This window comes from Camellia sinensis, chromosome 10 (genome assembly GCF_055761805.1).
Source record: "Camellia sinensis isolate YWXY chromosome 10, ASM5576180v1, whole genome shotgun sequence".
In the NCBI taxonomy this organism is placed as follows: Eukaryota; Viridiplantae; Streptophyta; class Magnoliopsida; order Ericales; family Theaceae; genus Camellia; species Camellia sinensis.
Genome location: NC_138970.1, coordinates 29567524 through 29639612, shown reverse-complemented (window position 1 = coordinate 29639612; position 72089 = coordinate 29567524). Strand labels below are relative to the sequence as shown.

At 37.9% G+C, this 72089-nt stretch overlaps 5 protein-coding genes across 7 annotated transcripts; 2 read left to right on the top strand and 3 right to left on the bottom strand.

The window, feature by feature from the left end:
* Positions 1–7292: 7292 nt before the first annotated feature.
* LOC145800261 (uncharacterized) lies at positions 7293–8873 on the bottom strand. Its single transcript, XM_082889925.1, has 2 exons — positions 8380–8873; positions 7293–7845 (listed from the first exon to the last, which is right to left on the bottom strand). The coding sequence occupies exons 1-2, from the start codon at positions 8871–8873 to the stop codon at positions 7293–7295; spliced, it is 1047 nt and encodes a 348-aa protein (XP_082746051.1).
* A 1173-nt stretch (positions 8874–10046) lies between these two features.
* LOC145800260 (uncharacterized) lies at positions 10047–11465 on the bottom strand. Its single transcript, XM_082889924.1, has 3 exons — positions 10478–11465; positions 10244–10363; positions 10047–10159 (listed from the first exon to the last, which is right to left on the bottom strand). The coding sequence occupies exons 1-3, from the start codon at positions 11463–11465 to the stop codon at positions 10047–10049; spliced, it is 1221 nt and encodes a 406-aa protein (XP_082746050.1).
* Positions 11466–14501: 3036 nt separating this feature from the next.
* Positions 14502–15260, top strand: LOC114279569 (protein FAR1-RELATED SEQUENCE 5-like). The gene has a single exon (XM_028221827.2). The coding sequence runs from the start codon at positions 14502–14504 to the stop codon at positions 15258–15260; it is 759 nt and encodes a 252-aa protein (XP_028077628.2).
* A 25400-nt stretch (positions 15261–40660) lies between these two features.
* LOC114317856 (kinetochore protein SPC24 homolog) lies at positions 40661–50218 on the top strand. 3 transcript variants are annotated; one of them, XM_082891216.1, is made up of 8 exons: positions 40667–40842; positions 40966–41028; positions 45645–45707; positions 45827–46061; positions 48831–48973; positions 49068–49168; positions 49707–49780; positions 49910–50218. In XM_082891216.1, the coding sequence occupies exons 4-8, from the start codon at positions 45884–45886 to the stop codon at positions 50014–50016; spliced, it is 603 nt and encodes a 200-aa protein (XP_082747342.1). In that variant the 5' UTR covers positions 40667–40842; positions 40966–41028; positions 45645–45707; positions 45827–45883; the 3' UTR covers positions 50017–50218. The 3 variants fall into 3 exon arrangements, with proteins under 3 accessions (XP_082747341.1, XP_082747342.1, XP_082747343.1); XM_082891217.1 differs by lacking the exon at positions 45645–45707 and adding an exon at positions 44894–44979; XM_082891215.1 differs by lacking the exon at positions 45645–45707 and having other exon boundaries at positions 40661–40842.
* Positions 50219–50294: 76 nt separating this feature from the next.
* On the bottom strand, positions 50295–53369 carry LOC114317855 (gamma-interferon-responsive lysosomal thiol protein). Its single transcript, XM_028264645.2, has 5 exons — positions 52972–53369; positions 51835–51900; positions 51586–51732; positions 50945–51037; positions 50295–50854 (listed from the first exon to the last, which is right to left on the bottom strand). Exons 1-5 carry the CDS (start codon positions 53269–53271, stop codon positions 50615–50617), a joined length of 846 nt encoding a protein of 281 aa, XP_028120446.2. The 5' UTR covers positions 53272–53369; the 3' UTR covers positions 50295–50614.
* Between the last annotated feature and the right edge of the window lie 18720 nt (positions 53370–72089).

Genomic DNA, 72089 nt, shown 5'->3' with positions numbered 1-72089 from the left:
TATATATTGTCATCTTAGAGTGAAAAGACTATATGTGTGAGACCCCTAAATTTTGTAAACCCTAGTAAGACCCTTACTTTTGAATTATTATAAGAAAAGCCCTTAGTTCCTCGTTTATTTGCAAAATTAACTCTAGAACTGAAAATGTATCATGGATGAACCCGTACAAACCCTGATTGAACCCGAAACTTAGGAATCATTTCTAATACCCTAATGCTGATTAATTGACTCCCTAAATATGGAATTACCACTTGAAAACCCTAGGTTTTTTTTTATCTTTATCACGTTTGTCAGTTGATCACCTTTTTATTGGAAACAAGAAATCCAAACCGAATTAGACTCTCTAACCCTAATTTAATTTAATTCTACTCTAAAGTAAATGTCCCAATTCATAAATTGAACCTAAAGCCCTCACATTTTTTTTAATCACAAATTGACCCCAAACAAGTACCATTATATATATATATACACACTTGTACCCTAAAATCTTTTTTATACACTATATTTTACAATTTCCAACATTTGTACACAAGAAAAAATAAATAATAAATAAGTCCCTCAAATCACCATCACGTGGCCGACCTATACATATATAGATGCAATGAGTGTATTTTTTTAGGGGAGCTGTTAAGATGTGCACCTCAATAAGATGTGCACATCATATACACATTTATTTTAAGCCATTAGATTTTTACAAATTAATCTCAATCACTGAATAATTTGATTAGAAATCTTGAGTACCTCTTCAACTGGTTACCATTTTTACAAATTTCTTCACCGATTGTTCTCTTTCCAGATGAGCTCTTCACGTTGTTTTCCTAAAGCCCCCTCTGTTTTTGAGACACCACTCTGACACTCTTCTTCGCCCTCAAAGACCATCCCTGTGAACACGACCTACCCTTGACTTCGCCTGAAGGCGTCTCTCTCTCTCTCTCTATGCAACTTTTTTCTCTCCCCTTTTCTTCATCTCCATTCTATGAAACCCTAGACCGCAATCCCTTTCTTTGAAACTGCCCTTTTCATGTTTGTGAACTCACTGGGTTTGTTTATAAAATTAGGAAAATATTAGGTTTAGGTTTTTTATGTTTGGTTGCTTTGGTAGTTGTTTTGATTCCCTTCTTCGAAATCCTCTTTTGTTAACCCCTATTTCCTGTATCGATTCTTATTTCCCATTCTTCAAAATGTCCCTTTCACGTTTGTGAACTCACTTGGAGTGGTTGGATTTTAAATTTAGGAAAAGATGATATGAATAGCTTTTGTTTGTAATGTTTGTTTGATTTGGTAGTTGTTTTGACTATATATATAGATATATCTTGAAATTTTGGTTGAGTTTGTGAAATCTGATGTGTGGGTAATTGAATTTTGTATTCATGTAGCTGATACAAGACTGCAATTATTTATTTATTGAAATCTATTTATGTTTCTAATTCTTCGTTTCTTCTTATGTTATACTTCTGGTAATGGTGCTTTTGGGATATCATTGAATGTAATATTCCCCTTTTGGATTAGTAGTTGCATATTTTACCTATACATTTGAGGATTTTTATTGATTGATATACAATTCTTCTTATGATTGGGTGTTGTTGGTGCATTATCTATGCACATATTATTTTAATAGTAATTTTATATTTGTTTGGAATTGCATCAGATTGAGTAGGTTCTTGTTAACATTCAACTAAATGTAATACATAATGAATGGTGAAACCAATGATTTTCTGTATAAGTTTAGGGGAAAAAAAATTCATTTTTTATTATACCAACAGATGCCCAGCATAACCAATGTATAATATTAAAAAATCCAATGGCTTTAAGTTGTCCAAGAGGAAGAGTGAAAGTAAGAAATAAAGGATTTATACAATAGTGATACACATCAAATCACATTACTGGAGAAAAGAAAATTGAACAGATAACAAAATAAAATCAAACCAATTGATGGATTTCTTTAAGTGTTGAAACTGAGAAGCTTGAGGGAAAAAGAATTTATTGAGGGCTTGAATAACTTGATCTCAATCAAAATTTCAAAATAATCTCTAAAATAAGAGCTTGAAGTTGTATCTTTGTGAGCCTTGATGCGTAGTTAACGTAGAAGGATCGACACGTGGTTGAAATGCTTGATGATTCAAAGTATTGAGAGTTTTTGGCGATAATTAAATTAGCATTTAATTAATTTATATTTCTAGAAAAAATAATTGTCAAATTCTGGAACTACACTAATTCTAAATATTCCCCCTAATGATATATTTACCTACCTCTCTAGCATACACTTTATTTTGATCGGTTGCTTATTTGGCATACACTTGAAGTCATGTCTAGGATGACTCTTGTCCATTCTTAATTTACAAAAGTGTTCCAATTCTTTGTATACACTACTTTTATCGAGGGCTTCTTACATTTATGAAATTATATTGTTTGCAGTAATCTTTTGATACTGAAATTTAAAGTAATGATGTTTGTATAGCTTATGATTTTTAATAACGGATGCATAAGAAGGCAATTTAAATGTTTTACCTGGAAAATTAGTTTTCCTTACAAGCTGCTGGATCCTTGACTAGGATCTGTTTCAGAACCTATTTTGCAAAATATTAGAATTTAACAATTTTATTAGCTGTCATTATTGTCATCATGAATGATCTTGATAATAAAATTCTGAAATTTTATTAGAGTATAATTTTTATGATGCTCAAATGAAAACATCAGTTTTTCAAAAAGGCTTTATCAAGATTAGAAAACCCAATAACAAGAATGAAATGGTCAGCCTAGTTAAAAACAACTCATCTTCCTCTTTGACAAAGAAAAGTACTAGGAATTAAACTAAGTTATGATTTTTAAGTAAACAACAATTCTAAATAATCAGGAAAAATACTCAGAAAAATGTCTACAATGTTAAATGGTTGGATCAAATTGATATAGGGTGTGGTCCATATCGCATGAAGTTAAATTTATATCCGACATTTAAATTGTAGGCATTTTTCTACATACATATCATTTATGTTAAGCAAGAATTATATCCAAAGCCATAGTTGTTGTCATTTATAGTTACTTACTGTATGATATATAACTTCATGTGACTATGATATATGGATTGATGTTGGCTCAAATAATTTGAAAAATACACCCACAATTTTATTTTCTTTCACATTTGTAATAATACACTGGCACAAACTTGAAAGAAAGAAATACAATTTTTGACATAAACAGCTATTAAAATACAACTTTTTCACAGATATGCTTATACAATCTAAACTACAACCTGTACTATTAAATAAGACAAAAAAGAAAAAAAGAGAGAAAGAAAGAAAGAAATGTGCTTTGCTTTTATGACGCTGAAAACAACATATTTCCTTAATGTTATGTTTGGATCATGGATTTAGTTAAGGATTTAGAAAAGGAAAGGGAATAAGTGCGTGAAATGCAATCATATTTAATTCACATTTCACCTACATTTATCTCTTTTTTTTTTAAATTTTTATTCAAATCCATGATTCAAACACAACATAATGGTTCTATGAAGATAAGAAAACCCAATAACAATAATCCAAATCCAATTGTCAAATAGATGAATAGGCTGGATACTGAGTTATCAAAAAAATAATCTAATAGTCCATCCAATCAAATAATCTTTTTTTTTTCTTTCTTTCTAGATCTTTTATTTTTTATCTTTTAAGTGGTCAATCGGTTGGTGTTGGTACATTTGTTTAACTGTTTATGTAATGGTTATTGATACTTTGAACAAAGGTAGTACAGTTTCATCTCTATTATTGGTTATGCAGTTTGTTAATGTAAAAAGATGTGCAAAATAGTATTTTTCATACATAGATTCTTTCTTTTCGCCCCATAATCATAAATCTCCTTAAGTATTGTCTTCTTTACTAACTCTGTTTCGATGTTCCGTTGTTGTTTGTCACAGGTCCTCAATTTCTACATCTTAATGTACAAGTGAAGCTATACCTCCCCCCTCCCTCCCTACCTACCTAGCAGTTGCATTGACATGTGTGCTTTTTAATTTATTTACTTTTAATTAATAACAAGGCACTGCCAGGTGTGCTTTTTATTTATTTGTTTATTTTCATTGATAATAGGATACTTGCGAGTATGCTTTATTTATTTATTTTCTTTCAACAAATAGCAGGGCACTGGCGAGTGTGCTTATTCACTTATTTGATTTTGATAATTAATATTTGATAGCAGAGCACTGGCGAGTGTGCTTTTTTGTTAATTTGTTTCATTTTAATTGATAGTAGAGTACTTGCAGGTGTGTTTTTTTTATTATTTCCGTTCAATTGATAGCAAAGCACTGGTGGGTGTGCTTATTTGTTCATTTTCTTTTAAGAATTGATGATTTATAGTAGAGCACTGGCGGGTGTGCTTTTTTCTATTTTCTTTTAACAATTGATAATTGAAAACAGAGCACTGGCGGGTGTGCTTTTTTCTATTTTCTTTTAACAATTAATAATTGAAAGTAGAGCACTGGCGGGTGTGCTTTTTCTATTTTCTTTTAACAATTGATAATTGAAAACAGAGCATTGGTGAGTGTGCTTTTTTCTATTTTCTTTTAACAATTGATAATTGAAAGCAGAGCACTGGAGGGTGTGCTTATTTGTTCATTTTGTTTTAATAATTGATAATTGAAAGCAGAGCACTAGCGGGTGTGTTTTTTTTTTTATATTTTACTTTATAGTAAGGTACTTGCAGGTGTGTTTTTGAATTTCTTTCCTTTGAATTGATAGCAGAGCATTGGCTGGTGTGCTTATTTATTTGTTTGATTTTAATTTATAACAGGGCATTGATGAGTGTGCTTTTTAATTTGTTTGTTTCATTTTAATTGATAGTAGAGTATTTGTAGGTGTGCTTTCTTATTAGTTGCGTTTAATTGATAACAAAGCACTGGCGGGTGTGCTTATTTGTTCGTTTTCTTTCAAAAAATGATAATTGAAAGCAGAGAATTGGCGGGTGTGCTTTTTTATATTTTAATTTATAGTAGGGTACTTGCTGGTGTATTTTTGAATTTATTTGCTTTGAATTAATAACGGAGCACTGGCAGGTGTGCTTATTTATTTGTTTGATTTTAATTTATAAGAGGGCACTGGCGAGTGTGTTTTTTTGTTGATTTGTTTGATTTTAATTTATATTATGGTATTTACGAGTGTACTTTTTTATTATTTGCATTTAACTGATGCCAAATCTGCACATCTGTTATCTACGTGCACATCTGTTGTCTATGCGATTTGTTATGTAGATATGATGGATGAACCTGAAAGTAGTAGGCAGAAAGAGATCAACAGTGAAATTGACAATCAAGTTGCTCCGGGTGGCAAGGATGATGTTGTTAATAGGAAAGAAGGGTTAGCTTCCCAAACCTATGATAGTTTACGAATGCTTACTAAGGTTGATGTTTTGCAAATGAAATTCAATTAAGAGGAGGATGCTTATTCTTTCTACAATGCATACGCTAAGGTCATCGGTTTTAGCGTACGAAGAAGTAGGAAATGAATTTGTGGAGAACAAATTTGTAGAGAGTAGGAAATGGGTTTGTTCAAGGGAAGGTGAAAGAGAAAAGAAATACTTACAACGTGTGGAACGGGGAAGAACTCCCAGGGCAAAAACTAGACTTTTTTGTAGTGCCACATTTCGTGTGTGTTATGACAAGACAATTAAAAAATATGTTGTGACCCACTTTGTAGAGGAACACAACCATCCTTTGGCAGCATCACACTGCGTCCCTTTTCTGTGGTCACATATGTCAAGACCCAACCCCAGAGGCTTAGAATTGGAATCGTGACTTACTGACTTATTCTTATTCAAAACAAATTAAGCTGCGCAAGCGAAAATAAAAAAATAATTAAACAGAAATTTTACTTCATGCTACTATTTAAGAAAGAGGAAATACATTTCTAGGGCTTTCATTATTTTATTATTCAGTGACCAGCCCCGAATAGAGACAAAAGGAAGCAAAAATATAAAAAAAAGAAAGGTAAAATAGTGGTTTAACAACTGTCCATGAGCAGGTTCCATTTCGTGGGGTTATGGGTTTCCCTTACATCTCGTCACCTAAAAGGGTAACAGCTATAAACACACAACAGAGTGAGAAATATTATGCCAAGAGTGTAGGGAATACAAAATAACAATGGATGATTAGTTAGGCTAAAATATTTGCATAATTTAATTTAAAACAACAATTTATTTAAAGTGGCTGAATATAGAAATCATGTAAATAATTAATCATAACCACGGTATAAAACAGAACAGAACAGAGGTCACCGAGGTGACAATCAGAACAGAGGTCAATGGATCCATGACAAACAGAGGACTACAAAGTGGTCAAACAAAGGCTAGTGGTTATTTAAGTCCCCCAAGGCGTGGGACTCCCGTGGTGGCATTTACAAAACATAATTTTTTATAAGGTTATAGTCAAATATATACTAAAATTTAAACAAACATATCCATGGGTTTCTTTTTAAGTAAATAGAGTTTAGAAAGTAACCCACGTAACTGAAGTAGTTTATAAAACATAACTTTTATTTATATAACTTAATAAAATATAACTTGTATAAACTAAGCTGTGGTAACTCAAAACATTCGTAAAACATATAATGATAAATCTAGACATAATATAACTCACCTTAATTATAGCCCTTAGCCTTACTTTACTATCAGAACTTCCCTACTATCAACTCCTCACTCTCACTTACGTACCTCGCTCTCTCGGCTTCCACCCTTTTTGTTCTTTCGTTTTTTCCTTCAGTAGTTCATCACACCCTTGCCTCCTTTTTATACTATGAGCCAAGCCTCATTTGGAGTGCCACATACCCCCCCCCCCTCTCTTAGCAGGCATAATGAGGCCAGGGGTGGAGTTCTTAATTGCAAATTTAAGATGGGATTTGAGATAAGTATAAATCTTATACTTGGGCCTTGTTACATACTTGGGCCTTTTTCTTTTTTTTTTCTTTCTTTTGGGCCGAAGCTTACAATCTTTGCCGGGCAACTAACTTATTTCTTTGTATTCATTTATTTATTTGTTTTAGTGTTAAATTATTATTTATTACTATCTTTAGGTTGACCCAATTAATATTACAATTCCATAAATGTGTTAATTTGTTCCCACATAATAATTTCCAATTAATCCTATAATCCAATGCCAAATTAGATTTATATATTTATTTATTTAATAGTCTATCATCACATGCCACTATAATTATATATAATTCTAAATATTTATGTGGACTTAATTAAACGTTCGGGGTGTCACATTTCTCCCCTTCTAATCAGAAGTTTGTCCTCAAACTTGACGTACCTTAACTTTCGAAGAGGTGCGGGTATTTAGCTCGCATATGTGCTTTGGTTTCCCATGTAGCTTCTTCGATGCGATGATTTCGCCATAAGACCTTTACCAGCGGTATGGTCTTGTTTCGTAGAACTTGATTACGATGACCGAGAATCTGCACTGGTTGTTCTTCGTAGGTAAGATCTTCTCGAACTTCCAAGTTCTTATAATCGATGACATGTTCTGGATCTCGGAGATACCGTCGGAGCATTGAAACGTGAAACATGTCGTGGATATTAGATAGCTCAGGAGGTAGTGCAAGGCGATAGGCTACAGGACCAATTATTTCCAGTATCTCAAATGGCCCGATGTAACGTGGGTTTAGCTTCCCGCGCTTTCCGAATCGGATTACTCCTCTTGTTGGTGAGATTTTGAGGAACACATGATCCCCTACTTGGAATTCCAAGTCTCGCCTCCGAGTATCCGCATAACTTTTCTGGCGGCTCTGAGTAGTGCGAATCCGCTGTTGGATGAGTTGGATTTTCTCACTTGTGATTCGCACGATTTCGGGGCCTAACAATTTCCTGTCCCCAACTTCTGTCCAGCACAGGGGTGATCGATATTTCCTTCCATACAGAGCTTCGTACGGTGCCATTCCAATGCTTGCCTGATAGCTGTTGTTATAGGCGAATTCCACTAAAGGTAGGTGCTCATCCCAGTTACCTTTGAGGTCCAACACGCATACACGTAACATGTCTTCTAACGTCTGGATTGTTCTTTCGGATTGCCCATCGGTTTATGGATGATAGGCCGTGCTGAACTTCAGTGTAGTTCCCAAAGCTTCTTGCAATCTATTCCAGAAATGAGACACGAAATGAGGATCTCGGTCAGACACGATTGATACTGGGATACCATGCAACCGAATAATCTCCTTGATATATAAAGTGGCAAACTTATTCAGATGGTACATGATTTTGATTGGTAGAAAGTGTGCTGACTTTGTTAATCGGTCTACTATAACCCATATTGCATCATTCTTTGAAAAAGACTGTGGTAGCTCGACCACGAAGTCCATAGTAATGTGTTCCCATTTCCATTCAGGAATAGAGAGTGGTTGCAGTAGCCCTGCCAGTCTCTGATGTTCTGCTTTAACATGCTGACAATGCAGACATTTAGAAGCATGGTTTACTATATCTCTTTTTATTCCAGTCCACCAGTAATGTTCCTCCAGATCATGATACATCTTTGTGTTGCCAGGGTGGACTGCAAATCTCGAGTTATGAGCTTCCTCTAGTATCTTCTTCTTGAGTTCCGGGATATCGGGTATGCAAATTCGATTCCAAAATTTCAGTATCCCATTGCTTATAATGAAATCAGGATCAGGCGTGCTTCCTTGTTCCTCGTACCTTTTCTTCAAGAGTTTATCTTCCCATTGGCATGCTTTAATTTCTCCAATCAATGTAGGCTCCACGGTTACATTGGCGAGCAACCCGTTGACCTTGCGAGAAACGAGAGTGCATGCCAAGCTTCTTGTTGACTTTCGGCTCAGTGCGTCTGCTACCACGTTAGCTTTGCCCGGATGGTGATGGATTTCTATATCGTAGTCTTTCATAAATTCTAACCACCACCGTTGCCTCATATTCAGTTCCTTCTGTGTAAATAGATATTTTAGACTCTTGTGGTCAGTATAAATCTCGCAGGTTGTACCGTAGAGATAATGACGCCAGATTTTGAGAGCAAAGATCACCGCAGCCAATTCCAAATCGTGAGTCGGGTAGTTCTTCTCGTGAGTCTTCAATTGTTGTGACACATAAGCAATAACTTTTCCGTCTTGCATGAGAACGTAACCCAACGCATTGTATGAGGCATCACTATAAATTACGAACCCATCTGATCCGGTAATGAGTGCTAGTATAGGGGCTAACACAAGTCGACCTTTTAATTCTTGAAAGCAACGCTCCTGTTTATCAGTCCATTCAAAGGGTGTGTTCTTTTGAGTTAGCTGGGTCAAGGGCGATGCTATCTTTGAGAAATCTTGCACGAAGCGTCGATAATAGCCAGCTAGACCCAAGAAACTTCAGATTTCTGACACATTAGTAGGTCGTGGCCAGTCCACGATTGCTGTAACTTTTTGGGGGTCAACCGAGATGCCATCTTTATTAATGACGTGACTGAGAAAGTGTACACTAGTGATCCAGAATTCGCATTTCTTCAACTTGGCATACAGTTTATGATCACGTAGTGTTTGTAAAACCATTCGCAAGTGTTGCTCGTGAGCTTCTGGTGACTTGGAGTATATGAGGATGTCGTCAATGAAGACGATGACGAACTCATCAAGATAGGGTTTGAACACTCTGTTCATGAGGTCCATGAAGGCTGCTGGGGCATTTGTGACGCCAAAAGGCATGACGAGAAATTCGTAGTGTCCATAACGGGTTCTGAAGGCAGTCTTTTCAATGCTTTCCGTTTTAACTTTTAGTTGATGGTAGCCGGAACGTAAGTCAATTTTGGAAAATACTTGTGCGTCTTGAAGTTGATTAAACAAGTCATCGATTCGCGGTAGAGGATATCGATTCTTGATGGTAACTTTATTCAGCTCCCAGTAATCGATGTATAATCTCATCGTGCCATCCTTTTTCTTCACGAACAGTACTGGAGCTCCCCAGGGTGAGGTACTAGGCCGAATGAAACCTTTGTCCAAGAGTTCCTGGAGTTGAGTCTTCAGTTCTTTCAATTCTGTCATCGACATGCGATAAGGAGTTTTTGATATAGGCTGCGTGCCAGGTTAGGTTTCAATGGTGAATTCGATCTCCCGATCAACTGGAATACCAGGTAGATCTTCAAGAAAGACATCCGGAAATTCTCGAACTACAAGAATTGCATCAACAATGGGGGTCGCTTTTTGTGTATCAATCACATAACAAATATAACTACCATAACCCTTTCTTAGAAGTCATTGGGCCGCCATGGAGGATATAATACAGGAAGGGTTAGAAACTTCAGCCCCATCAAAGACAAGTTCAGGTTGGTTTGGTAACTTAAGGGAGACCTTTTTGGCTTTATAATCGATAGAGGCGTGGTTGGCAGCCAGCCAATCCATACCTAAGATTATATCAAAGTTTCCAATGCGGAGGGAAATCAAGTCTATATATAAGGTTTTGCCTTTTAGGAATACAACACAAGATCTATACGCATCAGTACTACAGGCAGACTTACCAGAAAGAAAAGACACAGACAATGTATATCCTAATGGTTCGGGTGTTGATGTCAACTTGGCGGCAAAGTGTGGTGCAACAAAAGAATGAGTTGACCCAGAGTCAATAAGGACATGAGCTAAAAGACTACAGATAGAAAGTGTACCTGACATAACATTCGTGGTAACTTCTGGTTTTCCAGGTACCAAGGCAAAAGCCCGACCTTGGCATGTTTGGTCCTTCTTTTCTCTTCCAGGTCCCGCGGGTCTCCTAACTGAGCCAAAGGGACTGGCTGTAGGATTGACCATTTTTGGACAATCCCTTAGCAAGTGGCCAAACTGTCCGCATCTAAAACATGCTCCCGTGTCTCGATGGCATTGTCCCCAATGAACCCTCCCACAAGTGGGGCAATTTGGAATAGTGCCACCTCGGGGGTTGGTAGGACCTTGGTGGCCTGAGTTGGTTGTGCCCATGTTCATCTTTTTATGAGGTGCAACACCGGGCCTTCTGTTATCTCTTTCCCAGAACCGCTTCTTGTAGCTTGATTCTCCGGAACGCGAGGCTTTAATTTTCTTTTCTGCTATGTACGCCCGGTCCACCACTTCTGCATAGGTTGGCAATTTCAAGACCTCAAGTCTGTCTTTAATCCCAGCATCCAATCCTGTTTCAAATTTTCTTGCTTTTCGAGTTTCAGTGAGGATGACGTATGTTGCAAACCGAGCGAGTTGTGTGAACTTGCTCTCATATTCGGCCACCGTCATGGTTCCTTGCTTAAGATGTATGAAGTCGGATGCCTTCTGTTCCCGCAATGAATCTGGAAAGTATTTTTCATAGAATACTTCCAAGAATCTTGCCCAAGTCGTAATTTCTTCTTTGGCCAGAGTGAGAAGCCACCATTCCTGCGCATTGTCTTTGAAAGTGAAAGTGGCGAAAGTTACCTTTTGTCTCTCGGTGCAAGGTAGGGCACGAAAAATCTTTTCCATGTCTTTAACCCAAGCGTCTGCTACCATTGGGTCTGGGCCACCAGTAAATATGGTGGGTTTCAGATCCTAGAATTGTTTTATGGTAACCGGCCCTTCTCGCCGTTCTAGCGTTCCATTGTTGATGTTAATTTGCAAAGCGTGCAAAAAGCTAGTAACCGGTCTTTCCATTACTCTTTCCATCAATTCAGTGCCACTAACTGATGACTCACTTCCATTACCATTAGCCATTCTACAAGTAATAAACGAGGCATTATATTCTCAACGCAGTATATATATGTATATATGTAGCACAATATATATGTAGTACACTTTATATTTATATAAATTGCCAACATTACACATTTTTATTTATTTATATATATTTTTTTCAGTTCGCATTACATTAGTCAGAATATGTTAGTGTCCCATCCCTGCGGTAAACAAAACAAAAGTCAACAAAAGGGGATTAGAACATATCAAGATCAACATACAAAAGATTTTCTACTATCCAGATCTAGAGTGGTGGGTTAGATGGGCCGAAAAACCAGGGGAAATAGTGCTGCATAAAAAGCTCAAACTCCCACCCTAACTGGACTACACCAAAACATACCCATGCTACCTGGACCGTAAAAATGGGGATAGACCGTATATGACCCACAAATGCTCGGTCGACAATCCAAACAGGTGTCTCAACATATGACAGATCATTTTCGAAGTCAACATTTGGAATATTAATGATCTCCAGTGGGTTAGGGACTGTGGTGAAGATATAATCCTCGGGGTACACGTTCCCTCTCCTGGCTGCAAACTCTGGAGGTAGAGGGCCTATAATATAATGCGGGCAGTCATGACGCGGGGCGACGCCAAGGACGCGAGATGGTCCGAGAAAACGTCTGCGTGTATGGGCAAGGCTGTGCCTCCATAATAAGTGTGGGACGTCGGTAGGGTCAACCTGGATATAAATTGGCCGACCCATCAATCGGCCAAGGCTTGGGTGTAATCCCCTAACTATTTCCTCAGAATCTCCCCAACCCTCAGGTGAGGCGGGGGCGGCGTGTTCAGCTAAAATTTCATCTAAATTGATGGCCTGGAGGTCATTCCAAAAAGCATCATCAAGATAAATCTCCGACATCCCTACAACACCAGAATAAATGTGAGATTTTTACACAGGGAAAAATTAACGTTACAGGTAAATATTGATTATGATTATTATTTTATTTTTATTTTCCTATATTTTTCTTAGCTATATGGTTTTATTTATAGATTTCTTTATAACCTTTTTTTTTTTTTTGAACCGTTGCTCTGATACCACCTTTGTCAAGACACAACCCCAGAGGCTTAGAGTTGGAATCGTGACTTACTAACTTATTCTTATTCAAAACAAATTAAGCTGCGCAAGCGAAAATAAAAAAATAATTAAACAGAAATTTTACTTCATACTACTATTTAAGAAAGAGGAAATACATTTCTAGGGCTTTCATTATTTTATTATTCAGTGACCAGCCCCGAATAGAGACAAAAGGAAGCAAAAATATAAAAAAAAAGAAAGGTAAAATAGTGGTTTAACAACTGTCCATGAGCAGGTTCCATTTCGTGGGGTTATGGGTTTCCCCTACATCTCGTCACCTGAAAGGGTAACAGCTATAAGCACACAACAAAGTGAGAAATATTATGCCAAGAGTGTAGGGAATACAAAATAACCATGGATGATTAGTTAGGCTAAAATATTTGAATAATTTAATTTAAAACAACAATTTATTTAAAGTGACTGAATACAGAAATCATGTAAATAATTAATCATAACCACGGTATAAAACAGAACAGAACAGAGGTCAATGGATCCATGACAAACAGAGGACCACAAAGTGGTCAAACAGAGGCTAGTGGTTATTTAAGTCCCCCAAGGCGTGGGACTCCCGTTGTGGTATTTACAAAACATAATTGTTTATAAGGTTGTAGTCAAATATATACTAAAATTTAAACAAACATATCCATGGGTTTCCTTTTAAGTAAATAGAGTTTAGAAAGTAACCCACGTAACTGAAGTAGTTTATAAAACATAACTTTTATTTATATAACTTAATAAAATATAACTTGTATAAACTAAACTGTGGTAACTCAAAATATTCGTAAAACATATAATGATAAATCAAGACATAATATAACTCACCTTAATTATAACCCTTAGCCTTACTTTACTATCAGAACTTCCCTACTATCAACTCCTCACTCTCACTTACGTACCTCTCTCTCTCGGCTTCCACCCTTTTTGTTCTTTCGTTTTTTCCTTCATTAGTTCATCACACCCTTGCCTCCTTTTTATACTGTGAGCCAAGCCTCACTTGGAGTGCCACGTACCCCCCCTCTCTTAGCAGGCATAATAAGGCTAGGGGTGGAGTTCTTAATTGCAAATTTAAGATGAGATTTGAGATAAGTATAAATCTTATACTTGGGCCTTTTTCTTTTTTTTTTCTTTCTTTTGGGCCGAAGCTTACAACCCTTGCTGGGCAACTAACTTATTTCTTTGTATTCATTTATTTATTTGTTTTAGTGTTAAATTATTATTAATTACTATCTTTAGGTTGAACCAATTAATATTACAATTCCATAAATGTGTTAATTTGTTCCCACATAATAATTTCCAATTAATCCTATAATCCAATGCCAAATTAGATTTATATATTTATTTATTTAATAGTCTATCATCACATGCCACTATAATTATATATAATTCTAAATATTTATGTGGACTTGATTAAACGTTCGGGGTGTCACAACATAGGTTTGTAACAAGTGCAGACCAAGCTCAAGCAAAGGCCATACGCAATGTGGGTATCAGAACGAGTCAAATCATGGATTTTATGGTCCATCAATCAGGGGTTATGAAAAGGTGGGCTTCTTGCACAGAGATTTGCACAACCAATTCCAAGCTGAGCGCAAAGTACAACTCGCAGAAGGAGATGCAGAGGGTACCTTAGGATAATTATCAGCTAAACTAGATGGAGATCCATTATTTTTTTCAAGTACAACGTTGATAAGGATAACCGGTTGGACAAGATTTTCTGGGCAGATGGTAGGTCTCGGATGGACTATACTGCATTTGGTGATGTATTGGTATTTGATACAACTTATCATACAAATCTGTATAAGAAGCCATTTGTGATTCTAGCTTATGTAAGCAACCATTTTATGACAATCATATTTGGATGTGCTTTGTTGCCTGATAAGACAATGGAGACATACACGTGGGTGTTGGAAACGTTAATAGAGGCCATAGATGGACAACGACCCATCTCTATTGTAACAGATGGTGATAGGGCAATGCGTCAGGCAATCAAAAGAGTTATTCCAAATTGCAGACATCGTTTATGTTCTTGGCATCTGGAGAAAAATGCCTCAACGAATGTCCACATACCAGAATTTACTAATGATTTCGCACAGTTGATGTTAAAGAAATGTAAAATTGTTGAGTTTGACAATGCCTGGGCTCGTATGGCGAAAAAATACAAGTTGGAGAACAATAACTGGGTGTTGGAGATTCACCGTAAGCATGATAAGTGGGCTGAGGCGTATCTTCATAGTCACATGTTTGCTGGGATGAGGAGCACTCAACGTATCGAGGGTATGAATGCATATTTCAATATGTTCCTAGAACAAAAGGTAAGGTTGTACGAATTTGTAGCACAATATGATAGGGCTCTTGCTAGGATGCGTGTTAATGAGACAGAAACAGAATCTAAAACAGAGAATAGTTTCCTGGTTTTGACTATGCCATTGAGAAGTTTGGAAAAACATGCAGCTAAGCTCTTTACTCGAAAGATTTTTTTCATTGTTTCGACGTGAAATTAGCAAATAGGGTAAATTGTTTGTGATGGAAAGAGTTGAGTTGGAGGATCATCACACCTATCATTTTGGTGAGTACAAGGCACCAACAAGAACATGGATGGTTGAGTATTTTCCAGCAGATATCACAATAAAATGTTGTTGCTTGAAATTTGAGTCGTTTGGCATCCCTTGCTGCCATATGGTTGCTGTCATGAAATCTGAACAATTAATGTGTATTCCACCGAGTTGTGTCTTGAAGAGATGGACAAGACATAGTAGGTCAGGATATCATCAACCAAGTCTTACCCAAATTTCAAGCACCCTAACACAGACAGCCCGGTTCGGTATACTGAGCTCATGTTTCAGTGAAATGTCATATTATGCCTCACACGTAAACAACGATTTTGAAGAGGCAAGGGAAATGGCTTTCCAGATGACATTGAAGATGAAAAAGCGCTGGGCAATGCGAACAGAATATAATACTGAGGTTGGGGACAAAAATATTGCACCTAAACTATGTGGTGTTGGTGATCCTAATGTAGTGAAGACCAAAGGGAACCCCGGAGGGACATCTTCTATGGGTAAACCTCCAAAACCAAGGGGGTATGGGTGTTGTAGGTACGGTACTTTAATTGCATGTCCTTTTTCCATCTTGTTGCATGTACATGATTACTAAAATTGTTTATGCATTATTTGCTATTGTAGGAGCATCGGACACACGAAGCGGAGGTGTAAAAAATTAGCTTCAACTAGCCGGAGAGAGGGTAGCGACTCAGACATTGAAACATTCATGACCACAGAGTTGGATCCCCACATGGAAGATATCGATGAATCGACAAATTCTCAAGTGTAGTTTAGTTTTATGATGAGCCTTATAGTGATCGATACATTGTTTTTGCAAGGAGACATTAGTGCATATTAGTTACGTTTTGTTGATGTCTTAGGTGTTTTTATCTTTCACAATATCCATAAATTTCTTAGTTTGGAGAATCATTTAAAAAATAAAGGTGAATAAATCCCAAATATGTTTGCTCGACTACTGTCCTTAAGTTGGATGAGCTGTCCTTACGTTGGATGAATTTACAATCATTACTAATATTGCAACGTGTCTCTCTCTCTTTTTCAGCCCTATTATTTGTTTTTCTTTTTAATGAATAACAAAGAATGCATAAATATGGCTATGCCACCCCAAACATGTATGGCTTCCTTCATATTTCAGTTTTGATTTTTTGAAATTGCCTCGTTTTCTTATCAAAATTGACATCTGTCTACCTTGTTTTACATGTTAACATGTAAATTTCTTAGTTTGGGGAATCATTTAAAAAATAAGGGTGAATAAATCCCAAATCTGTTTGCTTGACTGTTGTCCTTAAGTTGGATGAGTTGTTCTTATATTGGATGAGTTTACAATCACTACTAATATTGCAACGTGTCTCTCTCTTTTTCAGCCCTACTATTTATTTTTCTTTTTAATGAATAACAAAGCATGCATAAATATGGCTATACCACCCCAAACGTGTGGGGCTCCCTTCATATTTCAGTTTTGATTTTTTGAATTGTCTCGTTTTCTTATCAAAATTTACATCTGTCCACCTTGTTTTAGATGTTAACATATGTTTGAATGTTACGTAGGTAATTGAACTTGGTGCGAATAAAAAACAACAATATCGGGTAAAGGAAAAGCAGTAGCTCCTCACAATGACCTTGGTATTTTTCCTAAACGGGCTGTTATTGTAGAGTGCAGTGAAAGAGTTAATTAATTCTGAAATTTCAGCAATTCTGGGCCACTTACATATCCAAAACCTGATCGAACGGGTAGGAAAGGCTTATGTCAACTTAGTACGAGAATTCTTTGGTAGCATACCAAATAATCCACTTGCAGCATAGTTTGTGGAACGTATGGCAAAACAGAAGAGCAAAGTCAAAAGCAGCACGAAAGACAAGATCCAACCATACAGAAACTATTTTGTGTTGAAGCTTCATAAAATTCGAGTAGTGAAGAGAAATCTGATGGGTCCAACCATGATGAAAGCCAACAAATGGACACAACCATGGATGCATGACCAAACTTCTTGTCAACCCTGTTCTTTTATGAACAGTGTCATTTTTTTTTTTCCTTCTTCACTTGTAAAACAAATTGTAAACAATGTCAGCCTTCCTATGAATTTTTTGAGTGATTGTAATTGTAACAACTAAGAGTACTGCTTCACAATTACATATCAGATGTAGTTTCATCACACCAATCTTTAGCACTAGTAGATATTCCATAGAAATTAGTAAAAAAAATCCAAAACTAATATACTTATTCAAGCATCCACAAAAAATTGCCAAACCAAGTTAGTTACATTCGTCCAAGCTTCTTCAACCATTAAATATGCTCATAATTGTAAAAAAAACTTAGTGGCAAAAACGTTGTTTGTTATCAATCTTTCTTTTTCCTTTTGGCCTTCCAGAGCCTAAAGTACCTGTTCAAAAGGAAATTACATTGAATAAGTAATGACCTGAGCTTATGAAGGGCATAAGTTGTTCATGGTTTGGGGACGTACCTCTCTTTGTATGCGTCGAACCGATCCATAACATCAATATACTTATTATTCGACAAATCTTTCACTAGGTCGACTAGCAGCCTAAACCTTTCCAGCTTATCAAACTAAGGAAATAGAACAGACAATATACCATTAACAATACCAACATATGACAATATAATTGTAATAGTGTAATTATGTGGTTAAACATGAAATAGTCACCTTGTGTATGCCAGTCGGCATGACAACACCTTGCATATACTTTATGACGAACATACCACAGTCATAACTTCATGAAAAAATGCATGTGAAGGTTAACCTTGTGTGTAATATTAATAGGAGAGCCAAAATTGGAGAGTGAAGGAATAATTTTTTTAGTATATTTATCAGTCTTATGTTGGAGACAAGGGTCTTTCAATCTCTCTAATTCAAGTTTCTTGACATTTGCAACATACTGGTCTCCAAAATAGTGTTGCAATAACAAATGCATTGTTTGAACCTATGCACGAGCGTAGCAAGATAGATTGTGATGATTATTTTACCAAAGGAAAAAAAAAAGAAGAAATTTAAATGGCCTACCAGTTTCCTTGCCATTAATTCTTGACTTTCGTCATTTGTGCGACTAGGACGCGAGTCAAATAGATAGGCCATGCGATGTGCCATATCTATCTTGACACAAAACCAATGTTCTCCATTGTCATTCACCGGAATATATATCTAAGCAACAATAATAACAAAACTTAGTGCAATGTTGCCCAACCAATTTAGAAAATAAAAATTTAATAAATAATAATAATACCATAAAACACATATTAAAAAATTAATAATAACAGTACAATGGAGAGGATATTTAGAATAGCCGTGCAAAATGTAAGAGTGCTTGACCCATTACTTCTTCACAGGCATGAAGCTTCCCAGTGTATCGAGACTCCCCAAAATATTCGTCGCATAGCTTTGCATGGTCCGTCCCATTCAAAATATGTTGCTACATTCAATAATGTACACGTATGTTTCAGTAAGTGTACATCAACACCCAAACATAAACATGACACACTATACTACTCACCGATACATATGTGGGAAAGTACCATGTACTATGACACGTATCCGGAAAAAGCCTTCTTTGTGCATTTGTCAATTTCACTATAACTAAATTGATAATCTACAATACATGCAACAAATAATAATTTCAAACCTATATCATTGAAAATGACATCACATAGCAATATTGACGTATGAAATGAACACTTAAGGAGCCACGAATCCAGGTTTTTGTTGTAATGAGCACAAATCTAAGCGGGTGGCAAGTTCAATCGAAGTGTAAAACAACTCCATCACCACAATATCCTCACTGAATCATGTGAAAATTGAAGGTTTAAACGTACTGTTAATTGATAAAGGAACATACAAACTCAATAAAATTACCTGTTATCCAAATCCTTATCCAAACAATATTCCTTCAGAATTTTTTCCTCAACAGATAAAGGACACAGCCTTACGATTCGTGTAATGGATGACTTGTGAATATAACCCAATACATAAATAACAAATTGTCAAACTTTGTACAACACGTTATAGAGGATTGGAGATCAAGAACAATAACAGAATGAGTAATAACCTCAATAGCATCAAAATTGGCACCAAATAGTTTTCCAAGTAAGTTCAAACTCTACCACAAATTACAACCAAAAATAAAAAACCAAAAATCGTGAAATAGAGTATCACAAAAGAATAACATTGTATAATACATATATAATCTACATGACTTACTTGATCAAACTTATCCTCCTTTGTATCGAGAGACGAATCTGCTGCATTTAAGTCAAGCATTGTTTGGGTTGGTTTTTTTTGGAATGGATTTTCTCTTGTTACTAGCGATGGCTGTATAAGGTGACCGCACATATTGACTTTCCACCCCCTCATCTGAACGTCAAGTGCACCGACCGCCATATGGACTAGTTGATGAACTAGATTCATCAACAAGTTGGAGTTTTGGGATTTTTTTCCTTTGCTTATTGTTCAATCCCACTTTCATTTTGTTTTGCTTATTATTCCTCCCTTGTAGCTGATGTGTAATGGAAGCACCATTTGTATAAGAAGAACCATCAATGGAATCAAAAAATGGTGAATTTGTTACTCGTTTTTTAACCTGGGTGGTTTGATTATGAAGATGGGAATCCAATTTGAAGATTGATAGTGTGAGCAGAATTCTATTTTCATCCGTGTTTTTTGATGCTACCATAACATTAGGTTGTGGCAGTAGCACAGGGGTGACATGTTCCACTGTAGGTAGAACCGTAGATTCTACCACAACATCATGTTTTGGAGGGAGCACATTGGTCACATGTTCAACTATAGGTACAACCGTAGATTCTACAACTCTAGGTGCAACTATGTCAGCTAATTTATTACATTGGTCGTGATCCACTTCTCGTTGCTTTGGCATTTGTGGTGGCTCCAATTTTTCCATGACCTTGGGAATGGAAGAATTAGCCATTCCACTTTTAACAATGACAACTAGTTCTTCCAAAATACTTTTAATGTCACAAACAGTCGTCTCAATTTTTGAAATCCGACTATCATCAATATTTTTCATTCCCTCACTTTGTACTGATGGTGGCATTTGCTCTTCAACAACAAAATTAACAGCAACCTATTTAAAGACATGTTATAAAGAATTTAGTTTTCCATTTCAACATGAATAAGAACAAACAAAACCAAACCTAAAAGAATGGAAACAAAGGATGACCTTCTCATTCTGGTAACCTCATGAATTTTCAAATAGTTTCAATGTCTCCTTTATTTCTACATCGCCCCAATCAGCCAAACAAGGGACCGAGCGAGCACGAGCAACATGACAACCACTCGGAGCAACACGATCAAAGTAAAACAACTGTATCACAAAAATGTATGAATTTAACACATACTATGTAATGAAATAGACATTAAAATCAAGTATTTATAACAAAACAATTATTAATTGGTTGTAAGTATACCATTATAAGAAATAAGCATCCATTTGGTTGTGATTGACTTTTTGAACTATACTTGCATAAACCACAAACAAGGAATTGAAGAGTGAACTTTGACCAATTATAATCCTTCATGCCATTCACATTCTGAACGAGGTGAATGAAGGATTGCTTAACAACATCCTTTGTGGTTGGGCATAAGAATGCACCAAATATGTATAGGGCAAATATCCTCTTAAATTCCTCTCCAGCTCCATTAGTTTTGGTTAAATACTCTTTCAAAGCATTCAATTTGATAGCACCTCGAACAACTCCAAGTTCTTCAAATAGTTTGGGAAATTCTTTTGAAGATTTTTTCAATTCTATGGTTTTTCCTTTGGCAGGAATGCCCAATAACTTGTGAACGTCTAGTTCTGTAATGAGGAGTTGTCGCCCATGAACATTCAAGGAACAAGTTTTAGGATCAAATTTCTGAACCAACCATTCGCAGAGGTCATGATCAAGCTTTGTACATCTGAGATTCAATAGGCCCCCTAACCCACTATTACTAATTGCATCATGTTGTTCCAAGCTCAATCTTTTTATTATCTTAACAATTGATCTCAAGGAAATTTGTGTTTGGAAATGCCACTGAAAAAGAATGTAGTGGGTGTTAGAATAATTTAAGATAGACAACTTCAATAAATTAACAATAGTGTGTGAATCAATTTATGTGAGTATATGCAAATACAAACATGTTATTACAATGTGTGAAATAGTTCATATTAAAACAATAAATTTTTCCTCTTCCTATATTTCACCTTTCTTGGTTTTGTGGGAAGGGGACCTTTCAGCTTGGCTTGCTTATCAACACTACACTTTCCCATCTCTTTGTGTGGGGATATATTTTCTGAGTTCCAACACGTGGCAAGGTGACGCCGACGTGTCAGCCGAGGTGCCACGTGCCTTGGACGTTGTGCCGAGGTGATCTCGAAAATGCCGAGGTTATCTCCGAAGATATCAGAATCCGAGATAAGCGGATAAGGGACAGGAGTCCAAGGATGAAAAAAGACTTCAGGATCGATAAGGATAACACTCATTAAGGAGTTTATCCTTATCTCTTGAGGAATCCAAAGTAAGTACTGAATTGGAGTCCATAGAAGTTAGGCTTCTAGTGGGACTAGGATTGAGTAAACTATAAAAGAGAGGCACCCCCGTGGGTCTAAGGTACGCAATTTATGCTTTGAGCAGTGAATTTAGCATTATTGATTATCTTTGAGAGATATTAAGTATTGACTTGATCGTCGGAGTACCCCCGGGTGGAAGAACCACCGCCGGAATCTTCTCTTTCTGTTACAGGTTAGCCAGGTGTCATCTATTCTGCCAGTTTTCTCCAGCTGATCACTGAGTTGGCAGTGTGGTCGGAAATTGACACACAATTTGGCGCCATCTGTGGGAAAGAAAGACGAATAGATGGCCAGTAACGGACAGAAAGAAAAGATTGGGGACGACGCTCCTACTGGGAGTAACAGACCTATCAACCTTGACGTCGAAGGAGACAACCACAATACAGAAACTCGTGACCAGTGCCATGGAGGGAAAGACGTCGGCCAGGAGGGCAACACTTCGAAGAAGACAGACCAAAGCAGGTACTATAATGAAGATAACCTCCAGGTATGGAGGGACAGGTGCCTAAGGAGGCATGATGAAGTAAAAGAATTGGCAAACAAGTTGGCGGACCTGCAGTCGATCGTCAACTTCATGATGCAAAATAATGTCATGCAGCTACCATACCCGCTGCAGGACACGCCGATTCTAGCAACAAATACCCAGAAGGGAGGAAGGAAAACAATCCCCGAAGCACCTCAGCACACCAGGAGCGAAAGGCACTCTCACCGGCTAGGGAAGTCGGACGAGAGGAGCCGAGACAAGAGGAGTCCCGAAGGACGCATCGCACGAAGGATCTAGAGCCCAAGGAACATCGGCACGTTCAAGGTCAGGCGCTCTGCTTTGACACAACCCATGGAGAAAGATCAAAACGGGCCCACCACGAGGCCGAGAGTAGTGTGCCCAAAAGATTGAAGTCCAAAGATAGCCGAGCCCCAGGGAGGAGTAAAGAAGACTTGAGAGATTACCTCAAGAGGAAGGAACAGAATGCCGAAGCCGAGGTCACCTCACCCAACAAGCCGAGGACACCATTCTCGGTAGAACTAGACAAATTTGAGGCTCCGAAGAGATTCAATATGCCGAGGTTTCAAATATATGATGGTAAGTCAGACCCTAACTTCCACGTTGGATTATTCTTAAACTCAATGGCATTACACAGTGGGAACGAGCCGTTGCTATGCAAAGTGTTCCCCTCGTCCTTCGGGGAGATTGCATCAGATTAGTTCCACAAACTTTCAAAGGGAAGCGTGAAGACTTGGGAAGGCCTAGCCGAGATGTTTGTGGCCAGGTTCATGACAAACAAGTTGCAGCCACTGAGGGTGGACGCATTGATGGCTCTGAAGATCAGCAAGGATGAAAGCCTTAGGGCCTATGCGAAAAGGTATTATGAGATGTTCAATCGAATACCCGAATGCAACCAAGAGGTGGCAGTCGTGTCTTTCAAAAATGGCCTGAAAGATGATTGTCGACTACAGAAGTCTTTGGCAAAGACATTGCCAAAAAGCATGGAGGAGCTTATGGCAAGAATCGAGAAGTATGCCAGAGCCGAGGAGGATATATCGGGGAATAAGGAGGTAAAACAGGAAAAAAGGAACGACTCGCCGAAGCAAGGCCGAGGTAACAACAGATTTAACAAATCGGAGATAGAATTGAGGGGTAAACAAGCAGTGACGACTGTGTTCCGAATCCCGGTCCACAAAGTCCTGGATCAAATCCGAAATCAACCTTATTTGAGAGCACCAGCAAAGGCCCCAGGGGAATACATGGGAAGGAACGTTGGTAGGCGTTGTGCTTACCACAATGAAGAGGGGCACCCAACTCAGGGCTGCAGAGCCCTAAGAGCACACTTAGAGGACTTAGTAAGGCAAGGCCATCTGAGGGACCTTGTCGATGAGGCCAGGACAAGAGAGGAACATGCAAGATTGCCTCAAGCACCAGCAGCCCCGCCTCCCCCGGCACAGCAACCACAGGCAAGGGGACCACGGGTGGTTAATGTAATTCACTCACAGGTGAACGAAAATGACATACGAGGAGAAACCCAAAAGGTAAGACACCTACAGCACGTGAACCAGGTTGGACAGAAAAGACCTCGGTCTGAAAAGTGCCAGGGGCCAATGATAGCTTTTACTGAAGCCGACCTGGAGATGGTCCAGCATTCGCATAATGATGCCTTGGTAGTATCCCTCCAGGTTGGGGAGTGCCAAGTGAAACGCATCCTGATAGATCAAGGCAGTTCTTGTGACATCATGTATGTTAGATGTTACAAGGAGCTAGGCCTTTACCCAGACGACATGGAGCAATCGAATGGCCCGATGGTCGGCTTCAATAGAACGCCGACGTGGCCACTGGGCGCTACAAACTTGGAAGTGCAAGCCGGCACTAAGAAGGTCAGGACAGAATTCATTGTGATTGATACACCTTCACCTTACAACATCATCTTGGGAAGACCATGGTTGCATGCAATCGGGGCAGTTCCCTCAACATTGCATCAACTATTGCGGTTCCCAACAGAACATGGGATTGAAGAAGTCAGAGAAGATCAACTGCAGGCAAAAAATTGCTCCATGGCAGCAATGAAAACTACTTGCAACATTCGAGAACTAGGGAAGGCAAAGATTGAAGAAGAGGACATGGAGGTCCTAGATGATGTCGGCAAGGAGCCAGCCGAGAAAAGCGAAGAAACACTAAAGAAAATCCTCGTCGAGGAGGGCGATGAAGAACGCTTCTTTCTTCTCGGCTCAGGCTTAGCCGAAGAAGAGGAAAGAGAACTGGAAGCTTTTCTGAGAACAAACATAGAGGTGTTCGCTTGGACACCTTATGAAATGCCTGGCATTGACCCCAAGGTCACATGTCACAAACTGAACGTCGACAGGTCGGCCAAACCTGTAATACAACGAGCAAGAAGACCGACGTTGATGCACGTCGAAGCAGTAGAGGAGGAAGTAGATAGATTTCTGGAGGCCAGGGCCATCAGAGAAGTCAATTATCCGACATGGCTATCAAACACTGTGGTAGTAAAAAAGAAGAACGGTAAGTGGAGGGTCTGCGTAGATTTTGCGAGCCTGAACAAAGCCTGTCCCAAAGACAGCTTTCCTCTGCCAAAGATCGATCAGTTGGTGGACGCCACATCTGGACATGGAAGGATGAGCTTCCTGGATGCATATAGGGGGTACCACCAGATAGCCATGTACCCCCCAGATGAGGAGAAGACAGCGTTTATCACCCCTAAAGGCTTGTACTGTTACAGAGTAATGCCTTTTGGGTTGAAAAACGCAGGAGCAACTTACCAAAGATTGGTAACCAAGATGTACAAACACCTGATTGGACAAACGGTAGAAGTCTACATCGATGACATGGTCGTGAAGACCAAGGAATCTAAGGGCCATCTTGCCGACCTAAAAGAGGTCTTTGAAATCCTCAAAACATATTGGCTCCGACTCAACGTATCGAAGTGCGCGTTTGGAGTTGGATCTGGTAAGTTTTTTGGGGTACCTGGTAACAAGAAGGGGCATTGAGGCCAGCCCAGATCAGATCATGGCCATCCTAGATCTACAGAGCCCGACATCGGCAAAACAGGTACAAATGCTTACTGGAAGGGCTGCAGCCCTAAACAGGTTCATAAGCTGAAGCTTAGACAAATGTAAACCTTTCTTCAACCTGGTGAAAAAGGCCACGGACTTCCTATGGACTGAGGAATGTGAGGCCGCTTTGGCCGACCTAAAGAAATATCTGACCACGACTCCAGTCCTCTCAACACCTGAACCTGAGGAAGAACTGTTTTTGTAATTAGCAGTGTCAGAACACGCAATAAGTGCAGTACTAATCCGAGAAGAAAACGGGGAGCATAAGGTTGTTTACTATGTAAGCAAAACCTTGACCAATGCAGAAACAAGGTACCTATCACTAGAAAAATTAATGCTGGCCTTAGTAATGGCTTCAAAGAAGCTGAACCATTACTTTCAGGCGCACAAGATTGTGGTGCTAACAGAGCACCCACTGAAGTCCTTGTTGTAACAAGGAGACTTAACTGGAAGAATAGTAAGATGGGCAGTGGCCTTGGGCCAGTATAACCTGGAGTTCAGGCCGAGAACAGCAATCAAGGGCCAAGTTTTAGCCGACTTCGTGGCCGAGTTCACGCCAGAATCCATCGAACATTGAGCTCCGTTGAGCCAAGATGAACGATGTCCAAACAAGCAAGGAGAAACCCAGCCTAAAGCAAAAGAACAAAAGAAGGAGAAACTCAGACCCTGCAGCATTTACATCGGCGACTCCTTTCGACTGTTCCTGGATGGGAGCTCAAACCGACAAGGAGCAGGGGTAGGAGTAGTACTGATATCTCCAGATAGAAAAATAGTAGAACAGTCCATCCGTTTGTGGTTCAAGGCCTCAAACAACGAAGTAGAGTACGAAGCACTAATTGTAGGGCTGAAGCTGGCGACAACAGCAGAAGCTGATGAGGTAATAGCCTTTTGTGATTCACAACTTATTGTTAACCAGTCAACAGGAGAATTCGCAGCCAGAGACGAGAGGATGTCGGCATATGCAAAAGAAGTCATCAGATTGGCAGCCCTGTTTCATAACTACCGACTTCTTCAGGTTAGCCGAGATGATAACAGCCACGCCGACGCGTTGGCCTACCTGGCAAGTTCAATGAAAACTAGAAAAAAAAGAACAATAATGATCGATTATTTATCGGGCCCGAGCATAGAACCACCGAACACAGAGCAAGAAACAATATGTGTGGACATGGGGCCAAGCTGAATGGATGTAATTGTTGCATTCCTGAAAGAAGAAAAACTGCTAGAAGACCGTAAAGAGGCACATAAGGTCAGATTGAAGTCGGCAAGATTCAATCTGACAGCAGACGGACATCTCTACAGAAAGTCCTTCACTGGACCCCTTTTAAGGTGCGTACACTCTTTGCAGGTTGAAGATTTTTTATATGAAATTCACAAAGGAATTTGTGGAAGCCACGCTGGGGGCAGATCGCTAGCTCACAAGGCCATTACCCAGGGGCATTGGTGGCCCTACATACAAAAAGATACAGAAACTTACGTAAAAAAGTGTGAACAATGCCAAAGGTTTGCACCTTTGATACATCAGCCAGCTGCTGACCTAAACCCGATATCCAGTCCATGGCCATTTGCCCAATGGGGCATGGATCTCGTTGGGCAATTGCCCCAAGCAATTGGGCAAAGGAAATACTTACTGGTGGCAACAGATTACTTCACGAAGTGGATAGAGGCAGAACCTCTTGTCAAAATCCGAGATGTGGATGTCAAGAACTTCATATGGAGAAACATCATTACCAGATTTGGGATTCCAAGAGCTATAGTTGCCGACAACGGAACATAGTTTGACAGCAAACTCATCAAGAACTTCTGCCCGAAATTCAAGATCAAGAATTACTTCTCAACACCAAGTTTTCCCCAAAGCAATGGGCAAGCAGAAGCATCCAACAAAGTAATCTTGGGTGGAATAAAGAAGAGGCTACAGGCAGTAAAAGGGAAGTGGGTAGACGAGTTGCCCCAATGTACTCTGGGCATATTGGACTACGCCGAGAAGATCAACAGGGGAAACCCCTTTTGCCATGGCTTACGGCACAGAAGCAGTCATCCCACTGGAGGTCGGTATCCCAGGGATCCGGACCCAGGGAGTTAAAAACGGAACAAATGATATACTCTTAGCCCGAGATATGGATCTTTTAGAAGAAAAAAGAGAGAAGGCTGCAATTCAACTCGCAGCATACTAGCAGCAGCTTGCCAGAGCTTACAATAAGAAGGTCAATCCAAGGGATTTTCAGATCGGCGACTTAGTCCTGAGAAAAGTCGTCGGCAACAAGAAGGATCCCAGAGAAGGCAAGCTTGGCCCAAACTAGGAAGGACCGTACAGAATCACTTCGGTATTAGGCAATGGAGCCTATCGGCTTGAAGATAATGAGGGCAAAGCATTGCCAAGACCATGGAACACTTGTAATCTGAAATTTTTCATTCATTAGATGTTCCTTGTTAATTTTTGCCGACGTCATCAATAAAATGCTAGCAGAATTCTTCCACACTTATGAACTGATAAAAGACGCATAATGTTATTTCTGAGTAATGAGAACCCAAGTGGAACTCAGGTTCACATTGAGGGCAGAAAGAAGAAGAGTATGCTTAACACTTGTTGAAATTTGTAGCAATTTACAAGTTGAAGTTAAGCCGAGATTATTCCTTATCTTCACTTGTTAAAATTTGTAGCAATTTACAAGTTGAAGTTAAGCTGAGATTATTCCTTATCTTCACCTGTTGAAATTTGTAGCAATTTACAAGTTGAAGTTAAGCTGAGATTATTCCTTATCTTCACTTGTTGAAATTTGTAGCAATTTACAAGTTGAAGTTAAGCTGAGATTATTCCTTATCTTTACTTGTTGAAATTTGTAGCAATTTACAAGTTGAAGTTAAGCTGAGATTATTCCTTATCTTCACTTGTTGAGCTTTGTAGCAATTTACAAAGTGGTTAAACCGAGATCATTGTTTTAAGCTTGTTGAAATTTGTAGCAATTTACAAGTTGGTTAGAACGTGATCACTGTTTAAATATTTGTTGAAACTTGAGAAAAGTTTACAAAGTTAATATTGAATAGTATATGTTTTACACTTGTTGAAACTTATGAAAAATTTACAGGTCAAGTTCTTGCTGAGGTAAATCATCAGTTATGATACCCGAGGTATGTAACCCCAAGAAGATTACACAAAGAAGGAAGAGTATATTAAGAGACTTGCAAAATATTCTAAGTATAGAATCATGCAGCGGCAGTCAAAGAAACGACAAAAGAATGCAGACATTCAAAGAAAGAAAGTTGTATTAAAGCATTCAACAGAAACAGGAGGCACATCGGCCACGTAAAGAAGCTTATACTGTCCAAAAGAGTACAAAAGTACAAAAGAAAAAATAGGCATCAAAATTATGATTCCTCAACTTCAGGAGCAACTTGGGTTGGGACCTCGGAAGATTCTTGAAAAGCTACTTCGGCCGCCTTCTCTGTTACTATTTCTGCATCAATCTCGGCAAGGGTTTCATCAAGACTTTTATCAGCTAGAGGAGCGTCAGATGGTAGTTGCTCGGGAGTAGCCTCTTTGACAACCTCCCCATCCTCCTCATCATGAGTCAAGTCTAAAACTTGATCATCCTGAGGAGGGGACTTGGTCTCATTGACATCTTTTGGCCTCCTTACCAAGACCTCTTCTTCATCCTCCGCTTCATCTTCAGACTCAGACTCATCTTCACCTTTAGGTTGACTTGGAAGTGGAGGTGGAGGAAATGGAAGAGGAATGGCATCAGCCTCCCTGAACGGTGAGTCTTCTGGGACATTGAGTTTTTTGAGAAGGGACATCCAACCTAGGGTAAAACCCTTGTTGCATGCCTCCTTCACTTGCTGTTCATAAGCATCTGTGACGTTGGCCATGCCTTGGGCATAGGCCTTCTCATCGGCATCTTTTATCTCGGCTTCTTTAGTAGCCAGTGCCTCTTGGAGTTCCTTTTTGGCTTGGATCATTTTTTCCTCGGCTTCTCTCTTCTGAGACTCAGCCACTTTCCTGATAGCCTCAGCAGCCTCGACCTTCTCTTCGGCATTGGTCTGAGCTTTGATTGCGGCTTCAGCTTGGTCTTCCAGCTTCTTCATTTTTGACTGTAAGCCTTTGTTGGTTTTTTGAAGAAAAGAAAACTCCCTCTTCATCTCAACCAACTTCTGCTGGTTTTCAAAAGATTGCATGGAGAAAGAGTGGGCATGCTGGATGGCCTGAGGAAAACATAAGGTAAAAGTTATTGATAAAAACTTCTGAAGTGTGAAAAAGAAAGGAAAAAAGTACCAAATGAAAGTCACTTACTTGGACAGATCGTTGAAGCATCAACGCATAGTTTTCGTATTCACTAAACTCGGCGTTTCGCTCCAGATCACCTGGTAACAGCAGAGCGGTACTTAGCGCAACGCCGACATTAATGTCCTCGGCACTATCATTTGTCATGACTGGCTTGTCTTCCAGAGTAATTGCAAGGGCCCAGGGGGCAGCTGGCTTCTTGGACCCCGAGGTGGTCACAGAAGATGACCTCAGCTTTTTGGATTTTGGGGATTTTGATGGTTCTGCTGCAGAATGCCTCTTTCCAGCAGAGGGTTGAGGTCTGTCACTCTCAGCCAACTTTGAGATAGGCAAAGAATCTTCAGACTCAACCTGAGCTACCTTAGCCTTTGGCTGAGCCTTTTTTACTCTTTTCGGCTTCGGTGGAGGAAGAGTTTGTGTTGGTTGATCATCAACGGATGATGAAATGCTGGCTAGAAGGTTTTTTGCAACAGGCTTTGGGCGACCCATCTTGGTAGTGAGGACCAGTCGTCACTGACGTTTTCTTTCTGGTATTGGGATTAAGTATGGCGCCGAAGTTGATGGTTGATTGACTGGATCAGAGGTTGATCCTTGGTCTGTTCGTGACATGGATGCAATCAACGGAGTTGTGGCGGATGGTGGAGAGAGACTTTTCTTCTTCCTTTTCGGGACGTCAGGCAACGTTGACTTGTATGTTGGGATGAAATTGAGAAGCACAGGCGCTTTCCTCTTCTGAACTGGCAAGTCCAGAAGTTTCTTTAGATCCCTGCTAGGAACATAGGATTGGTGAAAATTCTTTGGTGGCTTGCGAACATCTAAAAAAAAAAAAAAAAAAAAAAAGGTCAGAAACAGACAAAGTATTGAATACTTGAAAAGAAACAACTAAGTGTTGGCACTGGGCTCTTACCCTTGCCCTCTTTAACTGATCGAGGAAGAGGGTAGAGATGGGCATCATCGTCTGGGGCAAACTCCCAATTTCCTGAGGTAATGAGGTAATCATCTCCAGCCCCCTTGTTGGAGTCTGGGAGGTCGGCTACAATTTTGAACTCTGTAGATCTCGGCTTAAGATAATAAATGTAGTCTTTCTCTTTCAAGTTAAGGCTACACATGGTATAGCAGTACTGAACGTCCGCTAAGGTGATCGTAATGTTTTCCTGTCTCGCTAAAGCTATGATACCGTAAATCACCCGGTAAGAATTGATAGCAAGTTGCATAGGGTTCAACTTGTAAAAGTGAAGAATCTCGCGAAAGAGAATGTTAAGTGGGAGCCGAAGTCCACACTCCGTAAAGGCAACTACAGAGAAGGGCATGGTGTCGTCAGAAGGCATGTTGGAGTCGTCATCCCCAGCCAACCTCAGATTGACATCGGCTGGGATTTCGAACTCCTGCCTGAAGTGTTCCAATTTCGTCGGGGTGCCTACCCTATGCTTCCACATACCCATAATATCGGCCTAAGTTGGAAGAATCAGATTTTAGAAAAAAAGGGCTTTTGAAAGGATTTAGGGACCTCGGCTAAAGCTTAAAATCTCTAGGGAGTTGTTTAAGTTTTCCCTAAAAATTGAAGGTTCTACAAACAAATCCCAAGCCTAAAGACTATGAAGATGAAGATCAAAAGCACAGATCTGGAAAAGACACAAAAAAATAGAAAACAAAGACGAAGTTTCAGAATCAAGAACAAAGATGAGAAACATGAAGAATACAAAGGGTTGAAGGCCAAGAACGGTGGCAAGAAAGTGGTAAAACAGTGCAAGTGTTCAAGACATGGGCAAAAGCAAAATCAACGTATTCAGATGAATGATTCGCAAATTAAATGTTTGAGCAAAACAGTAATAACAGGAAATTCCAGGAAAAGGTCAAGAACTGAAATAAGAAGAAACAGTTGCTTACCAGAAAATATGAAGCCGGAGTAAAGATCGCCGAAGACAGACAACGGTTACAGAAGTAATAGAATAGCGAAGACTTCACCAGAAAGACGAATGAAGACAGTTACAAAGCTTGAAATCTGGAGCAATGGCGGATTCAAGAGAAGAAAGCTAGAGAGAGAAATCAGAGGAATCAGAGTGCAAAGTGAAGAGGCGAAAAGAGGCAAAAAATGAGTTTTGTCAAAAACTTGAAACGGCGGCAAAACAGAGCATTAAATGCCCCTGAAATAACGCATACGTCAGACGGCGCACACAGACGCACGACGGATATTTGTCGCGTAATTAGCACGGTCCAATAGGGTTGAAACGCGTGAGTAAAATGGTTGAAAAGTGATGTATGACAGCTCATACGTATGAAGGAGTTCATTCGAAGTTTTTGTTCTTTGAAGAAGACTTGTCGGCCTGAAATGAATGATCTCGGCTAAGGAGGTCTTGAGCCGATGTACAGAAAATACCGATATAGGTTCCATCGCCTCAGAATGCCGAGGTAATAGAACCTAGGAGGCAGTTGTGGGGATATATTTTCTGAGTTCCAACACGTGGCAAGGTGATGCTGACATGTCAGCCGAGGTGCCATGTGCCTTGGACGTTGTGCCTAGGTGATCTCGAAGATGCCGAGGTTATCTCCGAAGATATCGGAATCCGAGATAAGCGGATAAGGGACAGGAGTCCAAGGATGAAGAAAGACTTCAGGATCGATAAGGATAACACTCATTAGGGAGTTTATCCTTATCTCTTGAGGAATCCAAAGTAAGTACTGAATTGGAGTCCATAGAAGTTAGGCTTCTAGTGGGACTAGGATTGAGTAAACTATAAAAGAGAGGCACCCGTGGGTCTAAGGTACACAATTTATGCTTTGAGCAGTGAATTTAGCATTATTGATTATCTTTGAGAGATATTAAGTATTTACTTGATCGTCGGAGTACCCCCGGGTGGAAGAACCACCGTCGGAATCTTCTCTTTCTATTGCAGGTTAGCCAGGTGTCATCTATTCTGCCAGTTCTCTCCAGCTGATCACTAAGTTGGCAATGTGGTCGGAAATTGACACACACACTTTGTAATCATACTTCTCCTCCTTTCGCTGGGTTCTCCATTGATGTCCTATGTCCTTTGTCATCTACATTGCCTCAAAAGTGAACATAAGCGATGCTAATAGAAAAAAACAGATACAAATAACATTAAATATGATAACAATATGTGGTAAGCAATGTGCAAACCATGTCGGTGACTTTTATTTGTGTTTCCTGCTTGTTTTTGTTTTTATCTTCGTTATAGGTTCAACCAAATGAATAATAAGGACTTATATTTAAACCCAACATAACAAATGCATTTAAAATAAGAAATTGACTAGTGTGAAGAAATAATACTTGTAGAAGAAGAATGCCGGTGTAAATCGTTTGTATATGCAAGGTTTGTTACTTCCTTCACTCATTGTGTATTATTATATATTATTTACACAAGCAAAGGTGAAATAATCGTATAAGAGAAAATTAAATCAAGTTAGTCAGTGCGAGAAAAGTACACACACTAAAAGAAAAATAGTAAAGACAAACTATTCAATTACACATTTTTTATAAAAATAAAAATAAAAAATAAAAAAAATTAAATGAGGCAAACAAATAAACACACAAAATCCAAAGAATGCAACAAGAAAACCATAGATTTTGGGAGTTTTCATTTTTTGCAAGGATATGGAATTGGGGGAAATTTGGTGCCCAATTCTTTTACTTCAATTTTGTGGTCTTCATTGAAAAAAACAAAATCCGATCAAAATTCTTGGCACAGAATAGGCATAGATATTTTGACTGCAACCATCATCACTATTAATTCTTCTCTACCATGTAAATCTATAAATAAACACATAAACCTCACTAAAATTGAAACCAAAACCAACAGTAGAGAAAGAGAACTACATAGGGAAAACAAATAATAAAATAAATAAATTTATGAAGTGGTAAGATATTACCTCCAACAACTTAAACCAAGCCGTTAGCTCCTCCGCCACTGCCCACGAAATTTAGAAGTTGGGATGACTAATTAGATTATTCTTTAAATAAAATTTCAAAATGGATTAATTTGTCCCATTAAGTCATTTAAGATTTATATAGATATACATCAAAAATAGATAGTTACATTAGTAAATCATAATTCAAATTTCAATATTGTCATATCTTTTTGAGATCCATGTCTAAATTCTTATGTGAGTTAGACACGTGACAAGACATGTGTGATTTATTGATTTAAATTCTGATAGTGAGAGATATTTTCAAAATAGATTTGTTTAGATAGATTTTAAATATTTTTAAAATTTAAAATTGGATATTGAAAGGCAAAAGAAAGATTTTACTTGAAGCGATAGAGATCAAATATATTGATTTTATTTGTTTGTATATTTGATTTTAAAATTTTTTTATTATGTTTATTTAAAAAAATAGAAATGGGGGAAATGAGTAAAGGAGATTCCAGAGAATGCCATGTAGGAAAGAGAGTGCCTGGGAGTTTAGTATTAAGAGTTTGGAGGCCCCTCATATTCCACACTACATTCTTATAATATCCTTTTGAGATCCATGTCTAAATTCTTATGTGAGTTAGAGACGTGACAAGACATGTGTGTTTTATTGATTTAAATTCTGATGGTGGGAGATATTTTCAAAATAGATTTGTTTAGATAGACTTTAAATATTTTTAAAATTTAAAATTGAATATTGAAAGGCAAAAGAAAGTTTTTACTTGAAGCGATAGAGATCAAATATATTAATTTTATTTGTTTGTATATTTGATTTTTATTTTTAATTTTAATTTTTTTTATTATGTTTATTTAAAAAAATAGAAATGAGTAAAGGAGATTCCAGAGAATGCCATGTAGGAAAGAGAGTGCCTGAAAGTTTAGTATTAAGAGTTTGAAGGCTCCTCATATTCCACACTACATTGTTATAATATATAAAGATGTATATATGCATTGTACTTGCACCTAGGATAGTTTGATTAAGATAAAACCCTAACAAGATCATGCTTAAAGCATCTCCAATGCATTGCTAAAACAGTTGCCAAAGCCCTAATATGTCAGTTTGGGCAAAAGTGGCTTCTCCAATGGCATGCTATAGCAACTGCCAAATTTGGCACCAACTTTAGCAGTTGCCAAATCTGCCAAGTCACCCGAAAACCAACTGCTTTCTTCCTTCCCTCCTTCCTTTTTAGTTGGGACAAACATGCCATATCAAAGATTAATAGAATTTTGGCTCTAAATTCACAAATTCATTTGATTTTGTTTTTCATCACAAATTCACAAATCTCATAACAAATTTTCACAAATCTCATAACAAATTAAATAACAGAATGATCAGTGAACCCAATTCTCACAAATCTCATAACAAATTTTAGAACTAATTTCAGTGAATAACAAATTTACCTAGATTCACAAGATGCGTGATGGATTTCAGACAATTTCAACAATCCCAAGCTTTCATCTTGTTCATCTTCTTCATCTGTTTGCTTCGTCTTCGGGTTTGTTTGTACTCCGTCTTCATATTCTCCATCAAAAAGACAATTTGAAGAAGTCGAAACAGAGGGTTTCAAATGTCTCAGATGGATTGAATATATAAAGATCTAAAGGGTTTAGGGTTTAGAGAGAGATATACAAAGAGAATAGAGAGAAGTAAGGAAAGTAGAGAGATCCAAAGGGTTTAGGGTTTTTTTGTGCAGTGAAGAGGGTTTTGTGAAGTGTGAAAAGATACATGGATGGAGATGGAGGTTCAGCAATCGCCATCGTTGGAAGCATTGACCTTAGCGGTGGAGGGAATCCAACGGCGGCGGTGAATCTAACGGGTCAGGTCCATCAGCTTCCCTACTGTGTCAAGTGTGATGGACCTTGCTCTGTTTCTCACTATTTCAAACCCAAACCCACTGGTACCCCTCTCTTTTTCTATATATATATATATATATATATATATTCATGTTTATATATGGATTATATTATTGTAGGTATGGAGGTGGAGGGTCTGAAAATGGAGGAAGCTTATAGAGAGAGACAGATGAAAATGGAGAGAGAGAAAGAGAGAGAGAGATGATAAAAATGAAGATGACATTAGCCACGAAGATTCCAGAGGCTAAATCTTAGCTGTGGCTTAAGAAATCATCCAATGGTTAGTATAATTTTGTAGTGGTATGTTTTTTGGTGGGGTGAATTTTATTTATTTATTTTTTATATTTGTCTAGTCGGGAATAATGTAAATATATAATTTTTAAAAAAACAATTAAAAAAAGTCACAAAAGATAAAAAATAAACCCAAAAAAAATATTACTAAAAAATCTATATCCAAACAACGCTTACAAACTTGGAGGGAAAGTTGGTTAAGATTTGTCATAATAGCATGTGACCATTGGAGCACCACTGCTATAATTTGGCAATAAATAACACTATTCATTGTCAAATTATAACAATGGTAATGCTATTAGCAAACACCATTGGAGACTATTCCATTGAATTCAAACTAAATCCAATATATTCAATCCAATTCCAACCAATGGGTATTTTGGACCTTTTGCACAAATTTTATTATAAAAACAACACCTCTCGTAGCATTTTACATACAAGAACACACACACAAACACTTCATTCAGCTGAGAGGGAGAGAAGAGAAGAGAGTGAGCTTGGCGGAGGAAAGGAGAGAAAGTAAGGCCCCGTTTGTTTTGGACTATAGAGAGGGTATTGCAACTAGTAATACCAAGGTATTACTAATGCCCTTGTTTGTTTGGAGAGATAGCCTTGGGACTATTAGTCCCTTGATATTATTAATACCCTTGGAAGGGGGATTGGTAAGGAGGAGGTAAAGATGGTATTAGAAAATAGTGAGGGGATTAGAAATTTTTTTATTTTTTATATATTGGGATTTTTTTTAAATATAATGTTTAATTTTTTATATTTTTTTATTTGTTTTATTATTTTATATAAAAATAATTTAACAATTCCTCATTATTAATCCCCTCACTATTAATCCCCTCACTATCAATCCCCTCTATTCTATCTCCCAAAACAAACGGGGCCTAAAGGTCTTGCTAGCTAACCAACCAAGCCTCAAGTAAGCCACAACACAACTCTCTCTTTTATTTTCCTTTTTCAAATACATATTTTTAGAGATATAAAATCATATTTTCAGATGTGTTTTAATGGTGTTCATGTGTTCAAAGTGAATGAATTGGGCTTCAATCCTTCTTCTATTCATATTTCCTCTTAATAGATGAAAAACTACATTTTTCTTCCCATATCTCACATTTTTTTAAAGGCATACCACCACTATAAAAATATGATTTATTGATACATTTTTTAGTATGTTTTCATCACAAAAGAAGTGGAAAAGTTTCCTTAGTTGGCCTCTTTTCTCACTAATTTTCTTATTTTGAGTATTGTGCATGAAAAATCTATTTTATAGCCAACTTTCAAAAATTCTAGAAAAATGTATAAAAATCTTATGAACCTCAATTTTACTTCAAAAATCTTCCTTAAGGAGTTATCTTTCAAGGAAAATTGGTTTCATTGAAAAAGAGTGAGCGGTTTGTAAGAAAATCCAATTTTCATAACTGTCGACGAATCTAGACAACACTAGAGTGTTTCTTAAATAACTAAAAATCTAGAAAAGTTATTGCATTTCCTAAACATGTTCTGAAAACTAGATTAAATTCTATATGAACCATAGGAAGGCCGAGTTCAAGAAAAACCTGAAATAGTCCTTTTGATTTTAATCTTTAAGTGGTACTGAATCTGGAAATTTTGTTTTGCATTGGTGTTTTATGCTTTTGAGTTCATGAATATGCTTATTTGTACATGATTATGTATTGGTATGATATTGCATATGTTATAGCTACGTTCCTTATCTTCTTCAATTGATGGTGTTCATGCTTATGTGGATATTACTATCTTGTTAAGTTATTCTAACTTTATTTTAAGATATCTAACTCAACGGAAACCTTAATTGGGTTGGTATTGAGTTTTCGATCACTTGGATAATGAAGAGATGATAATGTGTTATGTATGGATTGATGGGATATGCTCCCTAATTGAAGGTTAAGTCTTGTGCAAGCGGTTATTGCGTAAACCTTAGAATGGAACGGACGTATTCAGACTCTTTGTGATGGTTTGATTATTGAGATAAGCTTGGGTCCATATGAGACATTTAGGAGGATAAAACTTTTTTTTGGAAGGATAAGGTTGGATTCAGGGTGATAAAAAACCTTTTTCTTTTCATTGTCCCTTTTGAGGCCCTGTGGTTGGCACTACGCAGTATATAACCGTTTGTAGGCATCCGAGGTAAGTTCTATAACAAAGCAGCAAAATGGAGAGTTCCGAATAGTCTGGTGTCCAATTATTGCGGTTAGGATGATGAAATCTCTTTGAGGGATTTCTAGGATACTAACATCTAACCTTGTAATCCTTGTTATTGACTTGAATATCATGCTTTATTACTTGCTTGTTATAAATGTGATGGTGTATTGGATTGGGAAAAAAGGACGGGCTGTGTATGCGTTTACTGGGCATTCAACGCTCAAGGCGTTTCATATTAAGTATTGAAGACTATTAGACCAGTCAAGGAAAAGCTTAAGGATTTGAAGACGTATGGTTACCCTATGAGAGTTAGGAACTAATTTTGTAAACACGTTTTAGAGATTGTAAGTGATTAATTACTTGTTGTATTTAAGACATGATTTTATAATTATTATCATTATATATATATATATATATCATTTGTAACCTATCCTTATACTCTGTCAACTTATGTAGGCCTTGTGTTAATACTTTGTCAAGATCTGTCAAAAAGGCAACTTGCTATCTAAGGTGGTTGGACTTAGAAGGAAGGCTATATTGACTTCTCTAACTTTTCTGGGATCTTACTTGGTTATTAGCCAAAAGACTCATTAGTGACGTTACTCTTATAACCTTAGATAAATCCTGTATTTATTTGTTAATATATTCTCTGATGTTCTCGATTTTAGGGGGTCACAATATGTGTTTATATGTACACTCAATTTGTTCATACGAGTTTGTCATTATACTCAATTTTCTCTATTTCAAAATTGTGAACAAACACAAAGAAATTTGGTTTGATTAAAATTTCTCTGATTTGGTTAAAACAATTTTTTCTGATTTAAAATTGTGAACAAACACAGAAAAATCTGTTAACAAAACTAAAGAAATTCCCCATGAACAGAGCCAGAGAAATTTCAATTCTCTGTGAACAAAGCTAGAGAAATTTGTGAACAAAACTAGAGAAATTTCAATGTTCTTTGGTTTGAACCCAAAGAAATTCTTTGGGAAGTACGAATTTCTATGGAGAGAATTTCTTTGGATCGATGTTGAGGAATCTTAGACATTATAAAAATATTGAATGTCCTTTATGCTATAAAATCTTAATACCAAGGACCAAAAAAAAAATCCCCAATATAAAAAATATATTATTATATTAAAATTTAAATTTGTGCCAGATATGTAGGTTATATATAATAAAATATTATTACGTCTGTAGTTATGTTTGTCTAATTTCGAATATAAAATAAATTAAAAAAAAAATTAAAATATAAAGAGCCAAAGAATGAGAAGAAAAATAAATAAATTAAAAGCTGAAATAAAAAAAATAACAAAATATAAAAGGGGTTAGTGTAATTAATTTTCTCCAAAACAAAATAAAAATTTTAGTTTATGATTTCTCACCATGAATAATAAATAAAAGAGGTGACATTTTTTTTTTTTTACTTTTTCTCTCTAGGTATTATAATTTTTGTAGAGAATAATTTTGATTTGTGGTCAAATCTTATCATTTTTGTGATAAATAAAACATGTGTTTTAAGAGATTTTTATTTGTTATTGCTTCTCTTATTTTTCATTATTTTTATTTTATTTTAATCATTAATATGAGTGATGAAAAATGTTGTACTTTCTATTTCTTTCTTTCTTTCATTCATTTTTTTTTAATCTCATCAAATCATTAATTCAAACTGATAGTAAATTCAAACCGATATTTACACTTTCTATAGTCAATTTTTTTCATCAAATGACGTAATCTTATATTATTTTTATTTTGTTGTAAAAGAAAAAAGCCAATGACATATGCGAATGTTTCTAAAATGCACTGTAATATTTTATTTAGATATTTCATCTTTTTTGAACATTTTAATTCAAATTTGAATTTTGTTATTTTTTATTAGCATCTCCAATTAATTTTAATGTTACCATTATTTAACCCCCAACTCAAACCTTATTTGTACTTAACCACTATCAACCTTTAACTACTCCCTACCCACTTCCATTACCTTCTCACGCAGCCTTTTCGTTTATTGCAACCCTCATTTCTCGTCACAAAGCCTTAAATCAATCACTTATATAAGAGTAACGCCTAGTTTGGGAAGACTAAATAAGTGTATTTTTTGACTTTTTATGAAATATTGATTAAGTTTGGGTTGAGTTTGAAGTGATGTGTTAGAGAGGTGATGTGACTTAAATAGGATAGTGACTTTTTGACTTTTTATCTTTTTTCAATCATGCCAAACTTAGCCTAAATGTTTGACCATTTTTTTTTTATATTTTGACTCTTAAAGCTTCTCACTTTAATTTTTGTTGTGTCAAATTGTTTTTAATTTACTCAAAAAATTTACTTTTATCTAAAATTATATAAAAATTGGCATATTGACTATTACTTAAAATAAAAATATTTTATTGTATTTTAACTCATATGTTCTTAATAAACCTAAATTTCAATATATAATAATTTTTTTTAAAATCAAATGACAACTAACATGATATTTTTTTTAATCTAATTTTAACCTGAACCAGTAAATTTAAAAAAATCCTTGAAACATAAATCTATATTTATATCTATATCTATACAATATATATAAAGTACGGATGCAAAGTAAGTAGTAATTTCAGCTAAATATAAACAGTATTTTTTGAATAGTTGAAAAGTCGATTTTGGCCATATGCTTTATAGCTTTTCTTCTTTGGTTGCAAGGCTATTCATGGAAAACTATCTTCAAATTCCTTACAGCTGTTTATCAGAGGATCCATAGTAAACCCCGCTCTCTCCCTTTGTTTGCTTCACTCCCTCACGAAAAACCCCTCTCTCTTCTCGGGTCGTCTCTTCCCTGTTTCCATTCGTGGAGATCGAAGTCGCAAGGATTGAAGAGACAGGTATGGCTCTTAAAACCTAAAATTTTCTCCTATTTTCTCCGAACTATGGTTTCTCTCTCTCTGATTTCTCTGTCCGTTATTTTGCTCTTTATCATCTCTCACTTTCGCCTCTTGATTTTGAAGGGTTCTTTGAGAGCTCTGTCTTCTGTAGTAGCTTATTGGTTCGAAAGAGTTCTCATTGAAGAGGTATGGCTTGAAATCCCTAAAACCCTGATTTTTATTAGTATGAAATTGTGATTTTGGAGACCATCATATAAATTTTCCCTGAGTTGTTGTTTATGTGGTCTTCTCTTTTTAGTATTTTCTATGCACATACATACCAGCAAGCTTTTTTATTCATTTATCTATTTTGCTGTGAAAAGATTGCAAAATTCAATTGGGTCAAACTTTTTAACCTTTAAAAACCCTCAAACAGAGGGCTTAATGTTCTTGATTTCAAATGGGGTTTGAATTTTTCTTGATTTCAAATGAATCGCTCCAAATGCAGTTCGGATTTTCGAAATGCATGTATATAACTGCAATCTCAATGTACAAAAATACACTTTCGGTAACCCAACTGACACAACTCTTCATTTGTTCCTAATTTTCTCATAGATTTTCTCTCTCCTCTCTCATATGTGTGTCTTCCTTTCTCACATCATCATTATCATTTTCCTTCTTTTTGGTTTTGTGTGTATTTTGTTGAATATCATTAGAACTAGATACAGTAGTTCCCTTGATGTGTAGTTGTTCCAGTGATGTGTGGAAGTGCTTAGCTTTTGCAATTTGTTTTATAGAACATAGTGGGTCAAAGTTTTGTGACTATTGCTTGGTAGTGTGTCCATTGCAAGGTTTTACAGGGAAAATTGAATTGGGTGATTGAGGAAATTCTGCGATTATGTTATGACTTTTGATGATGTGAAGATCCCTCATGGTGAGTAATAGGTTCTTCAAGAGATGTGGGAGAGAAAAGAGAAGAAGAAAAATAGAGAGGTGAGTGATGGTCGGTAAAGAGTGTGGAAAGAAAAAAGAGTAGAGAAAGAAGAAAAATATATAGGTATGTGATGGTCTGTAGAGAAAGATAGAGTAGAGAGAGAAGATCAAAATGTAAAATAGAGACTGTGGATCATAGTGATCAATTGATGGGTGAAATGAATACCAGTGAAAGTAGAGAAGATTTTTTGGCCAATGGTTTTCTTTGCCTTATTAGGTGTCTTTTGTGAAATGGGTTTGCAAAAGTTGCCATACTTTTTTTTAAAAATTTATTACTAATTTTATTTCTTTGATTAAATTGAAAAATATATCGTCTGTGTGAAAAGTTCAATAAACCTCAACAATTTCTTAAGATCACTTTTAAATGTCGATTTGAATGGTTAAAGGTCCAATCTTTTCTCTTTATTGCTTTTTTTTCTTTTTTTCCCCTAGGTTTGGAAATGACTTTTGTTTGAGTTTCATTCATAAAAGAGAATTATAACACATTAGTATGAATCATGTTTTAATTTGATTGGGGCTCAGTGCCTTGGGCCACTATGGAGGGTTAAATAGAAATGTGAGGAAAACTATACATAGCCATTGGAGTCTTGGCCAATGGTTTGCTTCATATTTAGTGGTTGCATAATTCTTTGTGATGTGAGTTTGCAATAAGTTTTATAATTTCCTTTGTTACCTTTAGTAGATTTTGTTGCTTGCTTCATATTTTTTTTTTCATTTGTGTATGTAGATAATGTGTATTTTTTGTTAACAATTGTGAAGTCTCCTAACAGTATATATAATACAGTCCTTCAATTCCCCTTGTTGTTTGTTTAGTTGAACTTGAGGCTTAATATTACTACCTTTTGCATGTTAGGTGTTCATATAATAGAGGAATACACTATTCTTCATTCATAATTATTATTATGAACAAGTCTGAGATTTTTTTTCCAGTACACTAAAAAAATTCATTTTGAAAAGAATTCTTCAAATTATCATCTTTAAAATCCAATATTAATCTCATTCTTTTGCAAATTTATTCTCATGTACAAGAGCCAAAAATGGGCAGGAACTTTCTCTGTGATAAATGATTCAACATTTGATACTCAATTCATTTGACATTGCATACTTTGCATGGTTGTTTATTTAATGAGATTGAAGACCTCTTATTGAAATGTACATTCTTTGCATTATATGGTGGCTTTTGTTGCTTTTGTCAGTTTGAATGGAAGTGTTGTTGCTAACAACCATTTTCACTTTTATTGTTTCATTTCATTTTTATTTCATAATTCTTTTTCTTTGTTTTTAATAAAAGTAAATTAGTAATGTGAGATTTATTTCTTGTCCTTCCTCCTAATACTAGAAGTGCAAAAGAAACGGATGCAGTTTCTAGATTTTTTTTTTTAATCGGCAAAAATAAAATATATTGATGTCAAACAAAGGTACAAGGTGTACAAATGAATACGTCAATGGAGACAAAAGACCAAGGCTAAAGCAACAAAAAAGGGAACAAATCCCAATCAAAATTGGGAGCAACACCAAACAAGAACCAAAACAAAGCCAAATAACGCAAGTAGCGAATATTGCAAACAAAACACCAGCAGCAATTGATGCTGAAAAAATTCTCAACTCCTTGCTGCACTCAACCAAAAAAACTCCAATGTTTAAAAGATTCCTACAATGCTTCCCATAGCATAACAGAGCACGCCCATAATCTTGTTTCAAGACAAAACACCTATCACTTAGGCTGTGTTGATCATGAATTTAGGTAGAGATTTGGAAAGGAAAGTGAAAATGAAGATAAAATGTGAATGAAATATAGTTACATTTCACCCACCTTTTCCTTTTCCCTTTCCCTTTCCCTTTCCCTTTCCCTTTTCATTTTCAAATCCTTACCCAAATCCATGCTCCAAACATAACATTAAGGTAACAGGCTTGAAAAGTTGTCTTCTTCCTATACAAAAAAAGCTCTTCTAAAATTAAGTTGCAAAGAACCATTATGATCACCTGGGCGGAGAAGATTAGCTACATTTCCATCCTTATTATCTGAAAGTTTATGCAACTAGGGCCTCTCATCAAGCCATTTGTCCTTCCAGAAATTAATATTCTTGCCATCCCCCAACTTTAGACCCAAATTTTCCCTGAAGAGTTGGAACTTGTCAAAAAATTTCGATTGGATAGAAAAAACTCCTTTCACACATTGTAAAAGACCTATTTTTAGACGAAGTTTCTAACCAATTAATTAGATCATTGGAATTATTGTACCTGTACTTTGTAGTCCAGTGTGATCATTAAACCTAACCTAAAACATCACTTGCATTCATGCATTCAAAATCTATTTCAAATATTAAAGAAAACACTACTATGATAGAATCCAACATTGCTTCTGCTTCTTGTTAATCTAGAACTGATGTTGTGGAATGACCATCTGTGATCCAATTTAGTGAATGCAAGTTGCTAAAAACATCTAATAGCAAACTAGACCTTATTACCAAAAGCTAATTATCAAATATGAAAGGCTTAAAAAACTAAGCTTGTGGGTTTGGTCTAGCTTTTAGATGTGAAATTCCCTCGCTATGTAATTTGCACCATCTTGCTGATTAATTTTCTCTTTGAATTTTGAATGATTTAATTTGCATGCATGCGCTATGTTTGAATTGCATAAAACACAATGATTTGAATCTAACCCTTGTAAGAATTTGCTTGTAGGTATTCTCTCTATTTCCTTCTTTTCAAGTAGATGATTAGCTACTTATCTTATCTCCAATCCATGCAAATAAGGATGTCTGATAATAGTTATTATGGTCTACCTTTGTATTGCTTTTTTTTTTTATTTTCCCCCCATTAAACTATTAAATAAGAAGGGTTGATAACCTTTCTATTATTGTTTTTTTTTTTTTTTTTTTTTTTTTTTTTTTTTTTTTATGCTTTAACCAAGTAGAATAAAAGTTTTGCAAACAAATCATGTTTGATTATTCACATGATCCTGATCTATTTGGTATACATTTAGATTGAAGGAGTTGATGGGATCTAAAAAGTAGTATTTGATTTGAAATGCTAAATTATGAAAACTAGATATTTATTTCTAACAAATATAATGCAGAGCAACTCTGGCTGAGGATTTAATAGAAAATTCAGTCTCACAGCATTACATACAAGCATGGTTTGGCTCATCTTACTCATAATATAGTAAGTAAAAGTGGGTTCACAATTGATGAGGGATTTCAAGTCCTGCCATTAAGGATGATTGAGTACTTGTTCATTTGTCAAATAGAGAAAACAATTGCTTTATTTTTATTACATCATATTTTTAGGAATGACAATTTTGTTGGGAAAATAGATCTTGTAATAGGTTTTTTTATTTTTTATTTTTGTGTAAGTAATAGTATTTGTTAAAAACTTTGTATTGTTAAGTCGGTCTTGTATTCATGATCGAGTTGCTAATTTTGTGTGTTTATGCAATAGCTCAAAACTCATTTAAATACACAAATGTAATGGGCACTAACTGGCCATTAGTTAGTGTGCCTTGCACGCGCCCTTTCACTAGTACTAGTTAAAGTGAAAAAAGAGAAAAAAAAAAGAGAAAAAGAAAGAGTCAAAGTGAAAAATGACTAAATACAAAGGGACAATGTTTAATTTTTTCCAGTGGTGTTACATGTATCAATTAGTGCACTAACTAGTGTACCAACACTAATTATAATATAATTATTGATCTCATTCATTAATTATATTATAAATATCAAAATTTTTTAAAATTCGGTCATATTATCAATTAGTATACTAATTAATAAAGTGCATATAGCATTATTCAATTTTCCCTTTATATAATTCGAAGTTTCCCTCTTTTCCATTAGCACTTTCCTCCTCTTGTCGAAACTTGAAAGCACAGACAAATTGGATGGCATAATAGACATATAGTAAGCAGCAAATCTGTGAATCCCATACCAACCAACATCATCAGAATGAATTACATGAATCATTTTAGTTTTGCATCACTGTAAATCTACTCTTTTTTTTTTCTTTTTTTTTTTTAAAGCCCTAGATTGCTTCAGAGGAGGATCCGAGTAGATTCATCTCAAACCCAACAAAAAAAATGGGAGATTTGTCGAGAAAGACCGATGTGAAGAGTGTAATTGCTTACAGTGACGACCTCGTTGGGTTCCTCAGTGATGAGAAGGATGTTAACAACTTGACCCAACATTTGGAACAATCAAAGGTTCTTCAATCTCAATGCGACGCTGATTACAACGATGTTCTTAGCTTGCTTCAAGGTCCAGTATCTTTCCTTATTTGTTCTCAACACCTCTTCTTTCTTTTCAATTTATTTTGTTAAAAATTGCCGTTTTTATGTAGGGGAAATAGCAGTTAAGTGGAAAGTTCAAAAAATAATTTCAGATACATGGAAAACTTTATAATTTTTTTTTTTTTTTAATCTTGTAAAGTTTGTCTTGAATATGTAATATATATATATATATATATATATATATATATATATATATATATATATATATTTAAAGTTGCACTGAAATGAAATTCCCCCTAGTATGTATGTACGAACTAAGAGATGGAATATCTAACTAAAATTTTGGGATTCATTTACTCTGTTTTGATGGAGGGGTTTAGTGAGAAAAGAAAAGAAATGGTGAGACTTCACTTATTTGGATGGTTGAGTAAGGTGAGAAATGGACTCTCACCAAACTTGTGTTTTGTTTCTCATCAAAAGTGGTGAGATTTGAGAGAAGAATTGAATTTAATGAAATTTATTTAAAATACCAAAACTACCCATATGAAAAAGCAAAACTTATTAATATGGAAGGTTATTTTAATAAAATAAAATAAGACACTTTCTTTTCCTTTCTCTTACTTACCCTATCCAAACAACATAGAGGAGAAACCCCATTCTATTATTTTTTATTCATCCAAACATAATGGTGAGAAATCATAATCGTTTATTTTCTTTTCTCACCCAAGTGACAAACCCAAATCGTTTCTTTTCTCACCTCCTCTCATGATCCAAACAGAGTGTTAGAGAAATCACAAATGTATGTACCGTATTGGCAATAGCAAATTGAAGTGTGGTTTAGCAGTTGTTAGTTTTTTGCTTGATGTACGCATTCTAAGATTCTCGTTTTGTCTGTGTACGATGTGCTGCATAGCATAGAGGTTCATTTTGATTGATTTACTTGTAGTCTTTTTGGCAAATTAGGAGAGAAAAGGAAAGTTTAAGTAGGAGAGAATAGAAAAGAATGGATAATGGTTATTAGTTCCAGTGATTAAAGAGGCTGTTGGCCTGGGTTTGGGCCAGCATCCTGCCGTAGCAGAGGCTCGGGATAAGGCCGAGTCGCAGTTGACTTGTGGCGCTTGGCATTGTACCCTTTAAGGGAATAAAGTTGCACCAGCACCACTAGCTATGGGTTTTGATGAGATGGTAAGTGCTGAGGTCCAACAATTAGTATCAGAGCAAGATCTCAAGTTCGATTCCCTTGGAGAGGGCATGCTGCCTGCGGGCAGGTGTTGGGGGGATTGTTGGCCTGGATTTGGGCCAGCATCCTGTTGTGGCAGAGGCCTAGGGTAAGGTCGAGTCGCAGTTGACTTGTGGCGCTATACCCTTTAAGGGAATAAAGGTGCGCCTTCACCACCACTACCTATGGGTTTTGGTGAGATGGTAAGCGCTGAGGTCCAATAGAGGCAGTCATTCATATCATCTCTCGTGTAAATGTTGTTGTAAACATCCTGCTGTGGCAGAGGCCTAGGGTAAGGCTGAGTCGCAGTTTACTTGTGGCGCTATACCCTTTAAGGGAATAAAGTTGCGCCTTCACCACTACCTATGGGTTTTGGTGAGATGGTAAGCACTGAGGTCCAACAGAGGCAGCCATTCATATTATCTCTCGTGTAAATGTTGTTGTGAATTCATTTTTCTATGTACTAGACAAGTGCAAATGGTTCGGATTGAAGTCATAAGGCATTTTCTTCTCAGATTTAATATAACAATTGTCCTAATTTTCAGCAAGATGCAAGTGGGATCATGGACCACATCTCTATTTTTCTCTCTGCCTTTGTCATTTGGTTAGGAGACTTATTCTACGGTTTCTTCTGGTAGATTTTTGAGGATTTATTTATTTATTTTCCAGCTTGGCTTCTAAATGTTTGGGAAATTACATGGTAAATGCTGTATAATTTTCTGTTTAGCATCCATATCATCTCTGTGAAAGAAAGCAACAAGTGGATATGTGAGGACAAATTGCATTGAAGTAAAGGGGACTTTGCTTTTCGAACCTTTGTTAATAAAACCTTTAGACATTCAAGTCCATGATGTATTGCCGGATCACGATGCTTCCTGCAACTGTATTAACATAACACCCTAATAATGTAAGCTGAATTCTGTGGGTTCCAACCTATATCACCAGCTGCAAACGTGTACCATTCAACTTTATGATACACATACCAAAATGACACTTAGCCTCAATTTTTCATCTCTCTCTCTTTATCTTATTTCATGGGACTTTATTTGTATTTAATCACTCTCTTTATCTTGTTTTGTTTATCTAAAGTCTTCCACACAATTCCAATGAAATAATCTCAAACCAAAGTTCCAAAATTATCCACTAAACAGTAGCAAATAATTTGCGTAATTATATTTTTCATTTCCTCACATTTTAAAAATTATAATTTAAACCAAAGACAGATTTCCATTTTTCTTACAATTTTCAGTGTGTACCCAACAGCATTATTAGTAATTAATTTTCCCTCTGGAATGGGATGTTACACTATCCATCTACTAATCGCCCACAATTATCAAACCCTAGTCCAAATGACAGGCCGTCAACCCCATTGAGGAGACAGGGATATTTGTCATTGTAGTTCTTTTAGTCCATCATTGTTTTTCAATTGCATCTTGTTAAAATGAATACCATTCTTTAAGTGCAACTGCTAGAAAAATACTTCAGGAAGGCTTATTCTCAATTTTCTTTGCAAACATGCTATTTAGTGTCAATATAGATCTGCATGTTATATCACTGACAAGTTATTACATGCATCAGATTATCAGAAAAGGATAGATGTGAGCAAGAAAAAATCAAATGAGGCAAGATCTGAAGCTGCTTCAGATGCAGAAATGGATTTGCTTCAACAAGAGTTGGAAGAGGAATTTCAGAGAGAACGTTTACTCCAGGAGGAACTTAGATAAGTATTTGGTCAATTTCAGTTGTATATTTTTTATTCTTGGTTTCAAATCAATGGTATTAATTGGTGATTTGTTTGTAAATTCTGTCAACACAGTTATTACCAATGAAATTAGTGATCTAGAAAATCAAAGGGCTTCTGTTGAAGAAAGAAGGGAGATTCTGAGAAAGCTTGAGCAAGATGAGATGAGGGCACAGTAAGTCCAGAAAACCTGTTACAATCATTTAAGGATTCTCTCTTTGTGTTGCTCATTCTAGTCTGGTTGACATGTCTTACAATGTTCATTTAAAGTTTTGTATGGTCATGAATTCATCACATTTATTAGAAGAAAAAAATTGCTTGTGAACTCATGCTTGGAGTTGTGAAGTAGCGGGGGAGGGTTACTTCAACGTTTCAAATTTTGCCCTTTTGTTGGCTAGGGTCCTTTCAGCATCAGTAACTTCGTATATATATATATATCGTATTTTTATGTGTAATTGGGTTCATATATTCAACTAAAAAGATCTTATCAACTACTTTTGATTTAGAAGGTTGGAACTACACAAAATGTATTTACCTCGTACTTCATTCTCTCAAATCAGTATTTAAATAGTGTCAACCCTTTGACTTGTCAGGAAATAATATGTTACCACTCTTTCTTAGCCTTCTTTTGCAACTGTGATTTGATTTCTATTCTTTCCTTCTTTATCTACTTTTTGATGCATCAGATTAAACAATTTTCTTGTGTCTTGTAGGATGAAGCTTTCAATGTATGCTTCTGTCACAAATATAATTCCAAACCTGCATGAAAATTCCAAAATATCAGGGCGTATCCTTTTGTGTTGATCACTACTTGTTCTTTTTACTCTTTTCCTTCTGTGATGTCAATTTTATTTCTAGTAGAGGCTAGTTTAGTATTTTGACGAATTGGGTTTTCCTTAAACCTGACCAATAACAGATATCGTGAAAAGAGACAGAAAGGCGGTTGAGAAGTTTGAATTTGACCCTTCAGAAGCGACTGCCTTTGATACATGCAACAACATTTGGAACATGATAAGCTTGTGATAAAATTCGAACGTTCTTCCATTTCCAAGGCAATATGTAATCCAGTTTATGAGTATATTTATATCGGTTGTCTTATAGTTATGTTGAAACTCAACTTTTTTAGCATTTTGAATCTTTAATCTTGTCAATTTGTAATTTTTGTTGACTTAACTCCAAGTCTGTTAGTGTTGACGCGAGTTATTTGGCTGTTTGCTCCATTTAATCTCTTCTCGTGATATTACTTGGAAGAAAATATTGCAGTTCTTGAATTGAGACAAGTAGAAAACATTTTAATCATTGGAGATAAGTTGATCACTATATTGAATCATTCAAACTCATTTCTAAATCAATTGTTCACAGATTGTTGCTGCGTAGATTTAGAAGTAGTTGTCTGTTTCCAACAAATGTAAATGCTTGCAAGGATTTTGAATTTTCTTGAGAAAGTTTAGAATCTAACAACATATGTTCCTTAACCTAGATTTCATCATTTGGGATTTTCACCTAATTCATGCACTTTTTAGAAACATGGTTTGCCATTTGAACACATGATTATATTAGCCTGTCAATCATATATGTATGGTAATGGATTGATGCTGGACTGAGTCACAGGTGCTACAAATTACACAGAAATTTCCATCTTCATCTTCATCCGCTTTGTCGATGAAGTTGTTGGTGATTCTGGTTTTTTCTGTGCTGGTGCCATTGATGTCAAGTTTTTAGCCTCGCTTGTATAGCTAACTTGAGCAACAGAATTTTCATTGTTGGATGAGTTGATCCCAACAGAAAGTGATTTGCAAGCACTAGGTCTGCTAGAGCCTTTGTATGCTCTGCAGACGTAGGCTGCAAAATTTTGGTAATCCTGCAGCCAGAGTAGTATAGTAGGTTATATATATATACACAGAGAGAGAGAGAGAGAGAGAGAGAGAGAGAGAGAGGACTTGGGACTAACATCTTGCAGTGGTTGATTATCCACAATCACCCAAGGAACAAATCTGTGAGGTGGATTAAGATGAGCAGTTTCATCAGCATAATTTCGTTCAAGCTGCACAGTCAATTTGCAAATTCAGCAATGGACTTGGCAAATAAAATGATAAAAAACTGAGAAACAAATTCAATATTAATTGTATTTAAGTATGCATATGTGAGAGACTCTGTACACATTTGGTTCTTCCTAAATCTTACAGTTATGGGAGTCGTGTGCACTAAATTACCTCCAAGTATGCACGTGCATTTGTTACCTTCAAGTACTTGAGCACTGTTCGTGTTTGACTCGTTAAAAACTTGTTTGAGATGGGTTCTATGTAAACAAGCTAAGCTTGTACATATTTTGAGCTCATGATCAGTGAGATTGAAGCTCGTTTAAGATCAATTCAAAAGAAAAAACAAACCAAATTTGAACACATTTTCAAAATTCTTCAAAATTTCAAACAAAACTCGAACTACTTATTATTCAGTTTGATGCGACTTGTTTAACCTTCATTAAAAGGCAATTCTCATATGTTACTCCATGAGAATAAGTATAACTCCAAGTCAACTTAAATGAAGAACTAGAAAATAGAGAATGTGACTGCAAAAGCATACAAAACAAACCTGAAACCCAAGTCCACTGTTGTAGCAATCCACAACAGGTTTTGAATTCAATCCTTGTGTTCCAAAACAGGATTCCCACTCATTGTGCTTGTTCTCCAGATGCAAATGCTCGACGCATTTGATGAATCTGAAGCTGAAATGTGCTCCCTGAATCAGAATTCAAATGGGAAATATTGAACTATATATTTTGTTTTATGAAAACATGTTTTAGGGTTTTTGGAGCAAAATCAATATGTGTCTTGTTGTTACCAAGTCAGGCCAGACTCTAATGGCACAGGCTTCCACTGTGTTTAGCAGACACTCATCTGGTCCATGCTGCATATTGTTGTTTCAAACATATTCACCAAACAGTTAGATTCAAAATCAGATATTTGATTTTGTTGTAATTTATAATTGTGTTAAACAGTGAGCTTAAGAAGCACACCATAACTTCTTTTTTTTTTTGAAGGAAATATTTCCAGTGTGCAATTAACCAAAAAAAAAAAAAAAAAACTATTCCTTTCCTTTATTTCATTTTTCTCGTCAAATATTTCTTACACAATATTCTTGACAATTGAACAAAATATCAAAACAAGTTAAGTGTTCGTCTATTTTCACATATACACAACATAATTAATTGGGGGAAATTACAAGAATTCCAGGGTTTCGACCCTTTTAACAAAATAAACATCAATTTTTAATTTTGTCAATTTAAACCTTAAATTTATGAATTATTTTCGATCTAAACTGTTAGACTATTTTCATTGAGCAAAACCAACAGAAAAAAATATATTTTAATTATTAAACTCAATATAAGTATACATAAACAATCTAAAAATACCATTTTTCATTGGATTTAAGTAAAATAATATTTCTTCCGTAGGTTTTACTTAACGGAAATAGGCACATGGTTGAAATTGAAAACCAATCAAAATTTTAGGGTTTAAATTGACAAAGTAAAAAATTCCGAGTTTATTTTGTTACGAGGATCAAATATTTATTTATTTTTTTTATAATTTTTCCTAATTAATTCCAAGTCAATTTTGATAGACACCTGGCAATTATAAAGGCTCCACAGGGCTAAATCAATACAACAATGTTTAATAGATTCCATTAAACACATTCCTGGGTGAATCACATGCTAAGCAGATCAGATCATTAGAAAATTAAAAATAATAAAAAAAAATGCTAGAAGATCTCAACTGAAGGGTATTTTAGTTATTTAAGAAATAATAACAATTAAATAAGGAAAATATCAAATAAATGAGGAATACAGAAACTAATTACAAATCAATAAAAAATATGCCTAGTGCAAATGAAAACTCTATGTTGATTTACAATTAGTTTTCCATTAAACAACAGAGAAAAATCATAGCACAGATGAAGAAGTTGAGAACAGAGACAGACCTGGCAAACCCAGGTTGAATTATCTTTGAGATTAGTGTTTCCCCATGGGACCAGCCTTAGATTGATGATGGAGATGAGTCCATTCTCAAAGATCTTCGCCAAGTTGTTCACTATGAAGTTTGCACAGTATGGACAGAGAGTTTCATAGTAAAGTGACAACTCAACTTTACTTGGATCATTACCAGACTCAATCTTTTTGAAATCTACATTATCATCAATTGAAGAAGCCTGAGATTGAGATATGAATATGATCAATGCATATATGATGAGAGATGCATAGACTACTTTATGAGAAGTCATTGCTTAAAATGAAGTTGTTGAGCCTCCCCTTGTATTGTGCATATACATTTATATGTCTAATGATATACGAATAGAAAAAATATACAGAATCTTTTATCATTTTGAGCAAGCTTCCCTTTAATCCACTAATTCCACCGGAGGGTGGGCCCAACTTGGATTTATTTTGGTGATCTAAATCATTCAACTTTTAAAATTTTCTGAGTAGATCATTTACACAAAAAAACTCTATTAATCAGATATCGATAACTACATATTTAGATCACAATTATTTTTAAAAAATGAACAGTTTATTCTTAAAATAATACTTGTCATCTATTTGTTTAAAGTCAAGTGTGATTTGAATATGTAATTACTCATACTCAATCAATTTATTTATTTATATAAACAATATACTAAAATGATATTTAATTAAATATAAAAATGACACCATCACATTGTTTAATAGAAAAATTTGTAAGAATAAAATATTTCCATTAATATATCCTTCTCTTTTTGTTGTCCTTAAAGTGAGAGGGATGGCAACTACAGTTTTCCTTTGTTCTTTTGATTTTTGGACTTTTTCTTTTCCAATTGCTTTCCCTTTCTGCAGTAAAAACAGAAGGATATATTAATTCACTTGTTCAGTGTCTCATATAAAAAGAGTAAATATTAGATATTTAGTATATTACCAATCAATAGGAATATTTTGTTGATTAAGTAAGTATGCTGTCCATCTAATTCCTTCAATAATTTTTTTTTTTTTTTTTTTTTTTTTGGTTCACGGGTGATACCACATAAACTGTCGCACTCAACTTTTTGTTGGCTAAAAAACTGATGATTAATTTGAAAAAATATAATTTTATTCACACACTTAACAAATATAAGAACAAAACACGTACCGTGATTGATCCAAAGTAATGGAATCTCTATTCTTCTTACTCAAAATAATATATCCGATCACTTTAACTTAATCAAAATGTGTGTTTCGTTTACGAATCTTGTCGTAAAATTATACATTTTCACTATAATAGTTTTAAGGAGGATCGTGTTCTAATTGACTAGTAGATGCAACGGACTTTTAGACCACCAATATGACCTGCTTCTCATGCATGGGAAACAAAATTATTTGATAACTTGAATTTATATGACTATTTTGATATATTCAAATTATTCGAATCATAAAAATTCAAATTACTAAACATTATTGAGGGTCGGTGCACAAAAACGAGAGTGGGGCGACATCAATAAAGGAGACTCCTCTAACTTTTATCTGTACGACAAGCCACCTATGGCACACAATCACTAGATACAAGAAATGTTTATTTTTGGATCTGTTCAAAAAAGAATGACAATCTTTTTTACTCTTAGCATATATTTATTTTCCCCTTTCCAGGGCTATAAACAAAGAAGAGTGGGGTTTTTTTGGCTGTGAAAAATTAATAACATTTATGTGAGAAACTGGACCTATCATCAACTATTGCGCAATGAGGTTGTCAGAAAAAATTTATTGAGGGTCACTGCCTGTTGCCAATGGAGTGTGCTTTCCCTCTCGCGAAATTGTCCAGTAAACTGACGTCATTTTTTATTCACAATATTGACAGTAAAAGTATTAATAATTCTATCAAATTAGTATAGTATTTATTATCTAATTAGATTGATAGGATAAATTATTCACTTGTCCATTGTTTGATTTGTATTGAATTAGTAGGTAAAAGAGTAATTTTATTTTATTTTCCAACTTAGAATATATAATCTCACCTATACCCTATTACTAATAATCTTACAAATTTGTTAGATTAATAATTATGAAATAAATTTTCAAAACAAACATAGGATTATTAGATCTATAGATTAATAATCTCAATTCCATACTCTAATAATGTCAATTAAATATGCACTTAGCAATATAATTGATTAATATTTCAAAAGAATTATAATTAGTAAAAGTAATGAGACTTATAATTTTATATTATGAATGAATATATTATTTGATAATTAATGAGTGGTTGGCATAGCAGGTAGTGCCGTAAGGGCACTAAATAATTTTCTTTCCGTGTCACACTATTCACATGCATACATCTATAACAAGACACTGTGGAATGTTAGAGCTGGTTTGGGATATTATAAAAAAGTGTATTTTTTGACTTATTGGCTTATATGGGTTGGGTTTGGGTTGAGTTTGATGTGATGTATTAGAGAGGTGATGTGATTTAAATAAGATGATGTGACTTAAATAGGATAGTGACTTTTTGACTTTTTGTATTATTTAGTTTATGCCAAATCAACCCTTAGTTTAGCTAGAAATTTTTCTTTCTTTAGACTAATGAAAAAATTGTCGTTGGTCTCACAATTTAAATAAAATTTCATTTTCCTTCTTTGTAGTATGAAAACTTTAATAATGTTAATTGGGATGATAAAATTGCTATTATGATATTTTGTATTTAAACTTGTCCTGATGTCAAATGACTGTAGGACAATTTTCACTGTATTTAAAAGATTTAATTCTATTGTGTACACAACAACAATTAGAATTTAAAGAAATAAAGAAAATGAGAGAATTTTTTTGATTACAAAAATCAAGCTCGAAATAAAAATAAATAAATAAATAACAGATTTTATTTTGTTACAAAAACAAAATTTAAATCTGATTTTAATAAATAAAAACAACACTGAAAATAAATTAAATAACTTACTTGATTTAATTTGTTCGAATTATTTTCTGATCAAGTCCAGTGTTTGACACTGTGTTCTTAACACAGATTCGTCCTCTCCACGGTGCTTTCAGAATTTGGACGTCTATCTCCCAGGATAAAATGATCTTACCACAAACAATAGCAGCACTACAAATTGTTTGCCTTACGAACACACTAAGTGTTTACACTCTTTCCTTAAGAAATAAAATGCAGCAAGATGAAGAATATAATTAGCAGAGGTGAAATACGAAATTTCTGAATCAATAACATCAAATGAGGGTGGTCCTATTTATAGATGTAAATGTGGCTCTTGGTTTTAAATTGAACAGGTATGATACCTGTTGGTTTTGAATTCAAACAGATTTGAATCTGTTAACAATTCAAACAGATAACAAAAACGGGAAGGACCCTGTTTGGGTGTGCACTAATTCCAAACTAGTTTATTTCTGTTTGAAAACGGGAAGGGCCCTGTTTGGATGTACAGAAAATCCAAATCAGTTTAATTTGAATTCTGGATTTTATTTTACCAAAAAATAAAATTAAATTCAAATGTTTTTGGCCCAAAAAGATTAGAAGCCCAACCCAACCACACACCACGCACCCGCGCCCAAGCCCAGGCCCAGCCCAGCCCGCCCAACCGGACGGACGGCGGCGGCTGCGGCGCGCGCGCACGTGTGGTGATTTTTGGGTCCAATGGGTCTAGCCCATTTTACCCATAACCTCTCCCTCTAAAACACTTGGGTACCCCTTGGGGCACACCCCAAGTATCTCACCCAAGCCTTATAAACCCTTTCAAAACTTCCCACCAAATCAATGTGGGACGAGCCAATTTACAACCTTAAGGAATTTCCACCAAAACTCCATTTCCATGGAGCACACTTTGGCTTCAATTTCCCATTCACTCGGTAATGGTTTTGAGCAACCAAATATACCACGTGAATCACAACGCGGCGTAGAACGCGTTACCACTTTGACCCGAGTAAATCGACACTCGGGGCCTACCTAAAAAATAGACCAAACTTGAGAAAAAATTCTGATTTTACTTAGAATTTTTCTACCATTTCCAACAATCCCCCACATGAATGGAATTTGATGACAACGGAAATGCAACAATATGCAGACTTTAACGAAAGAGTATAAGTCGAAAATATCTTGCATCAGGATAGGTAGTTTTCGGCCTTGAACCTTCCCTAGTGATAACCTATCGGACTTACTGGCTAACTAATGGACGCGATGCCTTGAATTGTTCAGCCGTTTGTGTAAGCCAAGACAATAGATTTCACACAAAATATCTTCTAACACATCGTGGTTCTCACTGTTGTGTTCATTTTGGCCTTGAACGCGCCTGGTTTTCATAAGTGTTTCTAGAGAATTTAGCCTCTTCATTCTCATAGAACCGGCCCCAGTTCAACACTCATATAGGTGATTCTTATTGTGAGTATCCCCTTATACTCATCTGGATTTTATACCTTAATCAAGATATAAGTAATCATTAAAAGCAAAGCTTATCCTTATACCCCTGCATACAACATATGTTGCAGATATCACTCTCACCATAGGAATGGGTAGGGAATTTTTAGTCCCTTGGTGATTTCTGGTGAGCCATACATAACTTAGTTGTCCCTTTGAACTTAGTTCTTGGGATCTCCAGTCATATAAGTAGGGTTACCATTATGACGACTCTTATGTAATAGGCTTTAATCCCATCCCCTTTGATGAACTATACACTAGCTCTTTTGTCAAACCTTTTGTTAACGGATCCGTAATATTCTCTTTAGATTTTATATTATCTATTGAGATTATTCCGTTTGACAACAATTGCCTTACGGTATTATGTCGACGACGAATATATCGTGACTTACCATTATACATATGATTCTGTGCCCTGCCTATTGCAGATTGACTATCATAATGAATGCAAATAGCTGGCACAGGTTTTGGCCACATTGGAATGTCTTCTAAGAAGTGACGAAGCCATTCTGCTTCTTCACCTGCTTTGTCTAAAGCAATGAACTCGGATTCCATTGTGGATCGTGCGATGCAAGTTTGTTTCGTGGACTTCCAAGAAACAACAACGCCTCCTAGAGTAAAGACATATCCACTAGTGGATTTTGAATCTTTAGTATCCGATATCCAATTGGTATCACAATAACCTTCGAGTACTGCTGGATATCGAGTAAAGTTCAAACCATGATCACAAGTAAATCTTAGATATTTAAGAACCCGAATGATCGCTTTCCAATGGTCTTCTCCAGGGTTACTAGTGTACCTACTCAATTTACTGATAGCATAAGTTATATCAGGACGAGTACAATTCATTAGGTACATTAGGCTTCCAATGAGTTGGGAGTATTTTAACTGAGACACTGCATCACCTTTATTTTTCGATAAATAAAGACTGATGTCTACAGGTGTTCTAGCTAAATTCAAATCATCCTTGATAAATTTATCAAGAATTTTCTCAATATAATGAGATTGAGATAATGTATATCCGTCAGATGTTTTAGTAATTTTCATTCCTAATATAACATCTGCGACCCCCATATCTTTCATATCAAATCTTTTGTTAAGCGTCTGCTTAGTTGATTTGATCATGTTTTGACTGCTTCCAATGATAAGCATGTCATCCACATAAAGACAAACTATGACATATCCTTGGTCAGTGTTTTTAACATAGACGCATTTGTCACATTCGTTTTTCTTAAACCCATTAGTAAGCATTGCATGATCAAATTTTTCATGCTATTGCTTAGGTGCTTGTTTTAATCCATAAAGGGATTTTACAAGTCAACAACCTTTCTTTTCTTGCCTTGATACTACAAACCCTTTGGGTTGTTCCATATAGATCTCTTCATTTAGATCACCGTTTAAGAAAGCTGTCTTAACATCCATTTGATGTACTTCTAAATTAAACAACGCTGCTATACAAATAAGCATGCGAATGGATGTTATTTTTGTCACAGGGGAATATGTGTCAAAATAGTCCAGACCCTCCTTTTGTCTGTAACCTTTAACAACAAGTCTTGCTTTATACTTGTCAATTGAACCATCTGCTTTTATTTTTCTCTTGAATATCCATTTATATCCAAGAGGTTTAGAACCTGGTGGAAGATCTACCAATTCCCAAGTATGATTTTGCATAATAGATTCAATTTCATTATTAACAGCCTCTTTCCACAAAGGTGCTTCAGGACCTGTCATTGCTACCTTAAAGCTTTGAGGTTCATTTTCTAACAAGTATGTGTAGACGTCCCCGAACGCCCCGGGAGGAACGAGTCCCCCCCGTTCCGTTCGATGTTGGGCTCACTACAGCTCAGGACTCTCAAATTGTCACGGTTCTAAATCTGAACCAAAGAGTCCAAATCCGGAAAATCGTTTTGAGAAAACATATTTTTGAAAGAAGTGCCAAACATGGACTGCTTTTCCAGATACAGAGTCGCCACCTAAATATTTTATTTTGGGGAAATTTAGGAAACCCTGACTCATTTGCCTAAGGCCACGTGTCCGTCATCACCAAAGTTGCCTCGGCTCGGGAACTTGGGTACGATTGGGGAAGGTCACTTCGTGAGCACCCCCGCTCGCCCGATCAAAGATCGGCCTCTACTAACCGTGATATCTATTTTTGAAAACATTGTGTGTTCTTATTCCGGTTATTAGCCTAGATTACTATGTGATGCGCACAGCATACAAGTATAGACTGGATCGCCTGAATTGGAACAAAACATTCCATGTTTATTTTTGAAAGATGGTTTGCTACTCGCAAGTAGGCTTAAAATGCAGATTTTGCCACCCTCAGGTGGGCTTAAGAAAAGATGGTTTTGCCACTATCTAGTGGGCTTAAAAATTCACAGTTGATGATTTGTTCCAATCCAAATAACCCAACCTTCACCCACAGGCATTCAGGCAGTTATATCACATAAGCAAATAGCCTCATGGTAAGCATGCTATTCATGGCAATCACTCACACGCATGCAAGGATGCTAAATCATAAAACTCACTGAGTATTCCAAGCCAAAACAGAAACCAATTAGAAATCCATGCATGATCCTAATTATACAGAAATACCTAATGCAACACATGCAAAAATGCAACTATAGCAGGCTCGGCTATTCTAAACATGGCATATGAGATGCTACAGCTAACATGTACTCAACTTGAAATTGAAAATACAATGCAGTTAGTATGATACGCCGAGCCCGGTGCATGCAAAACAGATGAATGAATGCAAACATGCTATTATACTGTATGCTAATTGAAACATGCCCTAATCTAACCATCATAAGCAGGTACATAAAAGGGAAGAAAGACGTGGGGTTGGAAGGCATACATCACACTCACCCACACTTATTACAATTATACCCTCGCGCAGAGGGTCCGAACAGTACAGTCCAAATAATACAGTCCAAAATAATACAGTCCAAATATATACAAATTCCTAATTAATTTACAAATTAACTAAGAAAGCTGTAAACTGGCATGCAAGCCAGGGACTGCCTTGACTCCGCCCCGGATGATGGATGATGCATGTTCGGGTTGCCTTGCGCGGAAATCCACTGCGATGCCCTAATTAGCCTCTGTTTGCGATTGATTTCTTGGAAAGCGCGCCAAGCCCCGAAAGACTGCTGATTCTTGATTTGCTGCAACAGCGAGCAGGAAAAGGGCATGGCAATGTATTTTCACAAATGTATGCATGCCTCGATCCTCGTGCCACTAATCACGCATCTCGATGCATGATGGCCGAGGAGTCGAATTGTGCAACTCAATATAGAATGAATGCACATGAAAACAAAACAAAACAAAACCTAGACTCCATCATGGATAATCCAGAGTGTCGGTGATTGGGGAATTGAGACACGTTTCGTCACTCGGAGTACGAAACGTACCTCGTTTCCCGTGCTCGGGCTAACCCTTATCCCAAGCACGATGCAATATGCATGATATGCATGAAATGCAACTAAGATACAACCTAGCATACACAATGCTATGAAATGGCATACACGATGCACGAGGTAATATGGCATACACAATGCGCTAACATACAACCTAGCATACGCAATGCTATGAAATAAAATGGCATACACAATGCACAATGGACTTACACCAATACAAGTGGACCTCAGCCACACTCACATAGGAGGCCATCAGATGAAAATGAGACACTCGAGATGTGTGCACACATGTACGCAAACCGAGGACCGACCCTAAGGCACAAAATGCCACTCTATCAAGACATGGCGAGGCATGAAATATGGCATACAAACATACAAGTTTCAGCAGAAAAACATGACCCAAAACAGCCCCAAATCATGAACACATGGCACCCGATGCATGAAAATGGTCCCGAAATACAAGATTAAGCATATGAAATGACTTGTAGCTACATCAAGCATGCATTATTTGATCATGACATGTGAAGACAAATTCAAGGCAGCCCCAAAACAAGCATGTTTGCAGTTTTAAGCAAGGCCAAAAAGTAAACACAAATAGGGAAAAACAAGCATGCAAAAATGGCCCTAAATGTGAGGTAAAGAAGCAACTCACAGCTGCTGACCCCAAACAGATTAGAGCCCTTCAAAAATGTTGAAGAGGGGCCCAAAGTATGATGTTTTACAGTTTACAACAAACCACAAAAACCAACACAGGTATGACTAATCTCACATGCAAGAAAAGGACCAAAAGATGGACAAAGAAGCAAGTAGTGGTTTTTGGCCTTAAACACAAATGGGCCCTTCAACAATGTTGAAGAGGGGCCAAAAATATTGCACTTTACAGTTGATGGCCGGACCCAAAACAGTATGCATGCAAGCCTAAGATACTACACAAAATGAGGCCCAAAAGAGAGATATAACACAAAGTATATAAAGGATATCTCAAACAGTGAAAGACCCTACATGACACATGAAGAGGGTGTCAAAATAAGGTCACTTGTAGTTCGGACCACAGCCCAAAAACAGAAGCAAAAGAGGCTAACAAATCATGCAAAATTATGGCCAAAAGAGAGATATAATGGCAAGTAGCAAATGGAAGCCTCAAACAGCAATGATCCCTTTAACAATGTTGAAGAAGGGCTCAAAATAAGAAACTTTACAGTTTATGACATGCCTCAAAAAAGTCTACACGTAGGCCAAAAATACTACACAAGGAATATGCATACAAGAGGGATAATGAAGCAAGTGCAACAAGGAGGCCTCAAACAGTGTGAGACCCTTAAACAAACATGAAAAATGGCTCAAAATAAGCCTAGTTCCAGTTAGGATTGGAGCCCAAAACAGCAAGAAAATATGACTTAGAAAGGATACAAAAATAAGCTAAAAAGAGAGAAAATTGTGCTTACCCTTGAAGACCAAGCTTTAGGCAACTCTTGGCTTGAGTTTGGTGACTCTTAGGCTCTGAAAAACAACCTCTAGCTGCTGGAATGGAAGATGGGGATGTGGTGCTATGAGGTGTAGTGCAAAATGGTATAGGGTTTGAAGGATTGGAGCTTGGAAGAGAGGGAGAAAGAGAGATACAACAATGGAGCTTAGGGGGGATTTTTGTAACCCTAAACCAGCAGCTGGAGCTGCTGATATATAGGCCAAAAGGGGGAAAAAATGGAGGGAAAACCAACCAAGTTTCCCTCAAAAAAGCAGCCCCCCGGATTTAGAATCTGGGGGGAAAATGAATACACTTCTGCACTGTAGATAATGTGAGGATTCTGGCCGGCTGCTTATCTAGGTTGCAGGTGGCCGGCCGGCTACTTCCCATGGCCGGCAGGCCAAGGGTCAAAAGGGTCAAGTGTGATTAATGGCCAGCCACCACAAATAGAGAGCCTCTGATGTGTGCACAACACAACCCTGTGGTTAAACACTGAAAAAAGTGAACCAGGAGGGAGAACAACCCACTTTTCAAAGGGGTTCAAAAGGGTCAACAACAATTACTGGCCGGCCACCAAATATTGGTGGCCTCCCAGATGTGTACATCACAAATATGTGGTTTAGGGTTCAAGAAAATGGCCCAAGGGTGTTCAACATTGGCTTTGAAGTGAGGAAAATCGGGCGACGGAGGGCGATGAAGGGATAAAGTTGGCTGACAGAACAATTACTGGCCTCCCACCCTTCTACAGCCTTCTTACCAATGAAACAGAGGTCCCTGCCAAAAATGAACCAAAACCAAAGCAAAACGAAGGTTCGGGGGCCGAAACGCGCAGCCCGAGGCCTCGAAAACTGACTGTTAGGCACCGGGAGCGATGTTTGACCACGAAGTCGGTTTCCCGGGCCACAGTGTCCCTCAAAAGGGAGCAAATAAGAAGTATGCCAAAAATCGGAGCAAACGGAGATGGTTAAGCGGTCCCGAATCGAGGCACACGGCCAACGATTCCGAAAAACCGGGAACCGGACTCCAAATGGGCAAAATGGCCTACGACCACAAAACGTAGCCTACGGCCACTGAGAGATGATCTACGAGACCTCTCCCTCCCTTCGCGAAGAGAAAACAGAGAAAACCGAGCCTGGTTCGCAAACCGAGGCAAAGCATGAAAGAGTCCGGAAGTCCGGAGGTAAGGCTCGCAGCCGAGACTCTGAAACTTCTGAACGAGCACAATATGCAACATCACCAAGCGCTCAACTGGTGACGTCTGAGTCTTAAGGTCGGTCAAAAATGGGGTGTCTACAGTTGCCCCTCTTTGACAGAACTCGAAAGTCATAAGTGACGGGAGTGAATGTCAAAGCCCAGAGACGACCCATTTTTGACAAGGCCGAAGACTTAGACAAACATACAGAATAACACAGAAGTGCCCGCAGGCAGTGGCAAAATGCAACTGACAATGCAAGAAGCCGAAAGTAACTCAATGATCGTGCAAATGCAGCAAGCTGTAATGAAGCAAGTATTCGCAAATAGATGCAACAGTTTTAAGCCAGAATGCAAAGCAACAACTACATTTCATGCAGTTAAGAATGCGGAGAATTATTCGATTCTCGTCGCGTCTCACACGGAGAAGATACGATACCTGAGCTATTCGTCTGGTCGCACCAGCCTCAAATGAACCGTACATACAATATCGTGCTTGCAAAATGAAGAAACTCAACGAGCACAAACATCTAACAACATACTATTCAATGTGATGTCGAATGCAGATGATCACGGTGTTGATAAGAGTGCATCGCAATACGGGAAGAAACGCGCGTTTCGGCGAGGGTGACTCGACCGCGGCCTCCGGTCCACCTCCCGGAGAGGTTACAACATGTTCAGAAGGATATACCTCACTTTCGATGAGTAAACAATGAGACATGCATTGGAAGTTGAAGCTGAAGTTCCGGCGGAGCGGTTTCGCGACAGAATGTGCACTTCTCTTGTACTTTTTCAGGTCTCGGGGACTCCAATCCTCCTCAAAATTTGCAGGGACCTTGGAGGGCATGTGGGGAACACGTCCGGCCAGTTTTATTGGGAGAGGGAGGCCACCGGCCATTTTTTGAAAAGTAAATGGCCGGCCTGCCAGAAAAAGTGGCCGGCCGGCCACTTTGCCTAATCCGGGGGCAGTTTTGTCTTTTTGGCCTCTTTTCTTTAAATACATCTACCCAAACACTTCGGGCTCATAAGTGTAGGTCCGAAATCTTCTTCTCTAGCTTCCCAAACCATTTTCTCCCTTAGATCTGTGCCCTATACGCGTTTTCCAACGTCCCATGCAAGTTATTTTCGCAAAATCTTTCAGTTTCAAGCACTTTGAACCGATTAAATTTTGGTTTCGGGGCTTCTTTTCTCATTTTCGCCACTTGAGGTGAGTTTGTCTCAATATTTGGAAAATTTTCTCGGGAGTTGACTTTTGTTGACTTTTTCATTTCCCGAGAGTTGACTTTTGTTGACTTTTTTCAATTTTGGCTCATTTTTGCTCATTTTTGCTCCTTTTGCAGATTTGTTGAAATGGCGGGTCAATTTCCCCACGATGGAGGTTCTCCGGGCGCCGAAGGCGAGCATGACATCATGTCTCTGCCTCTGAGGGTTCGCCCCTTCATCCCCGAGAGGTATGATCCACCAGTACATGTTCTCCCGCGGGCTGTTTTTCATCATTTCACCGAGTTCGACGGGTGAGCACCCGGGGATCTCCTCCTGCGGGAGCCTGAGTATCATCTCTCCCATGAGGCACGAGAGGAATTTACTTTATTCCTACCTTTTCTGTAGCGTATTACGAATTTTTCTTGCATTCTGCTTGCATTTTGAACACACGGTCTTATCACTAGAATTCCTGAGCACTCAGCCCATAAATTGATTGTGAACACATGGCACACATCGGTTGAGGGTTGAACACGTAGCCCAACACACTGATTTTCTAGGACACACAGCCCAAATTGATGGTGAACACGCAGCACACACTGATTGAGAGTTGAATACGCAGCCCAAACACTGATTTTTTAGGACACACAGCCCAAATTGAAGGTGAATACGCAGCCCACACTGATTTTTAAAGCACACTGCCCAAATTGAAGGTGAACACGCAGCCCACACTGATTGAGAGTTGAACACGCAGCCCAAATACTGATTTTTTAGAGCACACAGCCCAAGTTGATTTTCTGAACACACAGCTCAAATTGATTTTCTGAACACACAGCCCAGATTGATTTTCTGAACACACAGCTCAAATTGATTTTCTGAACACACAGCCCAGACTGATTTTCTGAGCACACAGCTCAAATTGATTTTCTAAACACACAGCCCAGACTGATTTTCTGAACACACAGCTCAAATTGATTTTCTGAACACACAGCCCAGATTGATTTTCTGAACACACAGCCCAGACTGATTGAGATTTGAACACGCAGCCCAAATTGTTTTTCTGAACACACAGCCCAGACTGATTTTCTGAACACACAGCCCAGATTGAAAGTGTACACGCAGCACACACTGATTGAGATTTGAACACGCAGCCCAAATTGATTTTCTGAACACACAGCCCAGACTGATTTTCTAAACACACAACCCAGATTGAAAGTGTACACACAGCACACACTGATTGAGATTTGAACACGCAGCCCAAACACTAGTTTTCTGAACACACAGCCCAAATTGATTTTCTGAACACGCAGCCCAAATTGATTTTCTGAACACACAGCCCAGACTGAAAGTGAACACACAGCCCACACTGATTGAGATTTGAACACACAGCCCAAAACATTGATTTTCTGAACACACAGCTCAAATTGATTTTCTGAACACGCAGCCCAAATTGATTGATTTTCTGAACACGCAGCCCAAATTGATTTTTTGAACACACAGCCCAGACTGATTAAGAGTTGAACACGCAGCCCAAATTGATTTTCTAAACACACAGCCCAGATTGATTTTCTGAACACACAACTCAAATTGATTTTCTGAACACACAGCCTAGACTGATTGAGATTTGAACACGCAGCCCAAATTGAAAGTGTACACACAGCACACACTGATTGAGATTTGAACACGCAGCCCAAACACTAGTTTTCTGAACACACAGCCCAAATTGATTTTCTGAACACACAGCTCAAATTGATTTTCTGAACACACAGCCCAGACTGATTGAGATTTGAACACGCAGCCCAAATTGATTTTCTGAATACACAGCCCAGGCTGATTAAGAGTTGAACACACAGCCCAAATTGATTTTCTGAACACACAGCCCAGACTGATGGTGAACATGCAGCACACACTGATTGAGATTTGAACACGCAGCCCAAACACCGATTTTCTGAGCACACAGCCCAACTGATGGTGAACACGCAGCCCACACTTTACTTTGCACGCAGCCTATTCATTTTATTCGCACGCAGCTGTATTCATTTCATGCTGAAACATGTGTTCATTCTGATTGCAGGTGACTTCTCGCAACGTGCGAGGGTATGGCTCTACAGCGGCTAGGGACTGGTATGCTGAGCTCCCGGAGGCCGTTCGGGATTTGGTCGACTTAGCGGGGTTCGGGCCCTTCTGTGCTGGGCTGTCCCGTTGTCCTGCCAGGAGGACGCTGATGGCCGCCCTGGTGAAGAGATGGTGGGACACCACCAACCCTTTCTATTTCTCTGCCACTGGGGACATGACTATGACCCCTTTCGACTTCGCTGTATTGACCGACCTTGATGTGGGAGGCTGGGCGATCCCATATGATGATGACATGGGCGAGTGGGAGGCGGCTTGGATATATCTGCTGGGGACTCGCCCGCCTGTTGATAGAGCTTCGGAGAGAGTCCGATATACCTGGTTCTCTTCCCACTTCCGGCGGGTAGAGATGGAGCCCGGGACTCCTAATGAGGCGGCACAGTATGCTCGCGGCTTTTTGATGTTCCTCTTCGGGACCACTCTGTTTGCTGATAGAGGGAACACTGTTGGGCTCTATCTGTTGAGTGCCTTGGTGGACCTGTCACAGGTCAGGCGGTATGACTGGGGTGGTGCCGGCTTGGCCACCCTTTATTGCTATATGAGCGCGACTTCCCGCGGACGGGGGGACTTACTTGGCGGCTACTGGAGAGCCTGGGAGGTACTTTCTGCCCTCTTGATTTACATTTCTACTCCTCATTACTTGCACATTGCACACACGGCGCACTTTATACTCTGTATCGTGCATTTTGCCCTCAGCATTTCACATTCTGCTTTGTTTTCTACAGTTGTGGGTCTATGCATATTTCCCGACATTGGCCCCGGAGATGATGGTAGCGGGACCTCTCATGACCCCGTACTCACTTGTGTTCGAAGGCCGGCACCGGCCAAGACCTCGGGAGTCTCTCCTTTACTTGCGACAATATTTTGACACGGTGCGCCCATCGGAGGTACTTCAGAACTCTCAGTTCTTTCTGTTTTCATCTTCGATTTATCCTGTACATCTCCAATTTTTGCTTGGTTTATGCACCTGTTATCTGCAGATTACCTGGCAGCCCTGGAGGGTCTCCGATTCCAGTTTGCCGAAGAGTGGGGTGCCTCCCGGTATAGGCTCCTGTTCGAAGGGCCGGTTGGTAGGGCTTTCTTTTTGGGGGAGCGCTTCTTGCGTCAGGTCTGGGGGTACACTTCTCAGATCCTCCCTCAGCACCCCCAGCCGATATGCGGATTGCTGATGTACTCATTTCCCGAGATGTTGTGAATGCTATGCTGGGCACTGATGCTTTGCTATATATTGAGGAGGGGGACTACGCCACTTACCGTCACACATACCTGATGCCTCCATTGACGGGAGTTTGCACTCCGATGATGAGGTCTGCTGGTATGCCATCTTCGAGCCAGGCCCAGGCTCGGGCTGCAGACACCCTTTCTACCAGCAGGGCTGGTACATCTAAAGGTGGAGGTAGATCGGTTCCCCCGATTCCTCCGAATTTTCCTCATCCCGGGTGGCCGGACATGCCGACTGAGCTGATGGAGTGGCGATACGGGACCTCCTACACGATTCCGATAAAGCCTCCCATGCCTGACCATCGATACGTCATTGATCCCAACTCACCGCCGGTATGCCCCACTGTTTTTCATCTATCATTCAAACACTTAGACATTCCTTTATTCACTGATGATTATGAGCTCGTATCTGCAGCCACCCAGAGAGTACATGGAGGGGGTGATCGGATTGGTGGCCTCACTTGAGGGCATGGTCTTGCGGAGAGAGGCGCAGCTGTCCGTCATGGGTTTCCAGGTACTCTTTAGTTTTCTGGCATTTATCATACTTCTGATGATATACTGATTTTTACTGCATTGATAAGCTACTTGTGTAGAGCACATCTGACACACACCTCATTTATACACTGTGTTTATATGTACCCACTTCATGTAGTTTTCTCGCATCTGCATCTGATGTACATATTTGGGCTGATGTATTTGAATTGAACTCTTTATTTTCAGATGCCCCCGGTATATGATCAGCCGCAGGCTGGGCCACCTGGGCCTTCTCGGGGAGTTAGGCCATCCAGGCCTTTTCACGGAGCTGGGCCATCCAGGCCTTTCCGAGGAGCTGGGCCATCCAGGCCTTCTCGAGGGGAGGGGTCGTCTCGCAGACGTAGAGCACATGTTATGGAGGAGGAGCCTGATGAGGATGAGGAGGAGGAGGTTGCAGACCGTCAGTCGGAGACATCTGTTGATGGAGATGACGGCTCCGGCCTTGGTTCCGGGAGTGGAGGCGAGACTGAGGGGGATCCCGAGGATGACGGCTCCGATTCAGATGATGGCGATGGCGATGGTGGCGAAAAGTCCATTCCGCAGAAGAGGACGAAGAGGGCCTCTTATCACTGCTCTTGAGAGCACAGATGCGGCTGTTTCCTGTTTTACTTATCTTTTTACTAGTAGTTGTAGCACATTGTACATTATCGGGCAGTTTTATTCTCTGTAAAACTTGTGCCTTAGTCTGTAAAATGTTGTAACAAGCGAGGCATGATGGGATGAAACAGCTTTTAAAAAAAAGTATTGTATTTTAAACATTTAGCATCATATCGCATCATTCTGCATCATAATGAGATTGAATGGAAATGTGTGTCGTGCATTTTGCCCAGTCAGGTAGTGAACCGACGCAACAACTTAACTTTCTAAGATATAATAAAACCTTAGCAAGTTTACAACTCGATAAACAAAATGCAATAATGTTGACAACTCGATAAACAAGACTCAAACAAAAAAAGCTTAAACAAAGAGTAACAACTCAGAATACGAAACACGACAGCTCGACAAACAACTCGATAAGCAAAACGACAACTCGATAAACAAAACTTATCTAAACGAAGTGTACTTCGGACGATCTGAGCAACGGAACGCATCCGAAACAGAGGGAAATAGAAGCCTTCGACACACCCGTTGCATGAAAATGCTTGAAACTTTCTCTTGGAGGGCAAAACAGGGCCAAAGACACACATTAGAGCATGGCCTGCCACTTTTGGGAGCCGGCCGGCCAGATTTATTGTAGAAAGGAGGCCACCGGCCAGTTTTGAAACAAGAAATGGCCGGCCTGCCAGAAAAGATGGCCGGCCGGCCACTTAACTCTGCAGCCGCCCAATTTTTGACACTTGTCCCCCTAAATAGTGTTTTTCCCTCTTTAAAAGCCTTAGCTCCGTGCTTTGATTCAATTCATCTTAGTTTTGCACAAAGATGGAGGCATTTCTCATTGAAAACCTCACAGCTTGGATCGCTTCTTTGGATGGCTCGGAGAAGTTGAACTTCCGGGGTTTCGGTTTGAATGCACTATTCACGCTAAGCCGCACTCCGCTACATCTCCCTTTTCTCCATGCTGCGGCGAGGTTTTGGAACCCAGTGACGCATGTCTTTAGCTTCGGCGGTCAAGAGGTATGTCCAACTTTTGAAGATTTTCAGGTTTTGATGGAGCCCGAATGCGATGAAGAGATCTTGCCCCAGTTCCGCTTTGGCCACGCCCAAGCTTTAGGGCGGATGTGTGGGCTCATTGCGCATGATGCCCGGTCTCTGATCTGTAATGGGGAACTGGATATCCTTGGTTTGATTCATCGCTTTTCTGACGCCGGTGACCGCAGCAACCATTATTGGCAAGGTTTCCGGCAACACGCCCTTTGCTTGTGCCTACTGTCTCACTTTCTGCTTTCCCCGGGCCTTGGCGGGTTTAGCATTTGTCTGATTGATGTTGCTCAAGGCTTGAAAGAAGGAAAGAGCTGCATCGCCATGACCTTGGCCGAGACACTGATGGGCTTGGATTCTATCTATCGCCGGGAGACGACTAGATTTGCTGGGAGTCCACTGCTGCTGCAGGTAATGTTTCCCACCCAATCTTACATATGTATTTGCTCACATCACTCGGCCTTCAGGCTCGATTTTTCTCACAAAAACCCTTTTCTCACTTTTCTCTCACCGTACATCTCTCTATTCTTTATTCTCTCATTTTTCATTCCTTCCCAGGTATGGTTAATGGACAAATTGCAGGTTGTGGACTCTTGCCCGGCCTACTCAGCTCGAGGCTATTTCTTTCGACAGCGCCTAGTCAATGCCCTCGATGAAAGATGGTGGTTTGACTGGATGTGCAATTTGTCCGCAGATCGCATTGCTTGGCGTTGTCCTTGGCTCAACCTCCCGGCAATGAGCTATAGCATGTCCCGGCTGATCGGGATCCAGTTGATTGGTCTAACCCACTGTGTGTTCTACTTTCCGTTCCGGTTCCTGCGCCAGTTCGGTCATGATCAGATTTGCCCACCAGAGGGGATTGAGTATCCGGCTGCTTTCCCGGTCCGAGGTGCACAGCTTGCCCGATATGCCACAGCATGGAGGACTAGAGAGCTCCTGGCTCCTGCTCCCACTTTTAATTGCGCCTTGTCTGACGAGTGCTTGGACTGGCTCAATGAGGAGGCACAGGTTGGGCCTAGCTTGGCGTCAGAGGCTTTGACCAGCTCTGGGAGGGGGCGCAGGGATACTTGACTTGACTATGCCCCGGATTTATTGCTTTATTAGTACTTTCAAGTTTTCTTTATGAATGTAATAAAAAGCAACTTCGATTGTATGCAAGAGCAGGAGAACTCTGTTTTGAAATCAATGAAATTGAAGGTTGTGGTACTGAAAATTTTCCGCTTTGGTCCAAAAATGGTCTTAGTTGTAAAAAGATTAATTTGAACAAAGTCAACTTTTATTAAAACTTTTCAAAACCATTTTCGATATGGATCAGAACTGGACACGCCTAAGATCTGTCACTGAGATGCACAACCCCAGATCCCTGCAACTGGAAAGTTGCCCCTAGTTTGAAGAGTACTGCGACACTGCATGGCAACGGAAAGTTGCCCCTAGTCTGAATAGCGCTGCACCGTCGTGGCAACGGAAAGTTGCCCCTAGTCTGAATAGCACTGTACCGGAGATCGCGATAAATGCTGATGGACAAAGATGACTGAGATGGTCAAAATGGACAAAGTTGATCGGGGAAAAGTTTATGGCTGAACTTCAAGGTGAAGTTGCCTACGTATCCCAAAGATGGAAATCAAGCCTTACGTAGTTCAGGCTTAGGTTCACTCGGGTATTTTTACTCTCCTTTTACGCTCTAACTTTTGCCAAGGTCGCCCTTTGCGGGTTTTCAACCTTGCGAGCTCAGTTTTTATATTTTCCAATTTTTTGTGCTCTAACTTTTGCCTAGGTCGCCCTTTCGGGTTTTCGGCCTAGCGAGCTTCTCAGGGGTAGTATTTCTTCAACTTGTCCATGTTGATCTGTTGGGAGAACTCTAGGCCATCTAGATCC

Excerpts from the sequence above, each read along its gene's own strand:
- LOC145800260 (XM_082889924.1), bottom strand. The coding sequence starts at position 11,465 with ATGGTAGCAGACGCTTGGGTTAAAGACATGGAAAAGATTTTTCGTGCC. Across the intron at positions 10,364-10,477 it reads GTCTGTGTCTTTTCTTTCTG|GTATGGATTGGCTGGCTGCC; the intron begins GTAAGTCTGCCT and ends ATATAATCTTAG. Across the intron at positions 10,160-10,243 it reads TGAAGTTTCTAACCCTTCCT|CGACCCCCATTGTTGATGCA; the intron begins GTATTATATCCT and ends ATACACAAAAAG.
- LOC114279569 (XM_028221827.2), top strand. The coding sequence starts at position 14,502 with ATGGACTATACTGCATTTGGTGATGTATTGGTATTTGATACAACTTAT.
- LOC114317855 (XM_028264645.2), bottom strand. The coding sequence starts at position 53,271 with ATGACTTCTCATAAAGTAGTCTATGCATCTCTCATCATATATGCATTG. Across the intron at positions 51,901-52,971 it reads ATTCAACCTGGGTTTGCCAG|CATGGACCAGATGAGTGTCT; the intron begins GTCTGTCTCTGT and ends AACAATATGCAG. Across the intron at positions 50,855-50,944 it reads ATAATCAACCACTGCAAGAT|GATTACCAAAATTTTGCAGC; the intron begins GTTAGTCCCAAG and ends CTCTGGCTGCAG.
- LOC114317856 (XM_082891215.1), top strand. The coding sequence starts at position 45,884 with ATGGGAGATTTGTCGAGAAAGACCGATGTGAAGAGTGTAATTGCTTAC. Across the intron at positions 46,062-48,830 it reads TGTTCTTAGCTTGCTTCAAG|ATTATCAGAAAAGGATAGAT; the intron begins GTCCAGTATCTT and ends TACATGCATCAG. Across the intron at positions 49,169-49,706 it reads CAAGATGAGATGAGGGCACA|GATGAAGCTTTCAATGTATG; the intron begins GTAAGTCCAGAA and ends TGTGTCTTGTAG.
- LOC145800261 (XM_082889925.1), bottom strand. The coding sequence starts at position 8,873 with ATGAAAGACTACGATATAGAAATCCATCACCATCCGGGCAAAGCTAAC. Across the intron at positions 7,846-8,379 it reads CAGAGACTGGCAGGGCTACT|GAAATTGTTAGGCCCCGAAA; the intron begins GCAACCACTCTC and ends AGTTGGGGACAG.